We start from the raw sequence: 71,151 nt of genomic DNA on the forward strand, positions 1-71,151 counted from the left end.
AACCAGCTTCACCTACGCCGATTTCAGCGAATGCAGCTTCTGAAGCTTTAAACTGAAAACCGTATCTTGACACTTTGCCGCGGCAGAAACGATCCGTAACTAGAACTCTACAAAAACGCAGTAACGCACATTGCAAACCCACAGCAGCGACAGCTTCAGAAATATTTCTACCGGGAACAAGGGAGAAAAAAAATACAGTTTCATCTCACGCACAGGAAAGCAGCAGGCAGAGAAAAGGGTCGGCATTCGTAGCCCTTGCAGAACGCAGGCATTCTCCTTCCATTCCTAAACCCGCCTCTTAGGTCGAAATATCACAACACTACTACGGCCATATCGAGAGCAGGGAACAGGAGCCCTGCCGCTGGATGTGCTACTGACTGATGCTATTTACGTAGCAGGACACCTAGACAGAGGGGCACGTTTTTCCACACACAACCCTGAACTTCCTGAAAATTTATGTTTACCAAAACGAGCCATTTGGAACACATTTGACACACACAAATTTGGGGTAACTCGCTACTTGCTTCCTGCTGTTGTTGTTCTTCCTTCAGAAATTCTACTTGTAGCCAAGTTATTCGCTACCGGTTCAAGCATTTACCTTCCAGGTATTACCAGCACATCTACACAGGCGAGGAACTAAATCGCTCTTCTAAAACTACCCGAGTGAAAATTACAGCCACGAAAGAGGAGTGACAGAGAAGAAAAGGAGAGGTCAGGCAGCAAGAGAGCTCTGCAGGCTGCCACCAGTCAACATCGCACTCTTTTAAAAAAAAAAAAAAAACACAAACCAAAAAATAACACAAACAAAAAGCCCACAAAAACCAACAACAAAACAAAACCTTGACGTTGTACCTTTTTTTTCTTTTGGAGCTCGTCCCTGTCTCAGCAGATTGTCTCGTCAGAGCATGAAATGCAGGTGATCCGTATCCCGATGACATCTGCACGCGATGAACACGTGTTCAGAAATAGTCCAGATCTGTAAGACCGGTGTCATTTGTGTGGTTTTAATAATCATAACTCCGTTTTATTGACCGATGCATTTGCGAGGAAACTAAGTAACTTTTAAACGTAGCCTCTCCTTGGGGAGAAAAATGCGTTAGGGAGTGAAAAAAATGATGATTCAGAGCTCCCAACCATGACGGAGCAGCAGGGAAATTAACGAAAGTGAAGGCCAACAGCAGCAACACGAAGCGACATTTGGCTTTAATTCTGATCACGTACTTAAGCGGCTCTCCAAGTCTATGCCTCGAGCCTATGAACGACTAGCCCTTTTTCGGAAGGACCAACTTTTTTCCTTAAAAGTCCTAGACTGAAGACTCCACTGAACAGAACGTGGATTGAGCCACAGGACAACGTGCCATCAACACTCTCAGGAAAAAAAAAATCAAGTAAAAATCAAGTTTAAATATCAGTTTCCATCGTGTCTCATTCATTCCGTTTCTAGTGATACCTGGGTGCTCCAAAATTCACTCTCCTGACACCACGTAGTACTACAAATTGAGTTATGCCTATAAAAATAAAAGGCTATTTCCAACCTGCCCATAAAATCAGTATGAACAAACAGAAGAGAAACACTTGAACTTAAAGAAGGACACAGGCAGCTCTTAATTTTTCGTAGATGAAAGCTCATTCTTTTCCCTGAAAGGAAAACACTCGTAACTACCCAGGGTTAGTTACGCTAACGAGGGTACGTAGGCACGCTCTGTTCACGGCAATTGTTCATCAGCTTTTCTGCACCGGCAGCAAATTTGCCTTTTCCCTGGGTTTGACGTGGAGCACCTGCAGCGACCTTGAACGCGCCAATGTTTCTCCCGGCTCCCCCGGCCCCACACGTGCCATTACCTGAGCAGCAAGCGGCGTCAACCACGCAGGATTTTCTTCACGTGACGCAGAAGGTGACGCTGGGAAAAGAGGAGGCACAAAATGAACCTGTTTGTCACACCCAGCCAACGGCGAAAACCCAGGGAAGGATTCTGCCGTGCGGGGCCGGGCTGTGCACCCCGGGAGCTCCAGCCGGCCGGTTTCGCTCCCCTTTGCCGGGTACCGGGGAGACACCGCCGCCTCGTGCTGCCGCCTGCCCCCCGGGGGACCTCGCTTCAGCCCTCGGGAACGGGACCGGGAGAGACCCTCCACGCAAAGAAAGCGGATCCACGCGTGGCGTGGATTTAATCCCCGAGGGAAGAGCCCGGGCTCCCCGCTAGCAGAAGGACAACTCGCCTCCCTGCCGCTCGGAGCGCCTTGCCGGGGACAGCCCTGCCTGCGCCTGGCTGCTCTTCAGCCGTGCTGGGAGTGCAGTCTGGCCGACGGATGCTCCGGCAAACAGACACTGCAGCGAATCGCAGCTCCCGCTCGTTACAGCTGCTGGTAATTTTGCCTCTGGCTAAGGCATGCCCCAGACAGCGGACACCCCGTCTCGTTCCAGCTCCTGCTTGCGACGGTTCTGGCTAATTGAAGCTCCAGCTCTGCACCGTTGATTTCAGCTCCTTCTCCTTGCAAGCTCCAGCTATTTGCAACAGCCTGGGCTTTTGACAAGGTCGTAAACCAATCGCCGTCAAAACTCGACTATTAGGATTAAATATCATAGTTGGACATTGTATAAACATTAATTAGTTTGTACGACTAATTAGTTAATAACTATTCGAAGCAGTCGACAAGCAAGAGCTGGACTCGAAGAGGGCGTGCGGGGTCTGAAAAGCAGAGACCACCTCTTCCCCCCAGAGACCACCGCAGACGTTGAGTTGGGCCTGGTGCGTGCCGGCCTCCCGCACTTCAGGGTCCAGCAGGACCAGAGCCCCTCCCCCCGGGGAGGCTCCACGCACCCTGCCCACCCCCTGCTTTCCCCCGCAGCCCCCAATGCCCTCCCAGCCCCCCGCACAAACGGCCAAACCGGCTTCTGCTTTGGGCCCCCAAACCAGCTCACTTGGCACCCATTTCTGAGCCCAAAAACCCAGCTGCTGCGCCTGTTCTCAAGGCCCAAAGATGCCCCCGGGGAGGGCAAGCGCTTGTGTGATGCTTCTGGCAGAAACGGGGCTGAAAGGTCCGATCCCGGTGCCGGGGGAGCAGAGGCGAGCTGGCTGGGACCAGCTTTTGCTCCTGCAACAACCCCAAGTCCCTGCTCCGAGGGCTTCCCCTTGGGGCCCTGGGGTGGACCTGTCCCTCCCCTTCAAATGCTCCAGCAGTTTCGGGGGCAGAAGGCCGTTTCTAAGCCCTCTCTCCAGCAGCTCCTCCCTCGACTCGGCCCGTGAAGCCCCCAGGCTCGAGCACCTCGCTGGGGCGGGCGGCCTCCATTGCCTACAGGCTGCCCGTCTGCCTGCAGGGAGGGCTGGGGGGTGCCCGGCCCCACGGGGCGACAGTGGGGACTCGCAGGGAGGGTCTGTTTGCACACAGCGCCCACCCCGCCCCCCCGCCCCGGCCCCACTGCGCGGCCCCCCTAGGGCACACAGCCCCGCCCCCCAGCCCCACTCCCCAGATGCTCACAGCCCCTCCCCCGCCTGGAGCCCCCCCAGCCCCCGTCCCCGGAGCCTGCAGGACCGCCCCCCCCCGCCACAGCCCCACTCCTCGGCTCCCCGGGCCCGCGGCCCCACACACTCACGCTGCGCCGCCGCCTCGGTGCAGAGCCCGCCGCGCGCCCCGTTGAAATACCGCCCGCAGCCAATCAGCGCGCGGCTCCACCGGACCGCCCGCGCGGGGCACGCCGGGAGTTGTAGTCCCCGCCCCGGGACCGCGCATGCGCACGGCGCCTCGTGCAGCCCGGCTGGCTGTACATCGACACCCGTACAATGGAGGTGATCGTGCACCGACCCTGGTGCAACCCTTGTGCCCCCCCATGCTCGCAGCCCCTCCCCGGTGTTTGCAAGCGCCTCCCAGCCCCAGGACCCCGGTGCTCACAGCACCCGACCACACCATTTTCCAGCCCCGTGGGAGCCCCAAGCCCCACTCTCAAGCCCCGCCAGGACCCACAGCCCCACTCCCCAGCTCCTTGGGGGACTGCAGCCCCCGCCCCCAGCCCCACTCCCCAGCCCCCCTAGGACGAACAGTCCCCCCTCCCCGGCCCCCTCCGGGACGCACAGCCCCCCCCAGCCCGCACCCCCGGCCCCCCCGGGACGCACAGCCCCCCCCCCAGCCCCCCTCCCCGGCCCCCTCCGGGACGCACAGCCCCCCCCGCCCCCCTCCCCGGCCCCCTCCGGGACGCACAGCCCCCCCCCGGCCCCCCTCCCCGGCCCCCTCCGGGACGCACAGCCCCCCCCCGGCCCCCCTCCCCGGCCCCCTCCGGGACGCACAGCCCCCCCCGGCCCCCTCCGGGACGCACAGCCCCCCCCGGCCCCCCTCCCCCGGCCCCCCGAGACGCACAGCCCCCCTCCTCAGTCCCCCGGGGGGTCCCCAGCCTCCCGCCAGCCCGCCGTACCTCAGACTGCCGCCGCCGCCGCCGCCGCCGCCGCCGCCGCCGCCGCCGCCGCCGCCGCCGCCGCCGCCGCCGCCGCCGCCGCCGCCGCCGCCGCCGCCTGGGTGCAGAGCCCGCCGCGCGCCCCGTTGAAATATCCTCCGCAGCCAATCAGCGCGCGGCTCCTCCGGGCCGCCCGCGGGGGGCACGCCGGGAGTTGTAGTCCCCGCCCCGGAAGTGCGCATGCGCACGGCGCCTTGTGCAGTGCGGGTGCCTGCGCAGGGACCCCCCTGCAACGGTGGGGATTGTGCGGGGACCTTTGCGCAGCGGGGGGTCGGTGTGTGGAGACGCCCATGCAATGGGGGGGGCAGTGCAGGAAGACCCTTATGCAATTGGTTGGTGTGCAGGGGACCCTCGTGCAATGGCGGGCAGGTGCACGGGGACCCTTGTGCGATGGTGGGGACTGTGCAGGACCCTCGTGTGACAGTGGTGGTTATTTTTCTCGGCAGTACCCTTGGGTTCGGGAGCAAAACAGCCGGTGCCTGAAACCACTGGGGTGTTTTGACTGCTGCTGAGCAGCCTCGAGGCCGCCTCCGGTTCCCACATGGCTCCCATGGTGTGCGTGGACCCTCCTGCAACGGGTGCAGGTGTGCAAGGAGGGTGATCCGGGGTAGGGGTCCCTCTCTGGAGGCACCCAGCTCGAGCTGGCACCTAAGAACTAATCAAGGAGTAGTGAGGAACCTTCTCTTGGACCTGACGTTAACCAGCGGGACGCCAGGGTCAGACCCTGTTACGGTGATTGGACCCTGGGGAGGTGGCAGAGGGTGCCCTGGACAGGTTGGGGGGGTTCCCTGGGGAGGAGGGGAGCCCCCACCCCCCTGACTGTGGGCACTCCCCCCAAGGAGCAGAGCATGGTGCAAGACTTTAGGGAGGATGAGGGCTAGCAGGACCCCGAGATGGCAGTGCCGGCTCTTCCCAGTGTCTCCCCAGTGCCGGAGGGGGTGTGTGTGTGTGTGTCTCATGACCATGGGGATGGGGGGGGGGGGGGCGGCCTCAGGATGGGGCAGGGGGGGAATCCTGGGGTCCGGGAGGGACCCTGGGAGTGGGGTAGGTAGGGGGACATTGGGGGACAGAGGTGTTTCTCGGGAGATTGAGGACACCATGTGGGGAGTTGAGATTGGGAGGGATGACCCTGGGGAGGTGGGGGGCACCGCGGGGAGAAGGGATCCCACCCCCGACACCTGCAGCCACCCCCAGGGGCAGCTGGGACCCCGACCCACTGGGGGACCAGGATGGGAACGATGGGGACTCACTCATGGATACTGCACAGGTAATAAAATAGTTCATGCTGCACCCTGTTGTAGGGTCTCTGGGGTGCCCTGGGCCCTGGGCGCCGAGTCCCCATGACAGCCAGCCCTTCCCGGGGGTCCCCAGGCTGCCGGGCTCCTCTGGCCCCAGCCGGCGGGAGCTGTGTCCTCCCAGCCGCTGGCCACGCAATGGCAGCACCGACCCACGGCCACGCGGAGACAGGGCTGGGGACAGGGCCGGGGTTGCCTGCGCTCCACCTGGGTGGGTCTGCAGGGCTCGGGCAGGGGGGACCCGGCATCCTGCAGCTCCGCTCCCACCCTGGGGACCCCAAACACCCCCGGGGGTGCGTCGCTGTCCCTGTCGCTGGTGGCAACCGGCATGGGGGGAAGGTGACAGTGAGGGTCCCCGCCAGTGGCCCGGAGTTCGTCACCACTGGGGGGACAGGGGACAAGCAGGGCCAGCACCGAGGAGCGACGGCAGCACAGCCTACTCTCTGGGGGTCCCCACCCCCTGTCCCCAGGGGTCCCCTCCGTCCCCGTGTTTTATTGGGGGAACACAGAGCCCAACGACCAGCCGCAGGGACAGGGGACGGGGAGCTGCCCCAGGGATGGGGACAGCACCGGGACACGCCGATACTCTTGGGGGTGCTGGCATGCGGGGGGGGGGGCACCCTAACCATTGCCGCCCGGGATGACGAATGCACCGGGATGAGGGAGGCACCGGGATGGGGACGGCGCATGGAGGGGCCAGAGCCGGCGCGCGAACGCCGGGCTGCAGGACCACGCTTCGGCTTCGGGGCGGCAGCAGCGAAGGCGGCGGCGGCGGCGGCGCTGCTGCGCACCTGAGCGGTGCCGGCGCTGCAGTACCGCGATTCGGCCACGGGGCGGCAGCAGCGAGCAGCCGCCGGGCGGCGCGTGCACGGGGGCGGCACCGGCGCTGCAGGTCCGCGCTTTGCAGGCCCAGCGCCCGCCGGCACCGCGCACGTGGGGCGGCAGCGGCGTTTCCTTACCGGAACGAACCAACGAACGCGGCGGCATCACCCCGCAGGCACCACAGTACGGCATTGCCGTTACCGGCGGACGGCAGCGCGGAGAAAGGGGGCGCCACCGCGCATGCGCGGCTCAAGAGCTGCAGTACCGAATTTTGGTCGCTCGGTGGCAGCAGCGAGCAAAGGAGAGCGCGCCACTGCGCATGCGCGGCTCAAGAGCTGCAGTACCGAATTCTGGTCGCTCGGTGGCAGCAGCGAGCAAAGAAAGGCGCGCCACCGCGCATGCGCGGCTCAAGAGCTGCAGTACCCAGCTTTGGTCGCTCGGTGGCAGCAGCGAGCAAAGAAAGGCGCGCCACTACGCATGCGCGGCTCAAGAGCTGCAGTACCCAATTCTGGTCGCTCGGTGGCAGCAGCGAGCAAAGAAAGGCGCGCCACTGCGCATGCGCGGCTCAAGAGCTGCAGTACCGAATTCTGGTCGCTCGGTGGCAGCAGCGAGCAAAGGAGAGCGCGCCATTGCGCATGCGCGGCTCAAGAGCTGCAGTACCCGGCTTTGGTCGCTCGGTGGCAGCAGCGAGCAAAGAAAAGCGCGCCACTGCGCATGCGCGGCTCAAGAGCTGCAGTACCGAATTCTGGTCGCTTGGTGGCAGCAGCGAGCAAAGGAGAGCGCGCCACCGCGCATGCGCGGCTCAAGAGCTGCAGTACCCGGCTTTGGTCGCTCGGTGGCAGCAGCGAGCAAAGAAAGGCGCGCCACTGCGCATGCGCGGCTCAAGAGCTGCAGTACCCAGCTTTGGTCGCTCGGTGGCAGCAGCGAGCAGAGGAGAGCGCCCCACCGCGCATGCGCGGCTCAAGAGCTGCAGTACCCAATTCTGCCCGCCGGGTGCCACCGTCGCCTCACCGGCCCTTTCCCCTTCTCTCCGCCCAGTTCGTACCATCGAAAGACGGTAACTGCTTACTGGCGGTACTGGGCTTAGATTTCCCTGCCCTTTTCCCACTCGCGGCCCGGGCACTAATCTTCATCGCCTCTGTACGATGCCACACGGGTGACACCCTGAGAGCAGGGGAGTGGCAGCTATGTCCATCAGGAAACCGCGCTTCTGAGCAGACCCGGTGCCAGTGGCTGACCTGCAAACGAGCGATACGCTGGTGGTCCTGGGGCTGTGTTGCGGTGTTTGCAGCTTTCCTCGCCTCTGTGCTATCAGCACTCTGCTCTCCTCATCCTGCACACGCGCAGGGCTTGCCACTTGGAGGAGAGACACTGCACGACGTCACTTACCACCCTGCCCTCCAGCGTGCAAAGGAATTAGAAATGAGGCAGGGAAAGCCAAGAGGCCTGCTGGTGTATTAGGCGTCCTCAGCAGTTGACCGTAGAGCCCGGCAGGTTCCATCCTTGCTCTGTGCTTTTGTAGCTTGAACCCCCGATTGTTTTGCCATCGAGACTGCAAGGCGAGGAATACGCCTCTACTTGAACAAGCAAGACCCCTGCCAAATAGCTGAGCTGTGCGCAGTGATAGGCGGCTGCCTGTGACCGACACCTTTTTCTGCTAAAACCAGAGCACGCTTCCCTTGTGAAGAGCCATCGGCAGTACAGAACGGACCTGAGCTCTCCTTGCACCGGCTCCTCAGAGAACGGCGTCTCAGTTCGACTGAAGCGTGCAGCAGCCTGTCGTCATCCCAGCCCCTCGCCCTCGAGCAAGCGGCTGCCTGTAGCAGCGGCAGAACCGCTGCTGCGCAGAGGGGAAAGGAACGGCTTGGCGTCAAGCTCTGCGGGCTGCCTGTGGCCCCTGCGGAGCCGACGACCTCGGCAGCCCATACAAAGGGCGAAGCTAGCAGCCTGAGAAGGAGTCACAGGGTGCTGCAGCTCCTGCCACAACCCTCCTTCCCAGCCTGCTGCTGGAGCACAAGGCACTTGAAAGCAGCAGGAAAGAACAAGGAGGGCAAGATGGCAGGAATAACACGGAGAGCCTAAAGCGTTTAGCCAGCAGGGCTTGCAACTCAGCTTGTGCCGTGGTTTAATCCCAGCTGGCAACTCAGCACCACACAACCGCTCACTCGCTCCCCCCTCAGTGGGAGGGGGGAGAGAATTGGAAGGGCAAAAGTGAAAAAACTCCACTTGTAAGGAAAAGGGGGGAAAAAAACCCCAAACAACAGAGCGAAAAACCCCAGACAGACAAGCGGTACAAATGAAAACAACGGCTCACCGCCAACCGCCCGATGCCCAGCCAGCCGCAGCCCAGCAGCGGCCCCCCCGCCAACCGCCCCCCGAGTTTTATTTCCTGACGTCACAGGGTCTGGAACATCCCCTGGGTCCGCCGGGGTCAGCTCTCCCAGCGGTGCCCCCTCCCAGGCCCTCGCGCACCCCCAGCCCGCTCGCCGGCAGGGCGGGGCGAGGAGCAGCACAGCCCCCGGCGCCGTGCAAGCGCTGCGCAGCGGGAACTCACGCAGCCCCGCGTCACCGACGCCGTTTGCAGCACAAACCCAAAACGCAGGAGGAGGGAGAGCGGGGTGGGAGTGGGGTGCGGGGGAGCGGGAGGGGGGTGCCAGAGTTTGGGCGGGGGGCAACGGGCAGGTTGGCGGGGCAGGCAGCACCCCAGGGGTCCGGGGCAGAGGGGTTACGGGGAGGCAGTGCGGAACACGGGGGGTGGGAGGAGGGAGAGGAGAGAGGAGGGCAGTGCGGGCACGAGGTAGGAGGGCAGGGGATACGGGGGGCGCGTCACGGGGAAAACCTCGCACGGGGGGGAAAAACCTCGCACGGGAAAGGCGGGGCGGACACCGGGAGGGGCGGGGGGGCACATGCGTGGGGGTGACCTACGCCAGGGGGTCCACCCGGGACCACCCACAGCAGAAAACTCGCCTGGGATGACCCGCAACAGATAATCCGTTCCCGATGACTGACCCTCGCTGGATAACCACGAGCAATGCCCCTCAAGTGGCTGGTGTTTCACCCCAAATCTTCCCCAAATCAGGGGGGTGTTTTGCTTTTCCATAATATCAAAATTGGGGTTTTTTCCTTTTCCAAAACATTCCACCATTTGGAGGTTTTTCAACGCTTTTTCACAACAAAAATTGGTGGTTTTTGCTTTTTCGTTTTGTGCGTGAAAATGGGTTTTTTTTTTGCTTTCCGGCTGCCCAAATCCAGGCGGATTTGGCTTTCCCGGGAGCTCCAAGTTGGGTATTTTTCCCCCAAAATTGCGGGCTTTTTTTTCCCCACCCCTTGCAGGCCCCGAATTAGGGGTTTTGTGGTATTTTTAGGCCATGGCGGCAGGTCCCGCTCTGCGTGCGCAGCCCTGCAGGGGAAAGTCCCTGTTGGGGGAACTGGCCCCCAATCAGGATGGGAACAGGCGGAAAAGGAGAACAGGGAAGAGGCAGCTTTTGAAAGCGCTTTTATATCTTCAATAGAGAGGTGTTTCGGGGCGGGGTGTGTGTGTGTGTGTGTGTGTGTCGAATTTTAAAATCCTTTCTGTAAACAGGGTTTCTTTGCATTTTAAAAACCTTATTATCAGAGACATTTACACTTAATGTATTTACACATATCTCTCTCTATATATTTAGTGAATATATTTATGTTTCACTTATACCCCCCTATTTCCCACTTCTTATATATAATACCTGCTCAGACTATGGATCTGTTGACTTACATATTTTGAACACTTAAATGTCTTTATAGACTTCTCTATTTACACTTACATATATTTACACCTATATCTTTATAGACTTAGGTTTTAGACTTAGATGTCTATTTACACTTGTACATAATCTCTTAGATTACATATAATGTCTATGTAGACTCTCTATGTAACACGTAGTAAGTGTAGATAGCGGTATCTATTCAGACCTTTTTCTATTTTAAATTCCTTCATGTATAAAATGTATCATCCTTTTTGCATTTGGAAGTTCTTTATTTTTTAATTTATACAGATGTGAGTTATTTTTGTATTTTAAAACCCTATATACATCTTTCGAATTTTTTTATACTCTAAAATCCTTTATATATATATATATAAAATAGGGCAGATATAGGTCCTTATTTTGAAATCCTTTTGTACGTATAAATTAATATTATTTTTCAATATACGTAACAAGGAGAGATTTTTTTCTATTTCGAGGCCTCACAGATATATTTACAGTTTTTAAAAATTTTTGAAACCCCCCCCATGAATTTTCAGGCAATTTGGGCTGTGACCCCCCTTGGGGGGGGGGGGCCGAGGGGGGGACACGGACCCCCATGACCCCCCATTCCCCACTCACCTGCTCCTCCACGGCATCATCACCCCCGTGGTGATGCTGGGGTGCCCCAAATGACATCATCACCCCTCCAGGCCCCCCAACCCCCCCTTTTTATTCACCCCCCCAAAAAGACACAAAACGAGGGAAACGGCCCCAACCGGCAGCTCGTTACTTTAATAATGCCGTTTACGTATGTACGCACGCACCCCCGCCAAAAAGGGGGGCTCTGCTAGAAAGATAAAGGAGGGGCGGCCCCCCCAAACGCTTGCAGCCCCCCCCAGCCCCCGTCCCGCAGGCTGCCAGCCGGCCCCTCACCCTCAGCACGCCCAACGACCGGCAGGCAAACCTGGGCCGGGGGTCTCTCCTGAGCACCACGGGACGCTCACAGCGAGGCATCTGAAAAACAAAAATCCCAACGGATATTTCAGCACGTTAAAAAAGCAGCACCGAAGGCAGCAGAGGAATTCGGTCAGGACAAGGGAGAGGGTAGCAGTCGGGCTAAAGGAGGGTGCCAGGCAAACGGGTCAGCTCGAAATACAACGCCGCCTTTAAAAGCTCGAGCGATTCGAACGCTTAAAATCCGCGTGAGGACTAATTGACACGATTCTGAACGCGTCCTTCGCAGAGAAGTAAACGCTCTCGCTGGTGTCGGAAAACGCCTCGTCCCTTCCTTACAGCACCGCTGCCGGGAGATAACCCCGTGAGGCTGCAGGACAAGGGCGCGCCGTAATCAGCATCTACGCTCACGGATCCACCGCCGCAGCTCCAGCCCTTGCGCTGCTGCTGCTGCGCATCTCGCTCGCTTGGCCGATAAACCTGAAAGTGAAGCGTAAAACTTTGAAGAGTAAAATGAAAAAGAAAGAACAAATCTCAGCAATTCATTTTATGCTAAAAAGGCGTGCGCGCGCTTACATACGTACAATGAGAAGACTCGTACTATAAAAATATTTGATTTTCCTTTTGCGTTCATTGAAATTGCGTAGCTGTGAATTCATACCGTTAAATTATCTACCTCCAAGCTACACAGCTATCGTTTGACCAGGGGTTTTGCGTGTGTGACATGACTAGGAGGGACGCCTGGCCAGCTGCGCCGAGACCGATGCTACCGAACTGCCGGGGAAACGCGCCGTCGAAAGCGAGACAGAAATAAAGTGCTTCAGAGCACTCTGCCAAAAGATCAGGAAAAAAGCCCCTAACGTTCAGTTGCCTCTCTTTTTAAACGTTTAGAGCAACTACCCAACTGCTTAAGCACACCTAATAAATTATACACTACAGCTATTTGGCAGTTGCAGTTTAAACAACGCAACTCAGTTTGGAAATTAGACAATTTTAACTTTCTTTTTAAAATTTCATTTATGATAGAAAAATCAGTGAGATAAGAGATCTCCCATACGGTTTTACTTTTTTGGGGGGGGGGGGCGGGGCAGGCGGTGGGGAATATCAAATCCCCGGTGCTGCAATACATCAGGCTACCAAAAAGGACTGGCAGGTTTGCTAACGCTGTTGGCTGTACCCAAGCGTGCGGAGGAACGCGTCTTTACGATCTCTCGACCGTTACACCCGAGAACCAAAGATCAGCCGTACGTCGACTATTGGAAGATGTGCTGCGCTTGGGTCCTTGCAAGGAAATCGACTTAACTCCTTTTTTTTTTCCAGAGAGAGTGAAAAGTCTCCTTGCGGATGACTTCTACTGCCAAGCACGTCATCTCTGAAGATCCATTCTGATGGGAAGTTCGTAAAAGGCAACTCCTTTGAATGAAAAAGATTTCCATTCTGGAAAATCTCTTTCCACCCGAAGTCAAAATTACGCGCTGCAGGTTAGGAAAAAGGACATTAGAGAATCAGTAACTCACCGAAAACACATCAGGACTCTCTGTCGCTAGTTACAAGGCTGCTACCGCTTCTCGGGAAAGCCTGGAAAACACACCGAAGCGACGCCGATTTGTCCCGTGTTGTCCACGCCTCTTCTTTGACCTTGATTGCTTTTAGCACAGATGCCAGTATCTCAGTAAGGTTTTCGAGTGCTCCTGTAAGGTATTTTAAACACTGACTGACTGAAAAAGCATTAAGCTTTTATCGTGAAAACAAAGCCTGTTTCTCCCGAACGTCCGAACTCTTACAAACGGTTCCTTTCCTCTTCTAGTCCAACATTATTTTCACAGCACCCTTTAATAGCAAGCACACAGAAACAGAAGACTCTGCTTTCAGGAAGAGAAAATAGACGAAGGAAAGCAAGCCTTGAATAGGCGTACCACGCTCCAGAACAGACCTTTATTTTTAGTATTTGTGTTAAAATATTTCATGTTAAAAAATCAGATAGAAGGAGAGCTGCCACATTCTTCGTGTTGACTGTAAAGTCCACGCTACAAGCACCTTAGGAAAAATGCAGACACACATCACAGGCATACCTTGTACTTGCAGACCACTATGGATCCTTTCCATCCGTCTCGTACTTTCACGGCAGTTGACATTCTGCTGAGAGGAAAGGCAAAAAAAAAAACCAAAAAAAAACGTTTAGCACAAAGCTTCCTTTTCTGTGAAGACTACAACTGAGTGGAGGAGAAAGTATTTTGCATCATCTTTGGTGCAGTTGTTGAGACAGGCCACTAGAGCTTCTGCATGTTTTAGACAACCGTGCCTTTTCTTTTGGCTCATCGGCAGCTTTAGTTTCGCTAGAACTCACTTGCCTAGAGACGCGCAGGTGACAGGCACAGACACCTACGTACGTTTTCTCAAGCCTAAGTAGAGCCGCGATTTCCTCACCCGATACGTCCCAAGTTGAGTATTTTTGTTAAAGAGTACGGCAACCCGTCTGTCCTCGCGAACTCGCTGCAAAAGAGGAATCCTTTTTTCCAGGCCGTTTCTCCAAACGGTCGAGATCTTTGAAAACTGCAGTTGTGCCACCAAACCTGCTCAGGGTCCCTCCCAAGCTTCGACCATCGTTAGATTTAACAGGCACACGCTCTATTCCGTCTTCCAACAGCAAAAATACATAACGCCCCCAGACCCCTAGCGCAACCCTACGGACGTCCACACGCACCTCGCTGTTTTGATGAGGAGCCACTGAGCACCCCTGTGAGCACAGCGGGATCATGCGCAAGACCAGCGTCCTGGTTTCGGCTGGGATAGAGTTAATTCTCTTCCTGGTAACTGGTATAGCGCTGTGTTTTAGATTTAGGACGAGAAAAACGTGGATAACACGCTGATGTTTTAGTTGTGGCTAAGTAGCGCTTACGCTAGTCGGGGACTTTTCAGCTTCTCATGCCCTGCCAGCGAGAAGCTGGGAGGGACCTTAGCCAGGACAGATGACCCAAACCAGCCAAAGGGACAGTCCGTACCATATGACGTCGCGCTCAGTACATAAGCTGGGGGAGTTGGCCGGGCGGCGGCGACTGCCGCTCGGGGACCGGCTGGGCATCAGTCGGCGGGCGGTGAGCAATCGCATTGTGCGCCGCTTATTTTGTATATTCTTTTATCGTTACGATTGTTTCCCCTTCCTGTTCTGTCCCATTAAACTGTCTTTACCTCACCCCACGAACTTCACTTTTTTTTCCGATTCTCTCCCCCACCCCACTTTGGGGGCAGGGGGAGCGAGCGGGCAGCTGCGTGGTGTTTAGCTGCCTGCCGGGTTAAACCACAACAACCAGCTTCACCTACGCCGATTTCAGCGAATGCAGCTTCTGAAGCTTTAAACTGAAAACCGTATCTTGACACTTTGCCGCGGCAGAAACGATCCGTAACTAGAACTCTACAAAAACGCAGTAACGCACATTGCAAACCCACAGCAGCGACAGCTTCAGAAATATTTCTACCGGGAACAAGGGAGAAAAAAAATACAGTTTCATCTCACGCACAGGAAAGCAGCAGGCAGAGAAAAGGGTCGGCATTCGTAGCCCTTGCAGAACGCAGGCATTCTCCTTCCATTCCTAAACCCGCCTCTTAGGTCGAAATATCACAACACTACTACGGCCATATCGAGAGCAGGGAACAGGAGCCCTGCCGCTGGATGTGCTACTGACTGATGCTATTTACGTAGCAGGACACCTAGACAGAGGGGCACGTTTTTCCACACACAACCCTGAACTTCCTGAAAATTTATGTTTACCAAAACGAGCCATTTGGAACACATTTGACACACACAAATTTGGGGTAACTCGCTACTTGCTTCCTGCTGTTGTTGTTCTTCCTTCAGAAATTCTACTTGTAGCCAAGTTATTCGCTACCGGTTCAAGCATTTACCTTCCAGGTATTACCAGCACATCTACACAGGCGAGGAACTAAATCGCTCTTCTAAAACTACCCGAGTGAAAATTACAGCCACGAAAGAGGAGTGATAGAGAAGAAAAGGAGAGGTCAGGCAGCAAGAGAGCTCTGCAGGCTGCCACCAGTCAACATCACACTCTTTTAAAAAAAAAAAAAAAACACAAACCAAAAAATAACACAAACAAAAAGCCCACAAAAACCAACAACAAAACAAAACCTTGACGTTGTACCTTTTTTTTCTTTTGGAGCTCGTCCCTGTCTCAGCAGATTGTCTCGTCAGAGCATGAAATGCAGGTGATCCGTATCCCGATGACATCTGCACGCGATGAACACGTGTTCAGAAATAGTCCAGATCTGTAAGACCGGTGTCATTTGTGTGGTTTTAATAATCATAACTCCGTTTTATTGACCGATGCATTTGCGAGGAAACTAAGTAACTTTTAAACGTAGCCTCTCCTTGGGGAGAAAAATGCGTTAGGGAGTGAAAAAAATGATGATTCAGAGCTCCCAACCATGACGGAGCAGCAGGGAAATTAACGAAAGTGAAGGCCAACAGCAGCAACACGAAGCGACATTTGGCTTTAATTCTGATCACGTACTTAAGCGGCTCTCCAAGTCTATGCCTCGAGCCTATGAACGACTAGCCCTTTTTCGGAAGGACCAACTTTTTTCCTTAAAAGTCCTAGACTGAAGACTCCACTGAACAGAACGTGGATTGAGCCACAGGACAACGTGCCATCAACACTCTCAGGAAAAAAAAAATCAAGTAAAAATCAAGTTTAAATATCAGTTTCCATCGTGTCTCATTCATTCCGTTTCTAGTGATACCTGGGTGCTCCAAAATTCACTCTCCTGACACCACGTAGTACTACAAATTGAGTTATGCCTATAAAAATAAAAGGCTATTTCCAACCTGCCCATAAAATCAGTATGAACAAACAGAAGAGAAACACTTGAACTTAAAGAAGGACACAGGCAGCTCTTAATTTTTCGTAGATGAAAGCTCATTCTTTTCCCTGAAAGGAAAACACTCGTAACTACCCAGGGTTAGTTACGCTAACGAGGGTACGTAGGCACGCTCTGTTCACGGCAATTGTTCATCAGCTTTTCTGCACCGGCAGCAAATTTGCCTTTTCCCTGGGTTTGACGTGGAGCACCTGCAGCGACCTTGAACGCGCCAATGTTTCTCCCGGCTCCCCCGGCCCCACACGTGCCATTACCTGAGCAGCAAGCGGCGTCAACCACGCAGGATTTTCTTCACGTGACGCAGAAGGTGACGCTGGGAAAAGAGGAGGCACAAAATGAACCTGTTTGTCACACCCAGCCAACGGTGAAAACCCAGGGAAGGATTCTGCCGTGCGGGGCCGGGCTGTGCACCCCGGGAGCTCCAGCCGGCCGGTTTCGCTCCCCTTTGCCGGGTACCGGGGAGACACCGCCGCCTCGTGCTGCCGCCTGCCCCCCGGGGGACCTCGCTTCAGCCCTCGGGAACGGGACCGGGAGAGACCCTCCACGCAAAGAAAGCGGATCCACGCGTGGCGTGGATTTAATCCCCGAGGGAAGAGCCCGGGCTCCCCGCTAGCAGAAGGACAACTCGCCTCCCTGCCGCTCGGAGCGCCTTGCCGGGGACAGCCCTGCCTGCGCCTGGCTGCTCTTCAGCCGTGCTGGGAGTGCAGTCTGGCCGACGGATGCTCCGGCAAACAGACACTGCAGCGAATCGCAGCTCCCGCTCGTTACAGCTGCTGGTAATTTTGCCTCTGGCTAAGGCATGCCCCAGACAGCGGACACCCCGTCTCGTTCCAGCTCCTGCTTGCGACGGTTCTGGCTAATTGAAGCTCCAGCTCTGCACCGTTGATTTCAGCTCCTTCTCCTTGCAAGCTCCAGCTATTTGCAACAGCCTGGGCTTTTGACAAGGTCGTAAACCAATCGCCGTCAAAACTCGACTATTAGGATTAAATATCATAGTTGGACATTGTATAAACATTAATTAGTTTGTACGACTAATTAGTTAATAACTATTCGAAGCAGTCGACAAGCAAGAGCTGGACTCGAAGAGGGCGTGCGGGGTCTGAAAAGCAGAGACCACCTCTTCCCCCCAGAGACCACCGCAGACGTTGAGTTGGGCCTGGTGCGTGCCGGCCTCCCGCACTTCAGGGTCCAGCAGGACCAGAGCCCCTCCCCCCGGGGAGGCTCCACGCACCCTGCCCACCCCCTGCTTTCCCCCGCAGCCCCCAATGCCCTCCCAGCCCCCCGCACAAACGGCCAAACCGGCTTCTGCTTTGGGCCCCCAAACCAGCTCACTTGGCACCCATTTCTGAGCCCAAAAACCCAGCTGCTGCGCCTGTTCTCAAGGCCCAAAGATGCCCCCGGGGAGGGCAAGCGCTTGTGTGATGCTTCTGGCAGAAACGGGGCTGAAAGGTCCGATCCCGGTGCCGGGGGAGCAGAGGCGAGCTGGCTGGGACCAGCTTTTGCTCCTGGAACAACCCCAAGTCCCTGCTCCGAGGGCTTCCCCTTGGGGCCCTGGGGTGGACCTGTCCCTCCCCTTCAAATGCTCCAGCAGTTTCGGGGGCAGAAGGCCGTTTCTAAGCCCTCTCTCCAGCAGCTCCTCCCTCGACTCGGCCCGTGAAGCCCCCAGGCTCGAGCACCTCGCTGGGGCGGGCGGCCTCCATTGCCTACAGGCTGCCCGTCTGCCTGCAGGGAGGGCTGGGGGGTGCCCGGCCCCACGGGGCGACAGTGGGGACTCGCAGGGAGGGTCTGTTTGCACACAGCGCCCACCCCGCCCCCCCGCCCCGGCCCCACTGCGCGGCCCCCCTAGGGCACACAGCCCCGCCCCCCAGCCCCACTCCCCAGATGCTCACAGCCCCTCCCCCGCCTGGAGCCCCCCCAGCCCCCGTCCCCGGAGCCTGCAGGACCGCCCCCCCCCGCCACAGCCCCACTCCTCGGCTCCCCGGGCCCGCGGCCCCTCACACTCACGCTGCGCCGCCGCCTCGGTGCAGAGCCCGCCGCGCGCCCCGTTGAAATACCGCCCGCAGCCAATCAGCGCGCGGCTCCACCGGACCGCCCGCGCGGGGCACGCCGGGAGTTGTAGTCCCCGCCCCGGGACCGCGCATGCGCACGGCGCCTCGTGCAGCCCGGCTGGCTGTACATCGACACCCGTACAATGGAGGTGATCGTGCACCGACCCTGGTGCAACCCTTGTGCCCCCCCATGCTCGCAGCCCCTCCCCGGTGTTTGCAAGCGCCTCCCAGCCCCAGGACCCCGGTGCTCACAGCACCCGACCACACCATTTTCCAGCCCCGTGGGAGCCCCAAGCCCCACTCTCAAGCCCCGCCAGGACCCACAGCCCCACTCCCCAGCTCCTTGGGGGACTGCAGCCCCCGCCCCCAGCCCCACTCCCCAGCCCCCCTAGGACGAACAGTCCCCCCTCCCCGGCCCCCTCCGGGACGCACAGCCCCCCCCCGGCCCCCCTCCCCGGCCCCCTCCGGGACGCACAGCCCCCCCCCGGCCCCCCTCCCCGGCCCCCTCCGGGACGCACAGCCCCCCCCGTCCCCCTCCGGGACGCACAGCCCCCCCCGGCCCCCCTCCCCCGTCCCCCCGAGACGCACAGCCCCCCTCCTCAGTCCCCCGGGGGGTCCCCAGCCTCCCGCCAGCCCGCCGTGCCCGCGGCACCTCAGACTGCCGCCGCCGCCGCCGCCGCCGCCGCCGCCGCCGCCGCCGCCGCCGCCGCCGCCGCCGCCGCCGCCGCCGCCGCCGCCGCCGCCGCCGCCGCCTGGGTGCAGAGCCCGCCGCGCGCCCCGTTGAAATATCCTCCGCAGCCAAGCAGCGCGCGGCTCCTCCGGGCCGCCCGCGGGGGGCACGCCGGGAGTTGTAGTCCCCGCCCCGGAAGTGCGCATGCGCACGGCGCCTTGTGCAGTGCGGGTGCCTGCGCAGGGACCCCCCTGCAACGGTGGGGATTGTGCGGGGACCTTTGCGCAGCGGGGGGTCGGTGTGTGGAGACGCCCATGCAATGGGGGGGGCAGTGCAGGAAGACCCTTATGCAATTGGTTGGTGTGCAGGGGACCCTCGTGCAATGGCGGGCAGGTGCACGGGGACCCTTGTGCGATGGTGGGGACTGTGCAGGACCCTCGTGTGACAGTGGTGGTTATTTTTCTCGGCAGTACCCTTGGGTTCGGGAGCAAAACAGCCGGTGCCTGAAACCACTGGGGTGTTTTGACTGCTGCTGAGCAGCCTCGAGGCCGCCTCCGGTTCCCACATGGCTCCCATGGTGTGCGTGGACCCTCCTGCAACGGGTGCAGGTGTGCAAGGAGGGTGATCCGGGGTAGGGGTCCCTCTCTGGAGGCACCCAGCTCGAGCTGGCACCTAAGAACTAATCAAGGAGTAGTGAGGAACCTTCTCTTGGACCTGACGTTAACCAGCGGGACGCCAGGGTCAGACCCTGTTACGGTGATTGGACCCTGGGGAGGTGGCAGAGGGTGCCCTGGACAGGTTGGGGGGGTTCCCTGGGGAGGAGGGGAGCCCCCACCCCCCTGACTGTGGGCACTCCCCCCAAGGAGCAGAGCATGGTGCAAGACTTCAGGGAGGATGAGGGCTAGCAGGACCCCGAGATGGCAGTGCCGGCTCTTCCCAGTGTCTCCCCAGTGCCGGAGGGGGTGTGTGTGTGTGTGTCTCATGACCATGGGGATGGGGGGGGGGGGGCGGCCTCAGGATGGGGCAGGGGGGGAATCCTGGGGTCCGGGAGGGACCCTGGGAGTGGGGTAGGTAGGGGGACATTGGGGGACAGAGGTGTTTCTCGGGAGATTGAGGACACCATGTGGGGAGTTGAGATTGGGAGGGATGACCCTGGGGAGGTGGGGGGCACCGCGGGGAGAAGGGATCCCACCCCCGACACCTGCAGCCACCCCCAGGGGCAGCTGGGACCCCGACCCACTGGGGGACCAGGATGGGAACGATGGGGACTCACTCATGGATACTGCACAGGTAATAAAATAGTTCATGCTGCACCCTGTTGTAGGGTCTCTGGGGTGCCCTGGGCCCTGGGCGCCGAGTCCCCATGACAGCCAGCCCTTCCCGGGGGTCCCCAGGCTGCCGGGCTCCTCTGGCCCCAGCCGGCGGGAGCTGTGTCCTCCCAGCCGCTGGCCACGCAATGGCAGCACCGACCCACGGCCACGCGGAGACAGGGCTGGGGACAGGGCCGGGGTTGCCTGCGCTCCACCTGGGTGGGTCTGCAGGGCTCGGGCAGGGGGGACCCGGCATCCTGCAGCTCCGCTCCCACCCTGGGGACCCCAAACACCCCCGGGGGTGCGTCGCTGTCCCTGTCGCTGGTGGCAACCGGCATGGGGGGAAGGTGACAGTGAGGGTCCCCGCCAGTGGCCCGGAGTTCGTCACCACTGGGGGGACAGGGGACAAGCAGGGCCAGCACCGAGGAGCGACGGCAGCACAGCCTACTCTCTGGGGGTCCCCACCCCCTGTCCCCAGGGGTCCCCTCTGTCCCCGTGTTTTATTGGGGGAACACAGAGCCCAACGACCAGCCGCAGGGACAGGGGACGGGGAGCTGCCCCAGGGATGGGGACAGCACCGGGACACGCCGATACTCTTGGGGGTGCTGGCATGCGGGGGGGGGGGCACCCTAACCATTGCCGCCCGGGATGACGAATGCACCGGGATGAGGGAGGCACCGGGATGGGGACGGCGCATGGAGGGGCCAGAGCCGGCGCGCGAACGCCGGGCTGCAGGACCACGCTTCGGCTTCGGGGCGGCAGCAGCGAAGGCGGCGGCGGCGGCGGCGCTGCTGCGCACCTGAGCGGTGCCGGCGCTGCAGTACCGCGATTCGGCCACGGGGCGGCAGCAGCGAGCAGCCGCCGGGCGGCGCGTGCACGGGGGCGGCACCGGCGCTGCAGGTCCGCGCTTTGCAGGCCCAGCGCCCGCCGGCACCGCGCATGTGGGGCGGCAGCGGCGTTTCCTTACCGGAACGAACCAACGAACGCGGCGGCATCACCCCGCAGGCACCACAGTACGGCATTGCCGTTACCGGCGGACGGCAGCGCGGAGAAAGGGGGCGCCACCGCGCATGCGCGGCTCAAGAGCTGCAGTACCGAATTTTGGTCGCTCGGTGGCAGCAGCGAGCAAAGGAGAGCGCGCCACTGCGCATGCGCGGCTCAAGAGCTGCAGTACCGAATTCTGGTCGCTCGGTGGCAGCAGCGAGCAAAGAAGGGCGCGCCACCGCGCATGCGCGGCTCAAGAGCTGCAGTACCCAGCTTTGGTCGCTCGGTGGCAGCAGCGAGCAAAGAAAGGCGCGCCACTACGCATGCGCGGCTCAAGAGCTGCAGTACCCAATTCTGGTCGCTCGGTGGCAGCAGCGAGCAAAGAAAGGCGCGCCACTGCGCATGCGCGGCTCAAGAGCTGCAGTACCGAATTCTGGTCGCTCGGTGGCAGCAGCGAGCAAAGGAGAGCGCGCCACTGCGCATGCGCGGCTCAAGAGCTGCAGTACCCGGCTTTGGTCGCTCGGTGGCAGCAGCGAGCAAAGAAAAGCGCGCCACTGCGCATGCGCGGCTCAAGAGCTGCAGTACCCAGCTTTGGTCGCTCGGTGGCAGCAGCGAGCAGAGGAGAGCGCCCCACCGCGCATGCGCGGCTCAAGAGCTGCAGTACCCAATTCTGCCCGCCGGGTGCCACCGTCGCCTCACCGACCCTTTCCCCTTCTCTCCGCCCAGTTCGTACCATCGAAAGACGGTAACTGCTTACTGGCGGTACTGGGCTTAGATTTCCCTGCCCTTTTCCCACTCGCGGCCCGGGCACTAATCTTCATCGCCTCTGTACCAAAAAGCACCCGGTGGCTCCAGCATTTCAGTCCTTTCCCTTTGGCCGCTTTACAAGTCCCGTGGTGGTTTCTGCCCGTGCCCCCCAGCCCATTACCCGGGGAGGAGAAGCAGCACAGGGAACCTGTGGAACAGGTTTCTTTCTAACCCGGGGGAAGCCCCAGGGATCGCTGTCTCGGTCTGCAGGTGGCATCGGGGTTGTGGGAGTGACAGCGGCGACTCAACAGATGCTGGAGAGAGATTTAAAAAAAATAAGGCCACACGGGTGACACCCTGAGAGCAGGGGAGGGGCAGCTATGTCCATCAGGAAACCGCGCTTCTGAGCAGACCCGGTGCCAGTGGCTGACCTGCAAACGAGCGATACGCTGGTGGTCCTGGGGCTGTGTTGCGGTGTTTGCAGCTTTCCTCGCCTCTGTGCTATCAGCACTCTGCTCTCCTCATCCTGCACACGCGCAGGGCTTGCCACTTGGAGGAGAGACACTGCACGACGTCACTTACCACCCTGCCCTCCAGCGTGCAAAGGAATTAGAAATGAGGCAGGGAAAGCCAAGAGGCCTGCTGGTGTATTAGGCGTCCTCAGCAGTTGACCGTAGAGCCCGGCAGGTTCCATCCTTGCTCTGTGCTTTTGTAGCTTGAACCCCCGATTGTTTTGCCATCGAGACTGCAAGGCGAGGAATACGCCTCTACTTGAACAAGCAAGACCCCTGCCAAATAGCTGAGCTGTGCGCAGTGATAGGCGGCTGCCTGTGACCGACACCTTTTTCTGCTAAAACCAGAGCACGCTTCCCTTGTGAAGAGCCATCGGCAGTACAGAACGGACCTGAGCTCTCCTTGCACCGGCTCCTCAGAGAACGGCGTCTCAGTTCGACTGAAGCGTGCAGCAGCCTGTCGTCATCCCAGCCCCTCGCCCTCGAGCAAGCGGCTGCCTGTAGCAGCGGCAGAACCGCTGCTGCGCAGAGGGGAAAGGAACGGCTTGGCGTCAAGCTCTGCGGGCTGCCTGTGGCCCCTGCGGAGCCGACGACCTCGGCAGCCCATACAAAGGGCGAAGCTAGCAGCCTGAGAAGGAGTCACAGGGTGCTGCAGCTCCTGCCACAACCCTCCTTCCCAGCCTGCTGCTGGAGCACAAGGCACTTGAAAGCAGCAGGAAAGAACAAGGAGGGCAAGATGGCAGGAATAACACGGAGAGCCTAAAGCGTTTAGCCAGCAGGGCTTGCAACTCAGCTTGTGCCGTGGTTTAATCCCAGCTGGCAACTCAGCACCACACAACCGCTCACTCGCTCCCCCCTCAGTGGGAGGGGGGAGAGAATTGGAAGGGCAAAAGTGAAAAAACTCCACTTGTAAGGAAAAGGGGGGAAAAAACCCCCAAACAACAGAGCGAAAAACCCCAGACAGACAAGCGGTACAAATGAAAACAACGGCTCACCGCCAACCGCCCGATGCCCAGCCAGCCGCAGCCCAGCAGCGGCCCCCCCGCCAACCGCCCCCCGAGTTTTATTTCCTGACGTCACAGGGTCTGGAACATCCCCTGGGTCCGCCGGGGTCAGCTCTCCCAGCGGTGCCCCCTCCCAGGCCCTCGCGCACCCCCAGCCCGCTCGCCGGCAGGGCGGGGCGAGGAGCAGCACAGCCCCCGGCGCCGTGCAAGCGCTGCGCAGCGGGAACTCACGCAGCCCCGCGTCACCGACGCCGTTTGCAGCACAAACCCAAAACGCAGGAGGAGGGAGAGCGGGGTGGGAGTGGGGTGCGGGGGAGCGGGAGGGGGGTGCCAGAGTTTGGGCGGGGGGCAACGGGCAGGTTGGCGGGGCAGGCAGCACCCCAGGGGTCCGGGGCAGAGGGGTTACGGGGAGGCAGTGCGGAACACGGGGGGTGGGAGGAGGGAGAGGAGAGAGGAGGGCAGTGCGGGCACGAGGTAGGAGGGCAGGGGATACGGGGGGCGCGTCACGGGGAAAACCTCGCACGGGGGGAAAAACCTCGCACGGGAAAGGCGGGGCGGACACCGGGAGGGGCGGGGGGGCACATGCGTGGGGGTGACCTACGCCAGGGGGTCCACCCGGGACCACCCACAGCAGAAAACTCGCCTGGGATGACCCGCAACAGATAATCCGTTCCCGATGACTGACCCTCGCTGGATAACCACGAGCAATGCCCCTCAAGTGGCTGGTGTTTCACCCCAAATCTTCCCCAAATCAGGGGGGTGTTTTGCTTTTCCATAATATCAAAATTGGGGTTTTTTCCTTTTCCAAAACATTCCACCATTTGGAGGTTTTTCAACGCTTTTTCACAACAAAAATTGGTGGTTTTTGCTTTTTCGTTTTGTGCGTGAAAATGGGTTTTTTTTTTGCTTTCCGGCTGCCCAAATCCAGGCGGATTTGGCTTTCCCGGGAGCTCCAAGTTGGGTATTTTTCCCCCAAAATTGCGGGCTTTTTTTTCCCCACCCCTTGCAGGCCCCGAATTAGGGGTTTTGTGGTATTTTTAGGCCATGGCGGCAGGTCCCGCTCTGCGTGCGCAGCCCTGCAGGGGAAAGTCCCTGTTGGGGGAACTGGCCCCCAATCAGGATGGGAACAGGCGGAAAAGGAGAACAGGGAAGAGGCAGCTTTTGAAAGCGCTTTTATATCTTCAATAGAGAGGTGTTTCGGGGCGGGGTGTGTGTGTGTGTGTGTGTGTGTGTGTGTCGAATTTTAAAATCCTTTCTGTAAACAGGGTTTCTTTGCATTTTAAAAACCTTATTATCAGAGACATTTACACTTAATGTATTTACACATATCTCTCTCTATATATTTAGTGAATATATTTATGTTTCACTTATACCCCCCTATTTCCCACTTCTTATATATAATACCTGCTCAGACTATGGATCTGTTGACTTACATATTTTGAACACTTAAATGTCTTTATAGACTTCTCTATTTACACTTACATATATTTACACCTATATCTTTATAGACTTAGGTTTTAGACTTAGATGTCTATTTACACTTGTACATAATCTCTTAGATTACATATAATGTCTATGTAGACTCTCTATGTAACACGTAGTAAGTGTAGATAGCGGTATCTATTCAGACCTTTTTCTATTTTAAATTCCTTCATGTATAAAATGTATCATCCTTTTTGCATTTGGAAGTTCTTTATTTTTTAATTTATACAGACGTGAGTTATTTTTGTATTTTAAAACCCTATATACATCTTTCGAATTTTTTTATACTCTAAAATCCTTTATATATATATATATATATATAATAGGGCAGATATAGGTCCTTATTTTGAAATCCTTTTGTACGTATAAATTAATATTATTTTTCAATATACGTAACAAGGAGAGATTTTTTTCTATTTCGAGGCCTCACAGATATATTTACAGTTTTTAAAAATTTTTGAAACCCCCCCCATGAATTTTCAGGCAATTTGGGCTGTGACCCCCCTTGGGGGGGGGGGGGCCGAGGGGGGGACACGGACCCCCATGACCCCCCATTCCCCACTCACCTGCTCCTCCACGGCATCATCACCCCCGTGGTGATGCTGGGGTGCCCCAAATGACATCATCACCCCTCCAGGCCCCCCAACCCCCCCTTTTTATTCACCCCCCCAAAAAGACACAAAACGAGGGAAACGGCCCCAACCGGCAGCTCGTTACTTTAATAATGCCGTTTACGTATGTACGCACGCACCCCCGCCAAAAAGGGGGGCTCTGCTAGAAAGATAAAGGAGGGGCGGCCCCCCCAAACGCTTGCAGCCCCCCCCAGCCCCCGTCCCGCAGGCTGCCAGCCGGCCCCTCACCCTCAGCACGCCCAACGACCGGCAGGCAAACCTGGGCCGGGGGTCTCTCCTGAGCACCACGGGACGCTCACAGCGAGGCATCTGAAAAACAAAAATCCCAACGGATATTTCAGCACGTTAAAAAAGCAGCACCGAAGGCAGCAGAGGAATTCGGTCAGGACAAGGGAGAGGGTAGCAGTCGGGCTAAAGGAGGGTGCCAGGCAAACGGGTCAGCTCGAAATACAACGCCGCCTTTAAAAGCTCGAGCGATTCGAACGCTTAAAATCCGCGTGAGGACTAATTGACACGATTCTGAACGCGTCCTTCGCAGAGAAGTAAACGCTCTCGCTGGTGTCGGAAAACGCCTCGTCCCTTCCTTACAGCACCGCTGCCGGGAGATAACCCCGTGAGGCTGCAGGACAAGGGCGCGCCGTAATCAGCATCTACGCTCACGGATCCACCGCCGCAGCTCCAGCCCTTGCGCTGCTGCTGCTGCGCATCTCGCTCGCTTGGCCGATAAACCTGAAAGTGAAGCGTAAAACTTTGAAGAGTAAAATGAAAAAGAAAGAACAAATCTCAGCAATTCATTTTATGCTAAAAAGGCGTGCGCGCGCTTACATACGTACAATGAGAAGACTCGTACTATAAAAATATTTGATTTTCCTTTTGCGTTCATTGAAATTGCGTAGCTGTGAATTCATACCGTTAAATTATCTACCTCCAAGCTACACAGCTATCGTTTGACCAGGGGTTTTGCGTGTGTGACATGACTAGGAGGGACGCCTGGCCAGCTGCGCCGAGACCGATGCTACCGAACTGCCGGGGAAACGCGCCGTCGAAAGCGAGACAGAAATAAAGTGCTTCAGAGCACTCTGCCAAAAGATCAGGAAAAAAGCCCCTAACGTTCAGTTGCCTCTCTTTTTAAACGTTTAGAGCAACTACCCAACTGCTTAAGCACACCTAATAAATTATACACTACAGCTATTTGGCAGTTGCAGTTTAAACAACGCAACTCAGTTTGGAAATTAGACAATTTTAACTTTCTTTTTAAAATTTCATTTATGATAGAAAAATCAGTGAGATAAGAGATCTCCCATACGGTTTTACTTTTTTGGGGGGGGGGGGCGGGGCAGGCGGTGGGGAATATCAAATCCCCGGTGCTGCAATACATCAGGCTACCAAAAAGGACTGGCAGGTTTGCTAACGCTGTTGGCTGTACCCAAGCGTGCGGAGGAACGCGTCTTTACGATCTCTCGACCGTTACACCCGAGAACCAAAGATCAGCCGTACGTCGACTATTGGAAGATGTGCTGCGCTTGGGTCCTTGCAAGGAAATCGACTTAACTCCTTTTTTTTTTCCAGAGAGAGTGAAAAGTCTCCTTGCGGATGACTTCTACTGCCAAGCACGTCATCTCTGAAGATCCATTCTGATGGGAAGTTCGTAAAAGGCAACTCCTTTGAATGAAAAAGATTTCCATTCTGGAAAATCTCTTTCCACCCGAAGTCAAAATTACGCGCTGCAGGTTAGGAAAAAGGACATTAGAGAATCAGTAACTCACCGAAAACACATCAGGACTCTCTGTCGCTAGTTACAAGGCTGCTACCGCTTCTCGGGAAAGCCTGGAAAACACACCGAAGCGACGCCGATTTGTCCCGTGTTGTCCACGCCTCTTCTTTGACCTTGATTGCTTTTAGCACAGATGCCAGTATCTCAGTAAGGTTTTCGAGTGCTCCTGTAAGGTATTTTAAACACTGACTGACTGAAAAAGCATTAAGCTTTTATCGTGAAAACAAAGCCTGTTTCTCCCGAACGTCCGAACTCTTACAAACGGTTCCTTTCCTCTTCTAGTCCAACATTATTTTCACAGCACCCTTTAATAGCAAGCACACAGAAACAGAAGACTCTGCTTTCAGGAAGAGAAAATAGACGAAGGAAAGCAAGCCTTGAATAGGCGTACCACGCTCCAGAACAGACCTTTATTTTTAGTATTTGTGTTAAAATATTTCATGTTAAAAAATCAGATAGAAGGAGAGCTGCCACATTCTTCGTGTTGACTGTAAAGTCCACGCTACAAGCACCTTAGGAAAAATGCAGACACACATCACAGGCATACCTTGTACTTGCAGACCACTATGGATCCTTTCCATCCGTCTCGTACTTTCACGGCAGTTGACATTCTGCTGAGAGGAAAGGCAAAAAAAAAAACCAAAAAAAAACGTTTAGCACAAAGCTTCCTTTTCTGTGAAGACTACAACTGAGTGGAGGAGAAAGTATTTTGCATCATCTTTGGTGCAGTTGTTGAGACAGGCCACTAGAGCTTCTGCATGTTTTAGACAACCGTGCCTTTTCTTTTGGCTCATCGGCAGCTTTAGTTTCGCTAGAACTCACTTGCCTAGAGACGCGCAGGTGACAGGCACAGACACCTACGTACGTTTTCTCAAGCCTAAGTAGAGCCGCGATTTCCTCACCCGATACGTCCCAAGTTGAGTATTTTTGTTAAAGAGTACGGCAACCCGTCTGTCCTCGCGAACTCGCTGCAAAAGAGGAATCCTTTTTTCCAGGCCGTTTCTCCAAACGGTCGAGATCTTTGAAAACTGCAGTTGTGCCACCAAACCTGCTCAGGGTCCCTCCCAACCTTCGACCATCGTTAGATTTAACAGGCACACGCTCTATTCCGTCTTCCAACAGCAAAAATACATAACGCCCCCAGACCCCTAGCGCAACCCTACGGACGTCCACACGCACCTCGCTGTTTTGATGAGGAGCCACTGAGCACCCCTGCGAGCACAGCGGGATCATGCGCAAGACCAGCGTCCTGGTTTCGGCTGGGATAGAGTTAATTCTCTTCCTGGTAACTGGTATAGCGCTGTGTTTTAGATTTAGGACGAGAAAAACGTGGATAACACGCTGATGTTTTAGTTGTGGCTAAGTAGCGCTTACGCTAGTCGGGGACTTTTCAGCTTCTCATGCCCTGCCAGCGAGAAGCTGGGAGGGACCTTAGCCAGGACAGATGACCCAAACCAGCCAAAGGGACAGTCCGTACCATATGACGTCGCGCTCAGTACATAAGCTGGGGGAGTTGGCCGGGCGGCGGCGACTGCCGCTCGGGGACCGGCTGGGCATCAGTCGGCGGGCGGTGAGCAATCGCATTGTGCGCCGCTTATTTTGTATATTCTTTTATCGTTACGATTGTTTCCCCTTCCTGTTCTGTCCCATTAAACTGTCTTTACCTCACCCCACGAACTTCACTTTTTTTTCCGATTCTCTCCCCCACCCCACTTTGGGGGCAGGGGGAGCGAGCGGGCAGCTGCGTGGTGTTTAGCTGCCTGCCGGGTTAAACCACAACAACCAGCTTCACCTACGCCGATTTCAGCGAATGCAGCTTCTGAAGCTTTAAACTGAAAACCGTATCTTGACACTTTGCCGCGGCAGAAACGATCCGTAACTAGAACTCTACAAAAACGCAGTAACGCACATTGCAAACCCACAGCAGCGACAGCTTCAGAAATATTTCTACCGGGAACAAGGGAGAAAAAAAATACAGTTTCATCTCACGCACAGGAAAGCAGCAGGCAGAGAAAAGGGTCGGCATTCGTAGCCCTTGCAGAACGCAGGCATTCTCCTTCCATTCCTAAACCCGCCTCTTAGGTCGAAATATCACAACACTACTACGGCCATATCGAGAGCAGGGAACAGGAGCCCTGCCGCTGGATGTGCTACTGACTGATGCTATTTACGTAGCAGGACACCTAGACAGAGGGGCACGTTTTTCCACACACAACCCTGAACTTCCTGAAAATTTATGTTTACCAAAACGAGCCATTTGGAACACATTTGACACACACAAATTTGGGGTAACTCGCTACTTGCTTCCTGCTGTTGTTGTTCTTCCTTCAGAAATTCTACTTGTAGCCAAGTTATTCGCTACCGGTTCAAGCATTTACCTTCCAGGTATTACCAGCACATCTACACAGGCGAGGAACTAAATCGCTCTTCTAAAACTACCCGAGTGAAAATTACAGCCACGAAAGAGGAGTGATAGAGAAGAAAAGGAGAGGTCAGGCAGCAAGAGAGCTCTGCAGGCTGCCACCAGTCAACATCACACTCTTTTAAAAAAAAAAAAAAAACACAAACCAAAAAATAACACAAACAAAAAGCCCACAAAAACCAACAACAAAACAAAACCTTGACGTTGTACCTTTTTTTTCTTTTGGAGCTCGTCCCTGTCTCAGCAGATTGTCTCGTCAGAGCATGAAATGCAGGTGATCCGTATCCCGATGACATCTGCACGCGATGAACACGTGTTCAGAAATAGTCCAGATCTGTAAGACCGGTGTCATTTGTGTGGTTTTAATAATCATAACTCCGTTTTATTGACCGATGCATTTGCGAGGAAACTAAGTAACTTTTAAACGTAGCCTCTCCTTGGGGAGAAAAATGCGTTAGGGAGTGAAAAAAATGATGATTCAGAGCTCCCAACCATGACGGAGCAGCAGGGAAATTAACGAAAGTGAAGGCCAACAGCAGCAACACGAAGCGACATTTGGCTTTAATTCTGATCACGTACTTAAGCGGCTCTCCAAGTCTATGCCTCGAGCCTATGAACGACTAGCCCTTTTTCGGAAGGACCAACTTTTTTCCTTAAAAGTCCTAGACTGAAGACTCCACTGAACAGAACGTGGATTGAGCCACAGGACAACGTGCCATCAACACTCTCAGGAAAAAAAAAATCAAGTAAAAATCAAGTTTAAATATCAGTTTCCATCGTGTCTCATTCATTCCGTTTCTAGTGATACCTGGGTGCTCCAAAATTCACTCTCCTGACACCACGTAGTACTACAAATTGAGTTATGCCTATAAAAATAAAAGGCTATTTCCAACCTGCCCATAAAATCAGTATGAACAAACAGAAGAGAAACACTTGAACTTAAAGAAGGACACAGGCAGCTCTTAATTTTTCGTAGATGAAAGCTCATTCTTTTCCCTGAAAGGAAAACACTCGTAACTACCCAGGGTTAGTTACGCTAACGAGGGTACGTAGGCACGCTCTGTTCACGGCAATTGTTCATCAGCTTTTCTGCACCGGCAGCAAATTTGCCTTTTCCCTGGGTTTGACGTGGAGCACCTGCAGCGACCTTGAACGCGCCAATGTTTCTCCCGGCTCCCCCGGCCCCACACGTGCCATTACCTGAGCAGCAAGCGGCGTCAACCACGCAGGATTTTCTTCACGTGACGCAGAAGGTGACGCTGGGAAAAGAGGAGGCACAAAATGAACCTGTTTGTCACACCCAGCCAACGGTGAAAACCCAGGGAAGGATTCTGCCGTGCGGGGCCGGGCTGTGCACCCCGGGAGCTCCAGCCGGCCGGTTTCGCTCCCCTTTGCCGGGTACCGGGGAGACACCGCCGCCTCGTGCTGCCGCCTGCCCCCCGGGGGACCTCGCTTCAGCCCTCGGGAACGGGACCGGGAGAGACCCTCCACGCAAAGAAAGCGGATCCACGCGTGGCGTGGATTTAATCCCCGAGGGAAGAGCCCGGGCTCCCCGCTAGCAGAAGGACAACTCGCCTCCCTGCCGCTCGGAGCGCCTTGCCGGGGACAGCCCTGCCTGCGCCTGGCTGCTCTTCAGCCGTGCTGGGAGTGCAGTCTGGCCGACGGATGCTCCGGCAAACAGACACTGCAGCGAATCGCAGCTCCCGCTCGTTACAGCTGCTGGTAATTTTGCCTCTGGCTAAGGCATGCCCCAGACAGCGGACACCCCGTCTCGTTCCAGCTCCTGCTTGCGACGGTTCTGGCTAATTGAAGCTCCAGCTCTGCACCGTTGATTTCAGCTCCTTCTCCTTGCAAGCTCCAGCTATTTGCAACAGCCTGGGCTTTTGACAAGGTCGTAAACCAATCGCCGTCAAAACTCGACTATTAGGATTAAATATCATAGTTGGACATTGTATAAACATTAATTAGTTTGTACGACTAATTAGTTAATAACTATTCGAAGCAGTCGACAAGCAAGAGCTGGACTCGAAGAGGGCGTGCGGGGTCTGAAAAGCAGAGACCACCTCTTCCCCCCAGAGACCACCGCAGACGTTGAGTTGGGCCTGGTGCGTGCCGGCCTCCCGCACTTCAGGGTCCAGCAGGACCAGAGCCCCTCCCCCCGGGGAGGCTCCACGCACCCTGCCCACCCCCTGCTTTCCCCCGCAGCCCCCAATGCCCTCCCAGCCCCCCGCACAAACGGCCAAACCGGCTTCTGCTTTGGGCCCCCAAACCAGCTCACTTGGCACCCATTTCTGAGCCCAAAAACCCAGCTGCTGCGCCTGTTCTCAAGGCCCAAAGATGCCCCCGGGGAGGGCAAGCGCTTGTGTGATGCTTCTGGCAGAAACGGGGCTGAAAGGTCCGATCCCGGTGCCGGGGGAGCAGAGGCGAGCTGGCTGGGACCAGCTTTTGCTCCTGGAACAACCCCAAGTCCCTGCTCCGAGGGCTTCCCCTTGGGGCCCTGGGGTGGACCTGTCCCTCCCCTTCAAATGCTCCAGCAGTTTCGGGGGCAGAAGGCCGTTTCTAAGCCCTCTCTCCAGCAGCTCCTCCCTCGACTCGGCCCGTGAAGCCCCCAGGCTCGAGCACCTCGCTGGGGCGGGCGGCCTCCATTGCCTACAGGCTGCCCGTCTGCCTGCAGGGAGGGCTGGGGGGTGCCCGGCCCCACGGGGCGACAGTGGGGACTCGCAGGGAGGGTCTGTTTGCACACAGCGCCCACCCCGCCCCCCCGCCCCGGCCCCACTGCGCGGCCCCCCTAGGGCACACAGCCCCGCCCCCCAGCCCCACTCCCCAGATGCTCACAGCCCCTCCCCCGCCTGGAGCCCCCCCAGCCCCCGTCCCCGGAGCCTGCAGGACCGCCCCCCCCCGCCACAGCCCCACTCCTCGGCTCCCCGGGCCCGCGGCCCCTCACACTCACGCTGCGCCGCCGCCTCGGTGCAGAGCCCGCCGCGCGCCCCGTTGAAATACCGCCCGCAGCCAATCAGCGCGCGGCTCCACCGGACCGCCCGCGCGGGGCACGCCGGGAGTTGTAGTCCCCGCCCCGGGACCGCGCATGCGCACGGCGCCTCGTGCAGCCCGGCTGGCTGTACATCGACACCCGTACAATGGAGGTGATCGTGCACCGACCCTGGTGCAACCCTTGTGCCCCCCCATGCTCGCAGCCCCTCCCCGGTGTTTGCAAGCGCCTCCCAGCCCCAGGACCCCGGTGCTCACAGCACCCGACCACACCATTTTCCAGCCCCGTGGGAGCCCCAAGCCCCACTCTCAAGCCCCGCCAGGACCCACAGCCCCACTCCCCAGCTCCTTGGGGGACTGCAGCCCCCGCCCCCAGCCCCACTCCCCAGCCCCCCTAGGACGAACAGTCCCCCCTCCCCGGCCCCCTCCGGGACGCACAGCCCCCCCCCGGCCCCCCTCCCCGGCCCCCTCCGGGACGCACAGCCCCCCCCCGGCCCCCCTCCCCGTCCCCCTCCGGGACGCACAGCCCCCCCCGGCCCCCCTCCCCCGTCCCCCCGAGACGCACAGCCCCCCTCCTCAGTCCCCCGGGGGGTCCCCAGCCTCCCGCCAGCCCGCCGTGCCCGCGGCACCTCAGACTGCCGCCGCCGCCGCCGCCGCCGCCGCCGCCGCCGCCGCCGCCGCCGCCGCCGCCGCCGCCGCCGCCGCCGCCGCCGCCGCCGCCGCCGCCGCCGCCGCCTGGGTGCAGAGCCCGCCGCGCGCCCCGTTGAAATATCCTCCGCAGCCAATCAGCGCGCGGCTCCTCCGGGCCGCCCGCGGGGGGCACGCCGGGAGTTGTAGTCCCCGCCCCGGAAGTGCGCATGCGCACGGCGCCTTGTGCAGTGCGGGTGCCTGCGCAGGGACCCCCCTGCAACGGTGGGGATTGTGCGGGGACCTTTGCGCAGCGGGGGGTCGGTGTGTGGAGACGCCCATGCAATGGGGGGGGCAGTGCAGGAAGACCCTTATGCAATTGGTTGGTGTGCAGGGGACCCTCGTGCAATGGCGGGCAGGTGCACGGGGACCCTTGTGCGATGGTGGGGACTGTGCAGGACCCTCGTGTGACAGTGGTGGTTATTTTTCTCGGCAGTACCCTTGGGTTCGGGAGCAAAACAGCCGGTGCCTGAAACCACTGGGGTGTTTTGACTGCTGCTGAGCAGCCTCGAGGCCGCCTCCGGTTCCCACATGGCTCCCATGGTGTGCGTGGACCCTCCTGCAACGGGTGCAGGTGTGCAAGGAGGGTGATCCGGGGTAGGGGTCCCTCTCTGGAGGCACCCAGCTCGAGCTGGCACCTAAGAACTAATCAAGGAGTAGTGAGGAACCTTCTCTTGGACCTGACGTTAACCAGCGGGACGCCAGGGTCAGACCCTGTTACGGTGATTGGACCCTGGGGAGGTGGCAGAGGGTGCCCTGGACAGGTTGGGGGGGTTCCCTGGGGAGGAGGGGAGCCCCCACCCCCCTGACTGTGGGCACTCCCCCCAAGGAGCAGAGCATGGTGCAAGACTTTAGGGAGGATGAGGGCTAGCAGGACCCCGAGATGGCAGTGCCGGCTCTTCCCAGTGTCTCCCCAGTGCCGGAGGGGGTGTGTGTGTGTGTGTCTCATGACCATGGGGATGGGGGGGGGGGGGGCGGCCTCAGGATGGGGCAGGGGGGGAATCCTGGGGTCCGGGAGGGACCCTGGGAGTGGGGTAGGTAGGGGGACATTGGGGGACAGAGGTGTTTCTCGGGAGATTGAGGACACCATGTGGGGAGTTGAGATTGGGAGGGATGACCCTGGGGAGGTGGGGGGCACCGCGGGGAGAAGGGATCCCACCCCCGACACCTGCAGCCACCCCCAGGGGCAGCTGGGACCCCGACCCACTGGGGGACCAGGATGGGAACGATGGGGACTCACTCATGGATACTGCACAGGTAATAAAATAGTTCATGCTGCACCCTGTTGTAGGGTCTCTGGGGTGCCCTGGGCCCTGGGCGCCGAGTCCCCATGACAGCCAGCCCTTCCCGGGGGTCCCCAGGCTGCCGGGCTCCTCTGGCCCCAGCCGGCGGGAGCTGTGTCCTCCCAGCCGCTGGCCACGCAATGGCAGCACCGACCCACGGCCACGCGGAGACAGGGCTGGGGACAGGGCCGGGGTTGCCTGCGCTCCACCTGGGTGGGTCTGCAGGGCTCGGGCAGGGGGGACCCGGCATCCTGCAGCTCCGCTCCCACCCTGGGGACCCCAAACACCCCCGGGGGTGCGTCGCTGTCCCTGTCGCTGGTGGCAACCGGCATGGGGGGAAGGTGACAGTGAGGGTCCCCGCCAGTGGCCCGGAGTTCGTCACCACTGGGGGGACAGGGGACAAGCAGGGCCAGCACCGAGGAGCGACGGCAGCACAGCCTACTCTCTGGGGGTCCCCACCCCCTGTCCCCAGGGGTCCCCTCTGTCCCCGTGTTTTATTGGGGGAACACAGAGCCCAACGACCAGCCGCAGGGACAGGGGACGGGGAGCTGCCCCAGGGATGGGGACAGCACCGGGACACGCCGATACTCTTGGGGGTGCTGGCATGCGGGGGGGGGGGCACCCTAACCATTGCCGCCCGGGATGACGAATGCACCGGGATGAGGGAGGCACCGGGATGGGGACGGCGCATGGAGGGGCCAGAGCCGGCGCGCGAACGCCGGGCTGCAGGACCACGCTTCGGCTTCGGGGCGGCAGCAGCGAAGGCGGCGGCGGCGGCGGCGCTGCTGCGCACCTGAGCGGTGCCGGCGCTGCAGTACCGCGATTCGGCCACGGGGCGGCAGCAGCGAGCAGCCGCCGGGCGGCGCGTGCACGGGGGCGGCACCGGCGCTGCAGGTCCGCGCTTTGCAGGCCCAGCGCCCGCCGGCACCGCGCATGTGGGGCGGCAGCGGCGTTTCCTTACCGGAACGAACCAACGAACGCGGCGGCATCACCCCGCAGGCACCACAGTACGGCATTGCCGTTACCGGCGGACGGCAGCGCGGAGAAAGGGGGCGCCACCGCGCATGCGCGGCTCAAGAGCTGCAGTACCGAATTTTGGTCGCTCGGTGGCAGCAGCGAGCAAAGGAGAGCGCGCCACTGCGCATGCGCGGCTCAAGAGCTGCAGTACCGAATTCTGGTCGCTCGGTGGCAGCAGCGAGCAAAGAAGGGCGCGCCACCGCGCATGCGCGGCTCAAGAGCTGCAGTACCCAGCTTTGGTCGCTCGGTGGCAGCAGCGAGCAAAGAAAGGCGCGCCACTACGCATGCGCGGCTCAAGAGCTGCAGTACCCAATTCTGGTCGCTCGGTGGCAGCAGCGAGCAAAGAAAGGCGCGCCACTGCGCATGCGCGGCTCAAGAGCTGCAGTACCGAATTCTGGTCGCTCGGTGGCAGCAGCGAGCAAAGGAGAGCGCGCCACTGCGCATGCGCGGCTCAAGAGCTGCAGTACCCGGCTTTGGTCGCTCGGTGGCAGCAGCGAGCAAAGAAAAGCGCGCCACTGCGCATGCGCGGCTCAAGAGCTGCAGTACCCAGCTTTGGTCGCTCGGTGGCAGCAGCGAGCAGAGGAGAGCGCCCCACCGCGCATGCGCGGCTCAAGAGCTGCAGTACCCAATTCTGCCCGCCGGGTGCCACCGTCGCCTCACCGACCCTTTCCCCTTCTCTCCGCCCAGTTCGTACCATCGAAAGACGGTAACTGCTTACTGGCGGTACTGGGCTTAGATTTCCCTGCCCTTTTCCCACTCGCGGCCCGGGCACTAATCTTCATCGCCTCTGTACCAAAAAGCACCCGGTGGCTCCAGCATTTCAGTCCTTTCCCTTTGGCCGCTTTACAAGTCCCGTGGTGGTTTCTGCCCGTGCCCCCCAGCCCATTACCCGGGGAGGAGAAGCAGCACAGGGAACCTGTGGAACAGGTTTCTTTCTAACCCGGGGGAAGCCCCAGGGATCGCTGTCTCGGTCTGCAGGTGGCATCGGGGTTGTGGGAGTGACAGCGGCGACTCAACAGATGCTGGAGAGAGATTTAAAAAAAATAAGGCCACACGGGTGACACCCTGAGAGCAGGGGAGGGGCAGCTATGTCCATCAGGAAACCGCGCTTCTGAGCAGACCCGGTGCCAGTGGCTGACCTGCAAACGAGCGATACGCTGGTGGTCCTGGGGCTGTGTTGCGGTGTTTGCAGCTTTCCTCGCCTCTGTGCTATCAGCACTCTGCTCTCCTCATCCTGCACACGCGCAGGGCTTGCCACTTGGAGGAGAGACACTGCACGACGTCACTTACCACCCTGCCCTCCAGCGTGCAAAGGAATTAGAAATGAGGCAGGGAAAGCCAAGAGGCCTGCTGGTGTATTAGGCGTCCTCAGCAGTTGACCGTAGAGCCCGGCAGGTTCCATCCTTGCTCTGTGCTTTTGTAGCTTGAACCCCCGATTGTTTTGCCATCGAGACTGCAAGGCGAGGAATACGCCTCTACTTGAACAAGCAAGACCCCTGCCAAATAGCTGAGCTGTGCGCAGTGATAGGCGGCTGCCTGTGACCGACACCTTTTTCTGCTAAAACCAGAGCACGCTTCCCTTGTGAAGAGCCATCGGCAGTACAGAACGGACCTGAGCTCTCCTTGCACCGGCTCCTCAGAGAACGGCGTCTCAGTTCGACTGAAGCGTGCAGCAGCCTGTCGTCATCCCAGCCCCTCGCCCTCGAGCAAGCGGCTGCCTGTAGCAGCGGCAGAACCGCTGCTGCGCAGAGGGGAAAGGAACGGCTTGGCGTCAAGCTCTGCGGGCTGCCTGTGGCCCCTGCGGAGCCGACGACCTCGGCAGCCCATACAAAGGGCGAAGCTAGCAGCCTGAGAAGGAGTCACAGGGTGCTGCAGCTCCTGCCACAACCCTCCTTCCCAGCCTGCTGCTGGAGCACAAGGCACTTGAAAGCAGCAGGAAAGAACAAGGAGGGCAAGATGGCAGGAATAACACGGAGAGCCTAAAGCGTTTAGCCAGCAGGGCTTGCAACTCAGCTTGTGCCGTGGTTTAATCCCAGCTGGCAACTCAGCACCACACAACCGCTCACTCGCTCCCCCCTCAGTGGGAGGGGGGAGAGAATTGGAAGGGCAAAAGTGAAAAAACTCCACTTGTAAGGAAAAGGGGGGAAAAAAACCCCAAACAACAGAGCGAAAAACCCCAGACAGACAAGCGGTACAAATGAAAACAACGGCTCACCGCCAACCGCCCGATGCCCAGCCAGCCGCAGCCCAGCAGCGGCCCCCCCGCCAACCGCCCCCCGAGTTTTATTTCCTGACGTCACAGGGTCTGGAACATCCCCTGGGTCCGCCGGGGTCAGCTCTCCCAGCGGTGCCCCCTCCCAGGCCCTCGCGCACCCCCAGCCCGCTCGCCGGCAGGGCGGGGCGAGGAGCAGCACAGCCCCCGGCGCCGTGCAAGCGCTGCGCAGCGGGAACTCACGCAGCCCCGCGTCACCGACGCCGTTTGCAGCACAAACCCAAAACGCAGGAGGAGGGAGAGCGGGGTGGGAGTGGGGTGCGGGGGAGCGGGAGGGGGGTGCCAGAGTTTGGGCGGGGGGCAACGGGCAGGTTGGCGGGGCAGGCAGCACCCCAGGGGTCCGGGGCAGAGGGGTTACGGGGAGGCAGTGCGGAACACGGGGGGTGGGAGGAGGGAGAGGAGAGAGGAGGGCAGTGCGGGCACGAGGTAGGAGGGCAGGGGATACGGGGGGCGCGTCACGGGGAAAACCTCGCACGGGGGGGAAAAACCTCGCACGGGAAAGGCGGGGCGGACACCGGGAGGGGCGGGGGGGCACATGCGTGGGGGTGACCTACGCCAGGGGGTCCACCCGGGACCACCCACAGCAGAAAACTCGCCTGGGATGACCCGCAACAGATAATCCGTTCCCGATGACTGACCCTCGCTGGATAACCACGAGCAATGCCCCTCAAGTGGCTGGTGTTTCACCCCAAATCTTCCCCAAATCAGGGGGGTGTTTTGCTTTTCCATAATATCAAAATTGGGGTTTTTTCCTTTTCCAAAACATTCCACCATTTGGAGGTTTTTCAACGCTTTTTCACAACAAAAATTGGTGGTTTTTGCTTTTTCGTTTTGTGCGTGAAAATGGGTTTTTTTTTTGCTTTCCGGCTGCCCAAATCCAGGCGGATTTGGCTTTCCCGGGAGCTCCAAGTTGGGTATTTTTCCCCCAAAATTGTGGGCTTTTTTTTCCCCACCCCTTGCAGGCCCCGAATTAGGGGTTTTGTGGTATTTTTAGGCCATGGCGGCAGGTCCCGCTCTGCGTGCGCAGCCCTGCAGGGGAAAGTCCCTGTTGGGGGAACTGGCCCCCAATCAGGATGGGAACAGGCGGAAAAGGAGAACAGGGAAGAGGCAGCTTTTGAAAGCGCTTTTATATCTTCAATAGAGAGGTGTTTCGGGGCGGGGTGTGTGTGTGTGTGTGTGTGTGTGTGTCGAATTTTAAAATCCTTTCTGTAAACAGGGTTTCTTTGCATTTTAAAAACCTTATTATCAGAGACATTTACACTTAATGTATTTACACATATCTCTCTCTATATATTTAGTGAATATATTTATGTTTCACTTATACCCCCCTATTTCCCACTTCTTATATATAATACCTGCTCAGACTATGGATCTGTTGACTTACATATTTTGAACACTTAAATGTCTTTATAGACTTCTCTATTTACACTTACATATATTTACACCTATATCTTTATAGACTTAGGTTTTAGACTTAGATGTCTATTTACACTTGTACATAATCTCTTAGATTACATATAATGTCTATGTAGACTCTCTATGTAACACGTAGTAAGTGTAGATAGCGGTATCTATTCAGACCTTTTTCTATTTTAAATTCCTTCATGTATAAAATGTATCATCCTTTTTGCATTTGGAAGTTCTTTATTTTTTAATTTATACAGACGTGAGTTATTTTTGTATTTTAAAACCCTATATACATCTTTCGAATTTTTTTATACTCTAAAATCCTTTATATATATATATATAAAATAGGGCAGATATAGGTCCTTATTTTGAAATCCTTTTGTACGTATAAATTAATATTATTTTTCAATATACGTAACAAGGAGAGATTTTTTTCTATTTCGAGGCCTCACAGATATATTTACAGTTTTTAAAAATTTTTGAAACCCCCCCCATGAATTTTCAGGCAATTTGGGCTGTGACCCCCCTTGGGGGGGGGGGGGCCGAGGGGGGGACACGGACCCCCATGACCCCCCATTCCCCACTCACCTGCTCCTCCACGGCATCATCACCCCCGTGGTGATGCTGGGGTGCCCCAAATGACATCATCACCCCTCCAGGCCCCCCAACCCCCCCTTTTTATTCACCCCCCCAAAAAGACACAAAACGAGGGAAACGGCCCCAACCGGCAGCTCGTTACTTTAATAATGCCGTTTACGTATGTACGCACGCACCCCCGCCAAAAAGGGGGGCTCTGCTAGAAAGATAAAGGAGGGGCGGCCCCCCCAAACGCTTGCAGCCCCCCCCAGCCCCCGTCCCGCAGGCTGCCAGCCGGCCCCTCACCCTCAGCACGCCCAACGACCGGCAGGCAAACCTGGGCCGGGGGTCTCTCCTGAGCACCACGGGACGCTCACAGCGAGGCATCTGAAAAACAAAAATCCCAACGGATATTTCAGCACGTTAAAAAAGCAGCACCGAAGGCAGCAGAGGAATTCGGTCAGGACAAGGGAGAGGGTAGCAGTCGGGCTAAAGGAGGGTGCCAGGCAAACGGGTCAGCTCGAAATACAACGCCGCCTTTAAAAGCTCGAGCGATTCGAACGCTTAAAATCCGCGTGAGGACTAATTGACACGATTCTGAACGCGTCCTTCGCAGAGAAGTAAACGCTCTCGCTGGTGTCGGAAAACGCCTCGTCCCTTCCTTACAGCACCGCTGCCGGGAGATAACCCCGTGAGGCTGCAGGACAAGGGCGCGCCGTAATCAGCATCTACGCTCACGGATCCACCGCCGCAGCTCCAGCCCTTGCGCTGCTGCTGCTGCGCATCTCGCTCGCTTGGCCGATAAACCTGAAAGTGAAGCGTAAAACTTTGAAGAGTAAAATGAAAAAGAAAGAACAAATCTCAGCAATTCATTTTATGCTAAAAAGGCGTGCGCGCGCTTACATACGTACAATGAGAAGACTCGTACTATAAAAATATTTGATTTTCCTTTTGCGTTCATTGAAATTGCGTAGCTGTGAATTCATACCGTTAAATTATCTACCTCCAAGCTACACAGCTATCGTTTGACCAGGGGTTTTGCGTGTGTGACATGACTAGGAGGGACGCCTGGCCAGCTGCGCCGAGACCGATGCTACCGAACTGCCGGGGAAACGCGCCGTCGAAAGCGAGACAGAAATAAAGTGCTTCAGAGCACTCTGCCAAAAGATCAGGAAAAAAGCCCCTAACGTTCAGTTGCCTCTCTTTTTAAACGTTTAGAGCAACTACCCAACTGCTTAAGCACACCTAATAAATTATACACTACAGCTATTTGGCAGTTGCAGTTTAAACAACGCAAGTCAGTTTGGAAATTAGACAATTTTAACTTTCTTTTTAAAATTTCATTTATGATAGAAAAATCAGTGAGATAAGAGATCTCCCATACGGTTTTACTTTTTTGGGGGGGGGGGGCGGGGCAGGCGGTGGGGAATATCAAATCCCCGGTGCTGCAATACATCAGGCTACCAAAAAGGACTGGCAGGTTTGCTAACGCTGTTGGCTGTACCCAAGCGTGCGGAGGAACGCGTCTTTACGATCTCTCGACCGTTACACCCGAGAACCAAAGATCAGCCGTACGTCGACTATTGGAAGATGTGCTGCGCTTGGGTCCTTGCAAGGAAATCGACTTAACTCCTTTTTTTTTTCCAGAGAGAGTGAAAAGTCTCCTTGCGGATGACTTCTACTGCCAAGCACGTCATCTCTGAAGATCCATTCTGATGGGAAGTTCGTAAAAGGCAACTCCTTTGAATGAAAAAGATTTCCATTCTGGAAAATCTCTTTCCACCCGAAGTCAAAATTACGCGCTGCAGGTTAGGAAAAAGGACATTAGAGAATCAGTAACTCACCGAAAACACATCAGGACTCTCTGTCGCTAGTTACAAGGCTGCTACCGCTTCTCGGGAAAGCCTGGAAAACACACCGAAGCGACGCCGATTTGTCCCGTGTTGTCCACGCCTCTTCTTTGACCTTGATTGCTTTTAGCACAGATGCCAGTATCTCAGTAAGGTTTTCGAGTGCTCCTGTAAGGTATTTTAAACACTGACTGACTGAAAAAGCATTAAGCTTTTATCGTGAAAACAAAGCCTGTTTCTCCCGAACGTCCGAACTCTTACAAACGGTTCCTTTCCTCTTCTAGTCCAACATTATTTTCACAGCACCCTTTAATAGCAAGCACACAGAAACAGAAGACTCTGCTTTCAGGAAGAGAAAATAGACGAAGGAAAGCAAGCCTTGAATAGGCGTACCACGCTCCAGAACAGACCTTTATTTTTAGTATTTGTGTTAAAATATTTCATGTTAAAAAATCAGATAGAAGGAGAGCTGCCACATTCTTCGTGTTGACTGTAAAGTCCACGCTACAAGCACCTTAGGAAAAATGCAGACACACATCACAGGCATACCTTGTACTTGCAGACCACTATGGATCCTTTCCATCCGTCTCGTACTTTCACGGCAGTTGACATTCTGCTGAGAGGAAAGGCAAAAAAAAAAACCAAAAAAAAACGTTTAGCACAAAGCTTCCTTTTCTGTGAAGACTACAACTGAGTGGAGGAGAAAGTATTTTGCATCATCTTTGGTGCAGTTGTTGAGACAGGCCACTAGAGCTTCTGCATGTTTTAGACAACCGTGCCTTTTCTTTTGGCTCATCGGCAGCTTTAGTTTCGCTAGAACTCACTTGCCTAGAGACGCGCAGGTGACAGGCACAGACACCTACGTACGTTTTCTCAAGCCTAAGTAGAGCCGCGATTTCCTCACCCGATACGTCCCAAGTTGAGTATTTTTGTTAAAGAGTACGGCAACCCGTCTGTCCTCGCGAACTCGCTGCAAAAGAGGAATCCTTTTTTCCAGGCCGTTTCTCCAAACGGTCGAGATCTTTGAAAACTGCAGTTGTGCCACCAAACCTGCTCAGGGTCCCTCCCAACCTTCGACCATCGTTAGATTTAACAGGCACACGCTCTATTCCGTCTTCCAACAGCAAAAATACATAACGCCCCCAGACCCCTAGCGCAACCCTACGGACGTCCACACGCACCTCGCTGTTTTGATGAGGAGCCACTGAGCACCCCTGCGAGCACAGCGGGATCATGCGCAAGACCAGCGTCCTGGTTTCGGCTGGGATAGAGTTAATTCTCTTCCTGGTAACTGGTATAGCGCTGTGTTTTAGATTTAGGACGAGAAAAACGTGGATAACACGCTGATGTTTTAGTTGTGGCTAAGTAGCGCTTACGCTAGTCGGGGACTTTTCAGCTTCTCATGCCCTGCCAGCGAGAAGCTGGGAGGGACCTTAGCCAGGACAGATGACCCAAACCGGCCAAAGGGACAGTCCGTACCATATGACGTCACGCTCAGTACATAAGCTGGGGGAGTTGGCTGGGCGGCGGCGACTGCCGCTCGGGGACCGGCTGGGCATCAGTCGGCGGGCGGTGAGCAATCGCATTGTGCGCCGCTTATTTTGTATATTCTTTTATCGTTACGATTGTTTCCCCTTCCTGTTCTGTCCCATTAAACTGTCTTTACCTCACCCCACGAACTTCACTTTTTTTTCCGATTCTCTCCCCCACCCCACTTTGGGGGCAGGGGGAGCGAGCGGGCAGCTGCGTGGTGTTTAGCTGCCTGCCGGGTTAAACCACAACAACCAGCTTCACCTACGCCGATTTCAGCGAATGCAGCTTCTGAAGCTTTAAACTGAAAACCGTATCTTGACACTTTGCCGCGGCAGAAACGATCCGTAACTAGAACTCTACAAAAACGCAGTAACGCACATTGCAAACCCACAGCAGCGACAGCTTCAGAAATATTTCTACCGGGAACAAGGGAGAAAAAAAATACAGTTTCATCTCACGCACAGGAAAGCAGCAGGCAGAGAAAAGGGTCGGCATTCGTAGCCCTTGCAGAACGCAGGCATTCTCCTTCCATTCCTAAACCCGCCTCTTAGGTCGAAATATCACAACACTACTACGGCCATATCGAGAGCAGGGAACAGCAGCCCTGCCGCTGGATGTGCTACTGACTGATGCTATTTACGTAGCAGGACACCTAGACAGAGGGGCACGTTTTTCCACACACAACCCTGAACTTCCTGAAAATTTATGTTTACCAAAACGAGCCATTTGGAACACATTTGACACACACAAATTTGGGGTAACTCGCTACTTGCTTCCTGCTGTTGTTGTTCTTCCTTCAGAAATTCTACTTGTAGCCAAGTTATTCGCTACCGGTTCAAGCATTTACCTTCCAGGTATTACCAGCACATCTACACAGGCGAGGAACTAAATCGCTCTTCTAAAACTACCCGAGTGAAAATTACAGCCACGAAAGAGGAGTGATAGAGAAGAAAAGGAGAGGTCAGGCAGCAAGAGAGCTCTGCAGGCTGCCACCAGTCAACATCACACTCTTTTAAAAAAAAAAAAAAACACAAACCAAAAAATAACACAAACAAAAAGCCCACAAAAACCAACAACAAAACAAAACCTTGACGTTGTACCTTTTTTTTCTTTTGGAGCTCGTCCCTGTCTCAGCAGATTGTCTCGTCAGAGCATGAAATGCAGGTGATCCGTATCCCGATGACATCTGCACGCGATGAACACGTGTTCAGAAATAGTCCAGATCTGTAAGACCGGTGTCATTTGTGTGGTTTTAATAATCATAACTCCGTTTTATTGACCGATGCATTTGCGAGGAAACTAAGTAACTTTTAAACGTAGCCTCTCCTTGGGGAGAAAAATGCGTTAGGGAGTGAAAAAAATGATGATTCAGAGCTCCCAACCATGACGGAGCAGCAGGGAAATTAACGAAAGTGAAGGCCAACAGCAGCAACACGAAGCGACATTTGGCTTTAATTCTGATCACGTACTTAAGCGGCTCTCCAAGTCTATGCCTCGAGCCTATGAACGACTAGCCCTTTTTCGGAAGGACCAACTTTTTTCCTTAAAAGTCCTAGACTGAAGACTCCACTGAACAGAACGTGGATTGAGCCACAGGACAACGTGCCATCAACACTCTCAGGAAAAAAAAAATCAAGTAAAAATCAAGTTTAAATATCAGTTTCCATCGTGTCTCATTCATTCCGTTTCTAGTGATACCTGGGTGCTCCAAAATTCACTCTCCTGACACCACGTAGTACTACAAATTGAGTTATGCCTATAAAAATAAAAGGCTATTTCCAACCTGCCCATAAAATCAGTATGAACAAACAGAAGAGAAACACTTGAACTTAAAGAAGGACACAGGCAGCTCTTAATTTTTCGTAGATGAAAGCTCATTCTTTTCCCTGAAAGGAAAACACTCGTAACTACCCAGGGTTAGTTACGCTAACGAGGGTACGTAGGCACGCTCTGTTCACGGCAATTGTTCATCAGCTTTTCTGCACCGGCAGCAAATTTGCCTTTTCCCTGGGTTTGACGTGGAGCACCTGCAGCGACCTTGAACGCGCCAATGTTTCTCCCGGCTCCCCCGGCCCCACACGTGCCATTACCTGAGCAGCAAGCGGCGTCAACCACGCAGGATTTTCTTCACGTGACGCAGAAGGTGACGCTGGGAAAAGAGGAGGCACAAAATGAACCTGTTTGTCACACCCAGCCAACGGTGAAAACCCAGGGAAGGATTCTGCCGTGCGGGGCCGGGCTGTGCACCCCGGGAGCTCCAGCCGGCCGGTTTCGCTCCCCTTTGCCGGGTACCGGGGAGACACCGCCGCCTCGTGCTGCCGCCTGCCCCCCGGGGGACCTCGCTTCAGCCCTCGGGAACGGGACCGGGAGAGACCCTCCACGCAAAGAGAGCGGATCCACGCGTGGCGTGGATTTAATCCCCGAGGGAAGAGCCCGGGCTCCCCGCTAGCAGAAGGACAACTCGCCTCCCTGCCGCTCGGAGCGCCTTGCCGGGGACAGCCCTGCCTGCGCCTGGCTGCTCTTCAGCCGTGCTGGGAGTGCAGTCTGGCCGACGGATGCTCCGGCAAACAGACACTGCAGCGAATCGCAGCTCCCGCTCGTTACAGCTGCTGGTAATTTTGCCTCTGGCTAAGGCATGCCCCAGACAGCGGACACCCCGTCTCGTTCCAGCTCCTGCTTGCGACGGTTCTGGCTAATTGAAGCTCCAGCTCTGCACCGTTGATTTCAGCTCCTTCTCCTTGCAAGCTCCAGCTATTTGCAACAGCCTGGGCTTTTGACAAGGTCGTAAACCAATCGCCGTCAAAACTCGACTATTAGGATTAAATATCATAGTTGGACATTGTATAAACATTAATTAGTTTGTACGACTAATTAGTTAATAACTATTCGAAGCAGTCGACAAGCAAGAGCTGGACTCGAAGAGGGCGTGCGGGGTCTGAAAAGCAGAGACCACCTCTTCCCCCCAGAGACCACCGCAGACGTTGAGTTGGGCCTGGTGCGTGCCGGCCTCCCGCACTTCAGGGTCCAGCAGGACCAGAGCCCCTCCCCCCGGGGAGGCTCCACGCACCCTGCCCACCCCCTGCTTTCCCCCGCAGCCCCCAATGCCCTCCCAGCCCCCCGCACAAACGGCCAAACCGGCTTCTGCTTTGGGCCCCCAAACCAGCTCACTTGGCACCCATTTCTGAGCCCAAAAACCCAGCTGCTGCGCCTGTTCTCAAGGCCCAAAGATGCCCCCGGGGAGGGCAAGCGCTTGTGTGATGCTTCTGGCAGAAACGGGGCTGAAAGGTCCGATCCCGGTGCCGGGGGAGCAGAGGCGAGCTGGCTGGGACCAGCTTTTGCTCCTGGAACAACCCCAAGTCCCTGCTCCGAGGGCTTCCCCTTGGGGCCCTGGGGTGGACCTGTCCCTCCCCTTCAAATGCTCCAGCAGTTTCGGGGGCAGAAGGCCGTTTCTAAGCCCTCTCTCCAGCAGCTCCTCCCTCGACTCGGCCCGTGAAGCCCCCAGGCTCGAGCACCTCGCTGGGGCGGGCGGCCTCCATTGCCTACAGGCTGCCCGTCTGCCTGCAGGGAGGGCTGGGGGGTGCCCGGCCCCACGGGGCGACAGTGGGGACTCGCAGGGAGGGTCTGTTTGCACACAGCGCCCACCCCGCCCCCCCGCCCCGGCCCCACTGCGCGGCCCCCCTAGGGCACACAGCCCCGCCCCCCAGCCCCACTCCCCAGATGCTCACAGCCCCTCCCCCGCCTGGAGCCCCCCCAGCCCCCGTCCCCGGAGCCTGCAGGACCGCCCCCCCCCCCCCGCCACAGCCCCACTCCTCGGCTCCCCGGGCCCGCGGCCCCTCACACTCACGCTGCGCCGCCGCCTCGGTGCAGAGCCCGCCGCGCGCCCCGTTGAAATACCGCCCGCAGCCAATCAGCGCGCGGCTCCACCGGACCGCCCGCGCGGGGCACGCCGGGAGTTGTAGTCCCCGCCCCGGGACCGCGCATGCGCACGGCGCCTCGTGCAGCCCGGCTGGCTGTACATCGACACCCGTACAATGGAGGTGATCGTGCACCGACCCTGGTGCAACCCTTGTGCCCCCCCATGCTCGCAGCCCCTCCCCGGTGTTTGCAAGCGCCTCCCAGCCCCAGGACCCCGGTGCTCACAGCACCCGACCACACCATTTTCCAGCCCCGTGGGAGCCCCAAGCCCCACTCTCAAGCCCCGCCAGGACCCACAGCCCCACTCCCCAGCTCCTTGGGGGACTGCAGCCCCCGCCCCCAGCCCCACTCCCCAGCCCCCCTAGGACGAACAGTCCCCCCTCCCCGGCCCCCTCCGGGACGCACAGCCCCCCCCAGCCCGCACCCCCGGCCCCCCCGGGACGCACAGCCCCCCCCCCAGCCCCCCTCCCCGGCCCCCTCCGGGACGCACAGCCCCCCCCGCCCCCCTCCCCGGCCCCCTCCGGGACGCACAGCCCCCCCCCGGCCCCCCTCCCCGGCCCCCTCCGGGACGCACAGCCCCCCCCGGTCCCCTCCGGGACGCACAGCCCCCCCCGGCCCCCCTCCCCCGGCCCCCCGAGACGCACAGCCCCCCTCCTCAGTCCCCCGGGGGGTCCCCAGCCTCCCGCCAGCCCGCCGTGCCCGCGGCACCTCAGACTGCCGCCGCCGCCGCCGCCGCCGCCGCCGCCGCCGCCGCCGCCGCCGCCGCCGCCGCCGCCGCCGCCGCCGCCGCCGCCGCCGCCGCCGCCGCCGCCTGGGTGCAGAGCCCGCCGCGCGCCCCGTTGAAATATCCTCCGCAGCCAATCAGCGCGCGGCTCCTCCGGGCCGCCCGCGGGGGGCACGCCGGGAGTTGTAGTCCCCGCCCCGGAAGTGCGCATGCGCACGGCGCCTTGTGCAGTGCGGGTGCCTGCGCAGGGACCCCCCTGCAACGGTGGGGATTGTGCGGGGACCTTTGCGCAGCGGGGGGTCGGTGTGTGGAGACGCCCATGCAATGGGGGGGGCAGTGCAGGAAGACCCTTATGCAATTGGTTGGTGTGCAGGGGACCCTCGTGCAATGGCGGGCAGGTGCACGGGGACCCTTGTGCGATGGTGGGGACTGTGCAGGACCCTCGTGTGACAGTGGTGGTTATTTTTCTCGGCAGTACCCTTGGGTTCGGGAGCAAAACAGCCGGTGCCTGAAACCACTGGGGTGTTTTGACTGCTGCTGAGCAGCCTCGAGGCCGCCTCCGGTTCCCACATGGCTCCCATGGTGTGCGTGGACCCTCCTGCAACGGGTGCAGGTGTGCAAGGAGGGTGATCCGGGGTAGGGGTCCCTCTCTGGAGGCACCCAGCTCGAGCTGGCACCTAAGAACTAATCAAGGAGTAGTGAGGAACCTTCTCTTGGACCTGACGTTAACCAGCGGGACGCCAGGGTCAGACCCTGTTACGGTGATTGGACCCTGGGGAGGTGGCAGAGGGTGCCCTGGACAGGTTGGGGGGGTTCCCTGGGGAGGAGGGGAGCCCCCACCCCCCTGACTGTGGGCACTCCCCCCAAGGAGCAGAGCATGGTGCAAGACTTCAGGGAGGATGAGGGCTAGCAGGACCCCGAGATGGCAGTGCCGGCTCTTCCCAGTGTCTCCCCAGTGCCGGAGGGGGTGTGTGTGTGTGTGTCTCATGACCATGGGGATGGGGGGGGGGGGGCGGCCTCAGGATGGGGCAGGGGGGGAATCCTGGGGTCCGGGAGGGACCCTGGGAGTGGGGTAGGTAGGGGGACATTGGGGGACAGAGGTGTTTCTCGGGAGATTGAGGACACCATGTGGGGAGTTGAGATTGGGAGGGATGACCCTGGGGAGGTGGGGGGCACCGCGGGGAGAAGGGATCCCACCCCCGACACCTGCAGCCACCCCCAGGGGCAGCTGGGACCCCGACCCACTGGGGGACCAGGATGGGAACGATGGGGACTCACTCATGGATACTGCACAGGTAATAAAATAGTTCATGCTGCACCCTGTTGTAGGGTCTCTGGGGTGCCCTGGGCCCTGGGCGCCGAGTCCCCATGACAGCCAGCCCTTCCCGGGGGTCCCCAGGCTGCCGGGCTCCTCTGGCCCCAGCCGGCGGGAGCTGTGTCCTCCCAGCCGCTGGCCACGCAATGGCAGCACCGACCCACGGCCACGCGGAGACAGGGCTGGGGACAGGGCCGGGGTTGCCTGCGCTCCACCTGGGTGGGTCTGCAGGGCTCGGGCAGGGGGGACCCGGCATCCTGCAGCTCCGCTCCCACCCTGGGGACCCCAAACACCCCCGGGGGTGCGTCGCTGTCCCTGTCGCTGGTGGCAACCGGCATGGGGGGAAGGTGACAGTGAGGGTCCCCGCCAGTGGCCCGGAGTTCGTCACCACTGGGGGGACAGGGGACAAGCAGGGCCAGCACCGAGGAGCGACGGCAGCACAGCCTACTCTCTGGGGGTCCCCACCCCCTGTCCCCAGGGGTCCCCTCTGTCCCCGTGTTTTATTGGGGGAACACAGAGCCCAACGACCAGCCGCAGGGACAGGGGACGGGGAGCTGCCCCAGGGATGGGGACAGCACCGGGACACGCCGATACTCTTGGGGGTGCTGGCATGCGGGGGGGGGGGCACCCTAACCATTGCCGCCCGGGATGACGAATGCACCGGGATGAGGGAGGCACCGGGATGGGGACGGCGCATGGAGGGGCCAGAGCCGGCGCGCGAACGCCGGGCTGCAGGACCACGCTTCGGCTTCGGGGCGGCAGCAGCGAAGGTGGCGGCGGCGGCGGCGCTGCTGCGCACCTGAGCGGTGCCGGCGCTGCAGTACCGCGATTCGGCCACGAGGCGGCAGCAGCGAGCAGCCGCCGGGCGGCGCGTGCACGGGGGCGGCACCGGCGCTGCAGGTCCGCGCTTTGCAGGCCCAGCGCCCGCCGGCACCGCGCACGTGGGGCGGCAGCGGCGTTTCCTTACCGGAACGAACCAACGAACGCGGCGGCATCACCCCGCAGGCACCACAGTACGGCATTGCCGTTACCGGCGGACGGCAGCGCGGAGAAAGGGGGCGCCACCGCGCATGCGCGGCTCAAGAGCTGCAGTACCGAATTCTGGTCGCTCGGTGGCAGCAGCGAGCAAAGAAGGGCGCGCCACCGCGCATGCGCGGCTCAAGAGCTGCAGTACCCAGCTTTGGTCGCTCGGTGGCAGCAGCGAGCAAAGAAAGGCGCGCCACTACGCATGCGCGGCTCAAGAGCTGCAGTACCCAATTCTGGTCGCTCAGTGGCAGCAGCGAGCAAAGAAAGGCGCGCCACTGCGCATGCGCGGCTCAAGAGCTGCAGTACCGAATTCTGGTCGCTCGGTGGCAGCAGCGAGCAAAGGAGAGCGCGCCACTGCGCATGCGCGGCTCAAGAGCTGCAGTACCCGGCTTTGGTCGCTCGGTGGCAGCAGCGAGCAAAGAAAAGCGCGCCACTGCGCATGCGCGGCTCAAGAGCTGCAGTACCGAATTCTGGTCGCTTGGTGGCAGCAGCGAGCAAAGGAGAGCGCGCCACCGCGCATGCGCGGCTCAAGAGCTGCAGTACCCGGCTTTGGTCGCTCGGTGGCAGCAGCGAGCAAAGAAAGGCGCGCCACTGCGCATGCGCGGCTCAAGAGCTGCAGTACCGAATTCTGGTCGCTTGGTGGCAGCAGCGAGCAGAGGAGAGCGCCCCACCGCGCATGCGCGGCTCAAGAGCTGCAGTACCCAATTCTGCCCGCCGGGTGCCACCGTCGCCTCACCGGCCCTTTCCCCTTCTCTCCGCCCAGTTCGTACCATCGAAAGACGGTAACTGCTTACTGGCGGTACTGGGCTTAGATTTCCCTGCCCTTTTCCCACTCGCGGCCCGGGCACTAATCTTCATCGCCTCTGTACGATGCCACACGGGTGACACCCTGAGAGCAGGGGAGTGGCAGCTATGTCCATCAGGAAACCGCGCTTCTGAGCAGACCCGGTGCCAGTGGCTGACCTGCAAACGAGCGATACGCTGGTGGTCCTGGGGCTGTGTTGCGGTGTTTGCAGCTTTCCTCGCCTCTGTGCTATCAGCACTCTGCTCTCCTCATCCTGCACACGCGCAGGGCTTGCCACTTGGAGGAGAGACACTGCACGACGTCACTTACCACCCTGCCCTCCAGCGTGCAAAGGAATTAGAAATGAGGCAGGGAAAGCCAAGAGGCCTGCTGGTGTATTAGGCGTCCTCAGCAGTTGACCGTAGAGCCCGGCAGGTTCCATCCTTGCTCTGTGCTTTTGTAGCTTGAACCCCCGATTGTTTTGCCATCGAGACTGCAAGGCGAGGAATACGCCTCTACTTGAACAAGCAAGACCCCTGCCAAATAGCTGAGCTGTGCGCAGTGATAGGCGGCTGCCTGTGACCGACACCTTTTTCTGCTAAAACCAGAGCACGCTTCCCTTGTGAAGAGCCATCGGCAGTACAGAACGGACCTGAGCTCTCCTTGCACCGGCTCCTCAGAGAACGGCGTCTCAGTTCGACTGAAGCGTGCAGCAGCCTGTCGTCATCCCAGCCCCTCGCCCTCGAGCAAGCGGCTGCCTGTAGCAGCGGCAGAACCGCTGCTGCGCAGAGGGGAAAGGAACGGCTTGGCGTCAAGCTCTGCGGGCTGCCTGTGGCCCCTGCGGAGCCGACGACCTCGGCAGCCCATACAAAGGGCGAAGCTAGCAGCCTGAGAAGGAGTCACAGGGTGCTGCAGCTCCTGCCACAACCCTCCTTCCCAGCCTGCTGCTGGAGCACAAGGCACTTGAAAGCAGCAGGAAAGAACAAGGAGGGCAAGATGGCAGGAATAACACGGAGAGCCTAAAGCGTTTAGCCAGCAGGGCTTGCAACTCACCTTGTGCCGTGGTTTAATCCCAGCTGGCAACTCAGCACCACACAACCGCTCACTCGCTCCCCCCTCAGTGGGAGGGGGGAGAGAATTGGAAGGGCAAAAGTGAAAAAACTCCACTTGTAAGGAAAAGGGGGGAAAAAACCCCCAAACAACAGAGCGAAAAACCCCAGACAGACAAGCGGTACAAATGAAAACAACGGCTCACCGCCAACCGCCCGATGCCCAGCCAGCCGCAGCCCAGCAGCGGCCCCCCCGCCAACCGCCCCCCGAGTTTTATTTCCTGACGTCACAGGGTCTGGAACATCCCCTGGGTCCGCCGGGGTCAGCTCTCCCAGCGGTGCCCCCTCCCAGGCCCTCGCGCACCCCCAGCCCGCTCGCCGGCAGGGCGGGGCGAGGAGCAGCACAGCCCCCGGCGCCGTGCAAGCGCTGCGCAGCGGGAACTCACGCAGCCCCGCGTCACCGACGCCGTTTGCAGCACAAACCCAAAACGCAGGAGGAGGGAGAGCGGGGTGGGAGTGGGGTGCGGGGGAGCGGGAGGGGGGTGCCAGAGTTTGGGCGGGGGGCAACGGGCAGGTTGGCGGGGCAGGCAGCACCCCAGGGGTCCGGGGCAGAGGGGTTACGGGGAGGCAGTGCGGAACACGGGGGGTGGGAGGAGGGAGAGGAGAGAGGAGGGCAGTGCGGGCACGAGGTAGGAGGGCAGGGGATACGGGGGGCGCGTCACGGGGAAAACCTCGCACGGGGGGGAAAAACCTCGCACGGGAAAGGCGGGGCGGACACCGGGAGGGGCGGGGGGGCACATGCGTGGGGGTGACCTACGCCAGGGGGTCCACCCGGGACCACCCACAGCAGAAAACTCGCCTGGGATGACCCGCAACAGATAATCCGTTCCCGATGACTGACCCTCGCTGGATAACCACGAGCAATGCCCCTCAAGTGGCTGGTGTTTCACCCCAAATCTTCCCCAAATCAGGGGGGTGTTTTGCTTTTCCATAATATCAAAATTGGGGTTTTTTCCTTTTCCAAAACATTCCACCATTTGGAGGTTTTTCAACGCTTTTTCACAACAAAAACTGGTGGTTTTTGCTTTTTCGTTTTGTGCGTGAAAATGGGTTTTTTTTTTGCTTTCCGGCTGCCCAAATCCAGGCGGATTTGGCTTTCCCGGGAGCTCCAAGTTGGGTATTTTTCCCCCAAAATTGCGGGCTTTTTTTTCCCCACCCCTTGCAGGCCCCGAATTAGGGGTTTTGTGGTATTTTTAGGCCATGGCGGCAGGTCCCGCTCTGCGTGCGCAGCCCTGCAGGGGAAAGTCCCTGTTGGGGGAACTGGCCCCCAATCAGGATGGGAACAGGCGGAAAAGGAGAACAGGGAAGAGGCAGCTTTTGAAAGCGCTTTTATATCTTCAATAGAGAGGTGTTTCGGGGCGGGGTGTGTGTGTGTGTGTGTGTGTGTGTGTGTGTCGAATTTTAAAATCCTTTCTGTAAACAGGGTTTCTTTGCATTTTAAAAACCTTATTATCAGAGACATTTACACTTAATGTATTTACACATATCTCTCTCTATATATTTAGTGAATATATTTATGTTTCACTTATACCCCCCTATTTCCCACTTCTTATATATAATACCTGCTCAGACTATGGATCTGTTGACTTACATATTTTGAACACTTAAATGTCTTTATAGACTTCTCTATTTACACTTACATATATTTACACCTATATCTTTATAGACTTAGGTTTTAGACTTAGATGTCTATTTACACTTGTACATAATCTCTTAGATTACATATAATGTCTATGTAGACTCTCTATGTAACACGTAGTAAGTGTAGATAGCGGTATCTATTCAGACCTTTTTCTATTTTAAATTCCTTCATGTATAAAATGTATCATCCTTTTTGCATTTGGAAGTTCTTTATTTTTTAATTTATACAGATGTGAGTTATTTTTGTATTTTAAAACCCTATATACATCTTTCGAATTTTTTTATACTCTAAAATCCTTTATATATATATATATAAAATAGGGCAGATATAGGTCCTTATTTTGAAATCCTTTTGTACGTATAAATTAATATTATTTTTCAATATACGTAACAAGGAGAGATTTTTTTCTATTTCGAGGCCTCACAGATATATTTACAGTTTTTAAAAATTTTTGAAACCCCCCCCATGAATTTTCAGGCAATTTGGGCTGTGACCCCCCTTGGGGGGGGGGGGCCGAGGGGGGGACACGGACCCCCATGACCCCCCATTCCCCACTCACCTGCTCCTCCACGGCATCATCACCCCCGTGGTGATGCTGGGGTGCCCCAAATGACATCATCACCCCTCCAGGCCCCCCAACCCCCCCTTTTTATTCACCCCCCCAAAAAGACACAAAACGAGGGAAACGGCCCCAACCGGCAGCTCGTTACTTTAATAATGCCGTTTACGTATGTACGCACGCACCCCCGCCAAAAAGGGGGGCTCTGCTAGAAAGATAAAGGAGGGGCGGCCCCCCCAAACGCTTGCAGCCCCCCCCAGCCCCCGTCCCGCAGGCTGCCAGCCGGCCCCTCACCCTCAGCACGCCCAACGACCGGCAGGCAAACCTGGGCCGGGGGTCTCTCCTGAGCACCACGGGACGCTCACAGCGAGGCATCTGAAAAACAAAAATCCCAACGGATATTTCAGCACGTTAAAAAAACAGCACCGAAGGCAGCAGAGGAATTCGGTCAGGACAAGGGAGAGGGTAGCAGTCGGGCTAAAGGAGGGTGCCAGGCAAACGGGTCAGCTCGAAATACAACGCCGCCTTTAAAAGCTCGAGCGATTCGAACGCTTAAAATCCGCGTGAGGACTAATTGACACGATTCTGAACGCGTCCTTCGCAGAGAAGTAAACGCTCTCGCTGGTGTCGGAAAACGCCTCGTCCCTTCCTTACAGCACCGCTGCCGGGAGATAACCCCGTGAGGCTGCAGGACAAGGGCGCGCCGTAATCAGCATCTACGCTCACGGATCCACCGCCGCAGCTCCAGCCCTTGCGCTGCTGCTGCTGCGCATCTCGCTCGCTTGGCCGATAAAGCTGAAAGTGAAGCGTAAAACTTTGAAGAGTAAAATGAAAAAGAAAGAACAAATCTCAGCAATTCATTTTATGCTAAAAAGGCGTGCGCGCGCTTACATACGTACAATGAGAAGACTCGTACTATAAAAATATTTGATTTTCCTTTTGCGTTCATTGAAATTGCGTAGCTGTGAATTCATACCGTTAAATTATCTACCTCCAAGCTACACAGCTATCGTTTGACCAGGGGTTTTGCGTGTGTGACATGACTAGGAGGGACGCCTGGCCAGCTGCGCCGAGACCGATGCTACCGAACTGCCGGGGAAACGCGCCGTCGAAAGCGAGACAGAAATAAAGTGCTTCAGAGCACTCTGCCAAAAGATCAGGAAAAAAGCCCCTAACGTTCAGTTGCCTCTCTTTTTAAACGTTTAGAGCAACTACCCAACTGCTTAAGCACACCTAATAAATTATACACTACAGCTATTTGGCAGTTGCAGTTTAAACAACGCAAGTCAGTTTGGAAATTAGACAATTTTAACTTTCTTTTTAAAATTTCATTTATGATAGAAAAATCAGTGAGATAAGAGATCTCCCATACGGTTTTACTTTTTTGGGGGGGGGGGGGCGGGGCAGGCGGTGGGGAATATCAAATCCCCGGTGCTGCAATACATCAGGCTACCAAAAAGGACTGGCAGGTTTGCTAACGCTGTTGGCTGTACCCAAGCGTGCGGAGGAACGCGTCTTTACGATCTCTCGACCGTTACACCCGAGAACCAAAGATCAGCCGTACGTCGACTATTGGAAGATGTGCTGCGCTTGGGTCCTTGCAAGGAAATCGACTTAACTCCTTTTTTTTTTCCAGAGAGAGTGAAAAGTCTCCTTGCGGATGACTTCTACTGCCAAGCACGTCATCTCTGAAGATCCATTCTGATGGGAAGTTCGTAAAAGGCAACTCCTTTGAATGAAAAAGATTTCCATTCTGGAAAATCTCTTTCCACCCGAAGTCAAAATTACGCGCTGCAGGTTAGGAAAAAGGACATTAGAGAATCAGTAACTCACCGAAAACACATCAGGACTCTCTGTCGCTAGTTACAAGGCTGCTACCGCTTCTCGGGAAAGCCTGGAAAACACACCGAAGCGACGCCGATTTGTCCCGTGTTGTCCACGCCTCTTCTTTGACCTTGATTGCTTTTAGCACAGATGCCAGTATCTCAGTAAGGTTTTCGAGTGCTCCTGTAAGGTATTTTAAACACTGACTGACTGAAAAAGCATTAAGCTTTTATCGTGAAAACAAAGCCTGTTTCTCCCGAACGTCCGAACTCTTACAAACGGTTCCTTTCCTCTTCTAGTCCAACATTATTTTCACAGCACCCTTTAATAGCAAGCACACAGAAACAGAAGACTCTGCTTTCAGGAAGAGAAAATAGACGAAGGAAAGCAAGCCTTGAATAGGCGTACCACGCTCCAGAACAGACCTTTATTTTTAGTATTTGTGTTAAAATATTTCATGTTAAAAAATCAGATAGAAGGAGAGCTGCCACATTCTTCGTGTTGACTGTAAAGTCCACGCTACAAGCACCTTAGGAAAAATGCAGACACACATCACAGGCATACCTTGTACTTGCAGACCACTATGGATCCTTTCCATCCGTCTCGTACTTTCACGGCAGTTGACATTCTGCTGAGAGGAAAGGCAAAAAAAAAAACCAAAAAAAAACGTTTAGCACAAAGCTTCCTTTTCTGTGAAGACTACAACTGAGTGGAGGAGAAAGTATTTTGCATCATCTTTGGTGCAGTTGTTGAGACAGGCCACTAGAGCTTCTGCATGTTTTAGACAACCGTGCCTTTTCTTTTGGCTCATCGGCAGCTTTAGTTTCGCTAGAACTCACTTGCCTAGAGACGCGCAGGTGACAGGCACAGACACCTACGTACGTTTTCTCAAGCCTAAGTAGAGCCGCGATTTCCTCACCCGATACGTCCCAAGTTGAGTATTTTTGTTAAAGAGTACGGCAACCCGTCTGTCCTCGCGAACTCGCTGCAAAAGAGGAATCCTTTTTTCCAGGCCGTTTCTCCAAACGGTCGAGATCTTTGAAAACTGCAGTTGTGCCACCAAACCTGCTCAGGGTCCCTCCCAACCTTCGACCATCGTTAGATTTAACAGGCACACGCTCTATTCCGTCTTCCAACAGCAAAAATACATAACGCCCCCAGACCCCTAGCGCAACCCTACGGACGTCCACACGCACCTCGCTGTTTTGATGAGGAGCCACTGAGCACCCCTGCGAGCACAGCGGGATCATGCGCAAGACCAGCGTCCTGGTTTCGGCTGGGATAGAGTTAATTCTCTTCCTGGTAACTGGTATAGCGCTGTGTTTTAGATTTAGGACGAGAAAAACGTGGATAACACGCTGATGTTTTAGTTGTGGCTAAGTAGCGCTTACGCTAGTCGGGGACTTTTCAGCTTCTCATGCCCTGCCAGCGAGAAGCTGGGAGGGACCTTAGCCAGGACAGATGACCCAAACCGGCCAAAGGGACAGTCCGTACCATATGACGTCACGCTCAGTACATAAGCTGGGGGAGTTGGCCGGGCGGCGGCGACTGCCGCTCGGGGACCGGCTGGGCATCAGTCGGCGGGCGGTGAGCAATCGCATTGTGCGCCGCTTATTTTGTATATTCTTTTATCGTTACGATTGTTTCCCCTTCCTGTTCTGTCCCATTAAACTGTCTTTACCTCACCCCACGAACTTCACTTTTTTTTCCGATTCTCTCCCCCACCCCACTTTGGGGGCAGGGGGAGCGAGCGGGCAGCTGCGTGGTGTTTAGCTGCCTGCCGGGTTAAACCACAACAACCAGCTTCACCTACACCGATTTCAGCGAATGCAGCTTCTGAAGCTTTAAACTGAAAACCGTATCTTGACACTTTGCCGCGGCAGAAACGATCCGTAACTAGAACTCTACAAAAACGCAGTAACGCACATTGCAAACCCACAGCAGCGACAGCTTCAGAAATATTTCTACCGGGAACAAGGGAGAAAAAAAATACAGTTTCATCTCACGCACAGGAAAGCAGCAGGCAGAGAAAAGGGTCGGCATTCGTAGCCCTTGCAGAACGCAGGCATTCTCCTTCCATTCCTAAACCCGCCTCTTAGGTCGAAATATCACAACACTACTACGGCCATATCGAGAGCAGGGAACAGGAGCCCTGCCGCTGGATGTGCTACTGACTGATGCTATTTACGTAGCAGGACACCTAGACAGAGGGGCACGTTTTTCCACACACAACCCTGAACTTCCTGAAAATTTATGTTTACCAAAACGAGCCATTTGGAACACATTTGACACACACAAATTTGGGGTAACTCGCTACTTGCTTCCTGCTGTTGTTGTTCTTCCTTCAGAAATTCTACTTGTAGCCAAGTTATTCGCTACCGGTTCAAGCATTTACCTTCCAGGTATTACCAGCACATCTACACAGGCGAGGAACTAAATCGCTCTTCTAAAACTACCCGAGTGAAAATTACAGCCACGAAAGAGGAGTGACAGAGAAGAAAAGGAGAGGTCAGGCAGCAAGAGAGCTCTGCAGGCTGCCACCAGTCAACATCGCACTCTTTTAAAAAAAAAAAAAAACACAAACCAAAAAATAACACAAACAAAAAGCCCACAAAAACCAACAACAAAACAAAACCTTGACGTTGTACCTTTTTTTTCTTTTGGAGCTCGTCCCTGTCTCAGCAGATTGTCTCGTCAGAGCATGAAATGCAGGTGATCCGTATCCCGATGACATCTGCACGCGATGAACACGTGTTCAGAAATAGTCCAGATCTGTAAGACCGGTGTCATTTGTGTGGTTTTAATAATCATAACTCCGTTTTATTGACCGATGCATTTGCGAGGAAACTAAGTAACTTTTAAACGTAGCCTCTCCTTGGGGAGAAAAATGCGTTAGGGAGTGAAAAAAATGATGATTCAGAGCTCCCAACCATGACGGAGCAGCGGGGAAATTAACGAACGTGAAGGCCAACAGCAGCAACACGAAGCGACATTTGGCTTTAATTCTGATCACGTACTTAAGCGGCTCTCCAAGTCTATGCCTCGAGCCTATGAACGACTAGCCCTTTTTCGGAAGGACCAACTTTTTTCCTTAAAAGTCCTAGACTGAAGACTCCACTGAACAGAACGTGGATTGAGCCACAGGACAACGTGCCATCAACACTCTCAGGAAAAAAAAAATCAAGTAAAAATCAAGTTTAAATATCAGTTTCCATCGTGTCTCATTCATTCCGTTTCTAGTGATACCTGGGTGCTCCAAAATTCACTCTCCTGACACCACGTAGTACTACAAATTGAGTTATGCCTATAAAAATAAAAGGCTATTTCCAACCTGCCCATAAAATCAGTATGAACAAACAGAAGAGAAACACTTGAACTTAAAGAAGGACACAGGCAGCTCTTAATTTTTCGTAGATGAAAGCTCATTCTTTTCCCTGAAAGGAAAACACTCGTAACTACCCAGGGTTAGTTACGCTAACGAGGGTACGTAGGCACGCTCTGTTCACGGCAATTGTTCATCAGCTTTTCTGCACCGGCAGCAAATTTGCCTTTTCCCTGGGTTTGACGTGGAGCACCTGCAGCGACCTTGAACGCGCCAATGTTTCTCCCGGCTCCCCCGGCCCCACACGTGCCATTACCTGAGCAGCAAGCGGCGTCAACCACGCAGGATTTTCTTCACGTGACGCAGAAGGTGACGCTGGGAAAAGAGGAGGCACAAAATGAACCTGTTTGTCACACCCAGCCAACGGTGAAAACCCAGGGAAGGATTCTGCCGTGCGGGGCCGGGCTGTGCACCCCGGGAGCTCCAGCCGGCCGGTTTCGCTCCCCTTTGCCGGGTACCGGGGAGACACCGCCGCCTCGTGCTGCCGCCTGCCCCCCGGGGGACCTCGCTTCAGCCCTCGGGAACGGGACCGGGAGAGACCCTCCACGCAAAGAAAGCGGATCCACGCGTGGCGTGGATTTAATCCCCGAGGGAAGAGCCCGGGCTCCCCGCTAGCAGAAGGACAACTCGCCTCCCTGCCGCTCGGAGCGCCTTGCCGGGGACAGCCCTGCCTGCGCCTGGCTGCTCTTCAGCCGTGCTGGGAGTGCAGTCTGGCCGACGGATGCTCCGGCAAACAGACACTGCAGCGAATCGCAGCTCCCGCTCGTTACAGCTGCTGGTAATTTTGCCTCTGGCTAAGGCATGCCCCAGACAGCGGACACCCCGTCTCGTTCCAGCTCCTGCTTGCGACGGTTCTGGCTAATTGAAGCTCCAGCTCTGCACCGTTGATTTCAGCTCCTTCTCCTTGCAAGCTCCAGCTATTTGCAACAGCCTGGGCTTTTGACAAGGTCGTAAACCAATCGCCGTCAAAACTCGACTATTAGGATTAAATATCATAGTTGGACATTGTATAAACATTAATTAGTTTGTACGACTAATTAGTTAATAACTATTCGAAGCAGTCGACAAGCAAGAGCTGGACTCGAAGAGGGCGTGCGGGGTCTGAAAAGCAGAGACCACCTCTTCCCCCCAGAGACCACCGCAGACGTTGAGTTGGGCCTGGTGCGTGCCGGCCTCCCGCACTTCAGGGTCCAGCAGGACCAGAGCCCCTCCCCCCGGGGAGGCTCCACGCACCCTGCCCACCCCCTGCTTTCCCCCGCAGCCCCCAATGCCCTCCCAGCCCCCCGCACAAACGGCCAAACCGGCTTCTGCTTTGGGCCCCCAAACCAGCTCACTTGGCACCCATTTCTGAGCCCAAAAACCCAGCTGCTGCGCCTGTTCTCAAGGCCCAAAGATGCCCCCGGGGAGGGCAAGCGCTTGTGTGATGCTTCTGGCAGAAACGGGGCTGAAAGGTCCGATCCCGGTGCCGGGGGAGCAGAGGCGAGCTGGCTGGGACCAGCTTTTGCTCCTGGAACAACCCCAAGTCCCTGCTCCGAGGGCTTCCCCTTGGGGCCCTGGGGTGGACCTGTCCCTCCCCTTCAAATGCTCCAGCAGTTTCGGGGGCAGAAGGCCGTTTCTAAGCCCTCTCTCCAGCAGCTCCTCCCTCGACTCGGCCCGTGAAGCCCCCAGGCTCGAGCACCTCGCTGGGGCGGGCGGCCTCCATTGCCTACAGGCTGCCCGTCTGCCTGCAGGGAGGGCTGGGGGGTGCCCGGCCCCACGGGGCGACAGTGGGGACTCGCAGGGAGGGTCTGTTTGCACACAGCGCCCACCCCGCCCCCCCGCCCCGGCCCCACTGCGCGGCCCCCCTAGGGCACACAGCCCCGCCCCCCAGCCCCACTCCCCAGATGCTCACAGCCCCTCCCCCGCCTGGAGCCCCCCCAGCCCCCGTCCCCGGAGCCTGCAGGACCGCCCCCCCCCCCCCGCCACAGCCCCACTCCTCGGCTCCCCGGGCCCGCGGCCCCTCACACTCACGCTGCGCCGCCGCCTCGGTGCAGAGCCCGCCGCGCGCCCCGTTGAAATACCGCCCGCAGCCAATCAGCGCGCGGCTCCACCGGACCGCCCGCGCGGGGCACGCCGGGAGTTGTAGTCCCCGCCCCGGGACCGCGCATGCGCACGGCGCCTCGTGCAGCCCGGCTGGCTGTACATCGACACCCGTACAATGGAGGTGATCGTGCACCGACCCTGGTGCAACCCTTGTGCCCCCCCATGCTCGCAGCCCCTCCCCGGTGTTTGCAAGCGCCTCCCAGCCCCAGGACCCCCGACCACACCATTTTCCAGCCCCGTGGGAGCCCCAAGCCCCACTCTCAAGCCCCGCCAGGACCCACAGCCCCACTCCCCAGCTCCTTGGGGGACTGCAGCCCCCGCCCCCAGCCCCACTCCCCAGCCCCCCTAGGACGAACAGTCCCCCCTCCCCGGCCCCCTCCGGGACGCACAGCCCCCCCCAGCCCCCATCCCCGGCCCCCCCGGGACGCACAGCCCCCCCCCCAGCCCCCCTCCCCGGCCCCCTCCGGGACGCACAGCCCCCCCCCGCCCCCCTCCCCGGCCCCCTCCGGGACGCACAGCCCCCCCCCGGCCCCCCTCCCCGGCCCCCTCCGGGACGCACAGCCCCCCCCCGGCCCCCCTCCCCGGCCCCCTCCGGGACGCACAGCCCCCCCCGTCCCCCTCCGGGACGCACAGCCCCCCCCGGCCCCCCTCCCCCGTCCCCCCGAGACGCACAGCCCCCCTCCTCAGTCCCCCGGGGGGTCCCCAGCCTCCCGCCAGCCCGCCGTGCCCGCGGCACCTCAGACTGCCGCCGCCGCCGCCGCCGCCGCCGCCGCCGCCGCCGCCGCCGCCGCCGCCGCCGCCGCCGCCGCCGCCGCCGCCGCCGCCGCCGCCGCCGCCGCCGCCGCCGCCGCCGCCGCCGCGGCCGCCTGGGTGCAGAGCCCGCCGCGCGCCCCGTTGAAATATCCTCCGCAGCCAATCAGCGCGCGGCTCCTCCGGGCCGCCCGCGGGGGGCACGCCGGGAGTTGTAGTCCCCGCCCCGGAAGTGCGCATGCGCACGGCGCCTTGTGCAGTGCGGGTGCCTGCGCAGGGACCCCCCTGCAACGGTGGGGATTGTGCGGGGACCTTTGCGCAGCGGGGGGGTCGGTGTGTGGAGACGCCCATGCAATGGGGGGGGCAGTGCAGGAAGACCCTTATGCAATTGGTTGGTGTGCAGGGGACCCTCGTGCAATGGCGGGCAGGTGCACGGGGACCCTTGTGCGATGGTGGGGACTGTGCAGGACCCTCGTGTGACAGTGGTGGTTATTTTTCTCGGCAGTACCCTTGGGTTCGGGAGCAAAACAGCCGGTGCCTGAAACCACTGGGGTGTTTTGACTGCTGCTGAGCAGCCTCGAGGCCGCCTCCGGTTCCCACATGGCTCCCATGGTGTGCGTGGACCCTCCTGCAACGGGTGCAGGTGTGCAAGGAGGGTGATCCGGGGTAGGGGTCCCTCTCTGGAGGCACCCAGCTCGAGCTGGCACCTAAGAACTAATCAAGGAGTAGTGAGGAACCTTCTCTTGGACCTGACGTTAACCAGCGGGACGCCAGGGTCAGACCCTGTTACGGTGATTGGACCCTGGGGAGGTGGCAGAGGGTGCCCTGGACAGGTTGGGGGGGTTCCCTGGGGAGGAGGGGAGCCCCCACCCCCCTGACTGTGGGCACTCCCCCCAAGGAGCAGAGCATGGTGCAAGACTTTAGGGAGGATGAGGGCTAGCAGGACCCCGAGATGGCAGTGCCGGCTCTTCCCAGTGTCTCCCCAGTGCCGGAGGGGGTGTGTGTGTGTGTGTCTCATGACCATGGGGATGGGGGGGGGGGGGGCGGCCTCAGGATGGGGCAGGGGGGGAATCCTGGGGTCCGGGAGGGACCCTGGGAGTGGGGTAGGTAGGGGGACATTGGGGGACAGAGGTGTTTCTCGGGAGATTGAGGACACCATGTGGGGAGTTGAGATTGGGAGGGATGACCCTGGGGAGGTGGGGGGCACCGCGGGGAGAAGGGATCCCACCCCCGACACCTGCAGCCACCCCCAGGGGCAGCTGGGACCCCGACCCACTGGGGGACCAGGATGGGAACGATGGGGACTCACTCATGGATACTGCACAGGTAATAAAATAGTTCATGCTGCACCCTGTTGTAGGGTCTCTGGGGTGCCCTGGGCCCTGGGCGCCGAGTCCCCATGACAGCCAGCCCTTCCCGGGGGTCCCCAGGCTGCCGGGCTCCTCTGGCCCCAGCCGGCGGGAGCTGTGTCCTCCCAGCCGCTGGCCACGCAATGGCAGCACCGACCCACGGCCACGCGGAGACAGGGCTGGGGACAGGGCCGGGGTTGCCTGCGCTCCACCTGGGTGGGTCTGCAGGGCTCGGGCAGGGGGGACCCGGCATCCTGCAGCTCCGCTCCCACCCTGGGGACCCCAAACACCCCCGGGGGTGCGTCGCTGTCCCTGTCGCTGGTGGCAACCGGCATGGGGGGAAGGTGACAGTGAGGGTCCCCGCCAGTGGCCCGGAGTTCGTCACCACTGGGGGGACAGGGGACAAGCAGGGCCAGCACCGAGGAGCGACGGCAGCACAGCCTACTCTCTGGGGGTCCCCACCCCCTGTCCCCAGGGGTCCCCTCTGTCCCCGTGTTTTATTGGGGGAACACAGAGCCCAACGACCAGCCGCAGGGACAGGGGACGGGGAGCTGCCCCAGGGATGGGGACAGCACCGGGACACGCCGATACTCTTGGGGGTGCTGGCATGCGGGGGGGGGGGCACCCTAACCATTGCCGCCCGGGATGACGAATGCACCGGGATGAGGGAGGCACCGGGATGGGGACGGCGCATGGAGGGGCCAGAGCCGGCGCGCGAACGCCGGGCTGCAGGACCACGCTTCGGCTTCGGGGCGGCAGCAGCGAAGGCGGCGGCGGCGGCGGCGCTGCTGCGCACCTGAGCGGTGCCGGCGCTGCAGTACCGCGATTCGGCCACGGGGCGGCAGCAGCGAGCAGCCGCCGGGCGGCGCGTGCACGGGGGCGGCACCGGCGCTGCAGGTCCGCGCTTTGCAGGCCCAGCGCCCGCCGGCACCGCGCACGTGGGGCGGCAGCGGCGTTTCCTTACCGGAACGAACCAACGAACGCGGCGGCATCACCCCGCAGGCACCACAGTACGGCATTGCCGTTACCGGCGGACGGCAGCGCGGAGAAAGGGGGCGCCACCGCGCATGCGCGGCTCAAGAGCTGCAGTACCGAATTTTGGTCGCTCGGTGGCAGCAGCGAGCAAAGGAGAGCGCGCCACTGCGCATGCGCGGCTCAAGAGCTGCAGTACCGAATTCTGGTCGCTCGGTGGCAGCAGCGAGCAAAGAAGGGCGCGCCACCGCGCATGCGCGGCTCAAGAGCTGCAGTACCCAGCTTTGGTCGCTCGGTGGCAGCAGCGAGCAAAGAAAGGCGCGCCACTACGCATGCGCGGCTCAAGAGCTGCAGTACCCAATTCTGGTCGCTCAGTGGCAGCAGCGAGCAAAGAAAGGCGCGCCACTGCGCATGCGCGGCTCAAGAGCTGCAGTACCGAATTCTGGTCGCTCGGTGGCAGCAGCGAGCAAAGGAGAGCGCGCCATTGCGCATGCGCGGCTCAAGAGCTGCAGTACCCGGCTTTGGTCGCTCGGTGGCAGCAGCGAGCAAAGAAAAGCGCGCCACTGCGCATGCGCGGCTCAAGAGCTGCAGTACCGAATTCTGGTCGCTTGGTGGCAGCAGCGAGCAAAGGAGAGCGCGCCACCGCGCATGCGCGGCTCAAGAGCTGCAGTACCCAATTCTGCCCGCCGGGTGCCACCGTCGCCTCACCGACCCTTTCCCCTTCTCTCCGCCCAGTTCGTACCATCGAAAGACGGTAACTGCTTACTGGCGGTACTGGGCTTAGATTTCCCTGCCCTTTTCCCACTCGCGGCCCGGGCACTAATCTTCATCGCCTCTGTACCAAAAAGCACCCGGTGGCTCCAGCATTTCAGTCCTTTCCCTTTGGCCGCTTTACAAGTCCCGTGGTGGTTTCTGCCCGTGCCCCCCAGCCCATTACCCGGGGAGGAGAAGCAGCACAGGGAACCTGTGGAACAGGTTTCTTTCTAACCCGGGGGAAGCCCCAGGGATCGCTGTCTCGGTCTGCAGGTGGCATCGGGGTTGTGGGAGTGACAGCGGCGACTCAACAGATGCTGGAGAGAGATTTAAAAAAAATAAGGCCACACGGGTGACACCCTGAGAGCAGGGGAGGGGCAGCTATGTCCATCAGGAAACCGCGCTTCTGAGCAGACCCGGTGCCAGTGGCTGACCTGCAAACGAGCGATACGCTGGTGGTCCTGGGGCTGTGTTGCGGTGTTTGCAGCTTTCCTCGCCTCTGTGCTATCAGCACTCTGCTCTCCTCATCCTGCACACGCGCAGGGCTTGCCACTTGGAGGAGAGACACTGCACGACGTCACTTACCACCCTGCCCTCCAGCGTGCAAAGGAATTAGAAATGAGGCAGGGAAAGCCAAGAGGCCTGCTGGTGTATTAGGCGTCCTCAGCAGTTGACCGTAGAGCCCGGCAGGTTCCATCCTTGCTCTGTGCTTTTGTAGCTTGAACCCCCGATTGTTTTGCCATCGAGACTGCAAGGCGAGGAATACGCCTCTACTTGAACAAGCAAGACCCCTGCCAAATAGCTGAGCTGTGCGCAGTGATAGGCGGCTGCCTGTGACCGACACCTTTTTCTGCTAAAACCAGAGCACGCTTCCCTTGTGAAGAGCCATCGGCAGTACAGAACGGACCTGAGCTCTCCTTGCACCGGCTCCTCAGAGAACGGCGTCTCAGTTCGACTGAAGCGTGCAGCAGCCTGTCGTCATCCCAGCCCCTCGCCCTCGAGCAAGCGGCTGCCTGTAGCAGCGGCAGAACCGCTGCTGCGCAGAGGGGAAAGGAACGGCTTGGCGTCAAGCTCTGCGGGCTGCCTGTGGCCCCTGCGGAGCCGACGACCTCGGCAGCCCATACAAAGGGCGAAGCTAGCAGCCTGAGAAGGAGTCACAGGGTGCTGCAGCTCCTGCCACAACCCTCCTTCCCAGCCTGCTGCTGGAGCACAAGGCACTTGAAAGCAGCAGGAAAGAACAAGGAGGGCAAGATGGCAGGAATAACACGGAGAGCCTAAAGCGTTTAGCCAGCAGGGCTTGCAACTCACCTTGTGCCGTGGTTTAATCCCAGCTGGCAACTCAGCACCACACAACCGCTCACTCGCTCCCCCCTCAGTGGGAGGGGGGAGAGAATTGGAAGGGCAAAAGTGAAAAAACTCCACTTGTAAGGAAAAGGGGGGAAAAAACCCCCAAACAACAGAGCGAAAAACCCCAGACAGACAAGCGGTACAAATGAAAACAACGGCTCACCGCCAACCGCCCGATGCCCAGCCAGCCGCAGCCCAGCAGCGGCCCCCCCGCCAACCGCCCCCCGAGTTTTATTTCCTGACGTCACAGGGTCTGGAACATCCCCTGGGTCCGCCGGGGTCAGCTCTCCCAGCGGTGCCCCCTCCCAGGCCCTCGCGCACCCCCAGCCCGCTCGCCGGCAGGGCGGGGCGAGGAGCAGCACAGCCCCCGGCGCCGTGCAAGCGCTGCGCAGCGGGAACTCACGCAGCCCCGCGTCACCGACGCCGTTTGCAGCACAAACCCAAAACGCAGGAGGAGGGAGAGCGGGGTGGGAGTGGGGTGCGGGGGAGCGGGAGGGGGGTGCCAGAGTTTGGGCGGGGGGCAACGGGCAGGTTGGCGGGGCAGGCAGCACCCCAGGGGTCCGGGGCAGAGGGGTTACGGGGAGGCAGTGCGGAACACGGGGGGTGGGAGGAGGGAGAGGAGAGAGGAGGGCAGTGCGGGCACGAGGTAGGAGGGCAGGGGATACGGGGGGCGCGTCACGGGGAAAACCTCGCACGGGGGGGAAAAACCTCGCACGGGAAAGGCGGGGCGGACACCGGGAGGGGCGGGGGGGCACATGCGTGGGGGTGACCTACGCCAGGGGGTCCACCCGGGACCACCCACAGCAGAAAACTCGCCTGGGATGACCCGCAACAGATAATCCGTTCCCGATGACTGACCCTCGCTGGATAACCACGAGCAATGCCCCTCAAGTGGCTGGTGTTTCACCCCAAATCTTCCCCAAATCAGGGGGGTGTTTTGCTTTTCCATAATATCAAAATTGGGGTTTTTTCCTTTTCCAAAACATTCCACCATTTGGAGGTTTTTCAACGCTTTTTCACAACAAAAACTGGTGGTTTTTGCTTTTTCGTTTTGTGCGTGAAAATGGGTTTTTTTTTTGCTTTCCGGCTGCCCAAATCCAGGCGGATTTGGCTTTCCCGGGAGCTCCAAGTTGGGTATTTTTCCCCCAAAATTGCGGGCTTTTTTTTCCCCACCCCTTGCAGGCCCCGAATTAGGGGTTTTGTGGTATTTTTAGGCCATGGCGGCAGGTCCCGCTCTGCGTGCGCAGCCCTGCAGGGGAAAGTCCCTGTTGGGGGAACTGGCCCCCAATCAGGATGGGAACAGGCGGAAAAGGAGAACAGGGAAGAGGCAGCTTTTGAAAGCGCTTTTATATCTTCAATAGAGAGGTGTTTCGGGGCGGGGTGTGTGTGTGTGTGTGTGTGTGTGTGTGTGTCGAATTTTAAAATCCTTTCTGTAAACAGGGTTTCTTTGCATTTTAAAAACCTTATTATCAGAGACATTTACACTTAATGTATTTACACATATCTCTCTATATATATTTAGTGAATATATTTATGTTTCACTTATACCCCCCTATTTCCCACTTCTTATATATAATACCTGCTCAGACTATGGATCTGTTGACTTACATATTTTGAACACTTAAATGTCTTTATAGACTTCTCTATTTACACTTACATATATTTACACCTATATCTTTATAGACTTAGGTTTTAGACTTAGATGTCTATTTACACTTGTACATAATCTCTTAGATTACATATAATGTCTATGTAGACTCTCTATGTAACACGTAGTAAGTGTAGATAGCGGTATCTATTCAGACCTTTTTCTATTTTAAATTCCTTCATGTATAAAATGTATCATCCTTTTTGCATTTGGAAGTTCTTTATTTTTTAATTTATACAGACGTGAGTTATTTTTGTATTTTAAAACCCTATATACATCTTTCGAATTTTTTTATACTCTAAAATCCTTTATATATATATATATATAATAGGGCAGATATAGGTCCTTATTTTGAAATCCTTTTGTACGTATAAATTAATATTATTTTTCAATATACGTAACAAGGAGAGATTTTTTTCTATTTCGAGGCCTCACAGATATATTTACAGTTTTTAAAAATTTTTGAAACCCCCCCCATGAATTTTCAGGCAATTTGGGCTGTGACCCCCCTTGGGGGGGGGGGGGCCGAGGGGGGGACACGGACCCCCATGACCCCCCATTCCCCACTCACCTGCTCCTCCACGGCATCATCACCCCCGTGGTGATGCTGGGGTGCCCCAAATGACATCATCACCCCTCCAGGCCCCCCAACCCCCCCTTTTTATTCACCCCCCCAAAAAGACACAAAACGAGGGAAACGGCCCCAACCGGCAGCTCGTTACTTTAATAATGCCGTTTACGTATGTACGCACGCACCCCCGCCAAAAAGGGGGGCTCTGCTAGAAAGATAAAGGAGGGGCGGCCCCCCCAAACGCTTGCAGCCCCCCCCAGCCCCCGTCCCGCAGGCTGCCAGCCGGCCCCTCACCCTCAGCACGCCCAACGACCGGCAGGCAAACCTGGGCCGGGGGTCTCTCCTGAGCACCACGGGACGCTCACAGCGAGGCATCTGAAAAACAAAAATCCCAACGGATATTTCAGCACGTTAAAAAAACAGCACCGAAGGCAGCAGAGGAATTCGGTCAGGACAAGGGAGAGGGTAGCAGTCGGGCTAAAGGAGGGTGCCAGGCAAACGGGTCAGCTCGAAATACAACGCCGCCTTTAAAAGCTCGAGCGATTCGAACGCTTAAAATCCGCGTGAGGACTAATTGACACGATTCTGAACGCGTCCTTCGCAGAGAAGTAAACGCTCTCGCTGGTGTCGGAAAACGCCTCGTCCCTTCCTTACAGCACCGCTGCCGGGAGATAACCCCGTGAGGCTGCAGGACAAGGGCGCGCCGTAATCAGCATCTACGCTCACGGATCCACCGCCGCAGCTCCAGCCCTTGCGCTGCTGCTGCTGCGCATCTCGCTCGCTTGGCCGATAAAGCTGAAAGTGAAGCGTAAAACTTTGAAGAGTAAAATGAAAAAGAAAGAACAAATCTCAGCAATTCATTTTATGCTAAAAAGGCGTGCGCGCGCTTACATACGTACAATGAGAAGACTCGTACTATAAAAATATTTGATTTTCCTTTTGCGTTCATTGAAATTGCGTAGCTGTGAATTCATACCGTTAAATTATCTACCTCCAAGCTACACAGCTATCGTTTGACCAGGGGTTTTGCGTGTGTGACATGACTAGGAGGGACGCCTGGCCAGCTGCGCCGAGACCGATGCTACCGAACTGCCGGGGAAACGCGCCGTCGAAAGCGAGACAGAAATAAAGTGCTTCAGAGCACTCTGCCAAAAGATCAGGAAAAAAGCCCCTAACGTTCAGTTGCCTCTCTTTTTAAACGTTTAGAGCAACTACCCAACTGCTTAAGCACACCTAATAAATTATACACTACAGCTATTTGGCAGTTGCAGTTTAAACAACGCAAGTCAGTTTGGAAATTAGACAATTTTAACTTTCTTTTTAAAATTTCATTTATGATAGAAAAATCAGTGAGATAAGAGATCTCCCATACGGTTTTACTTTTTTGGGGGGGGGGGGGCGGGGCAGGCGGTGGGGAATATCAAATCCCCGGTGCTGCAATACATCAGGCTACCAAAAAGGACTGGCAGGTTTGCTAACGCTGTTGGCTGTACCCAAGCGTGCGGAGGAACGCGTCTTTACGATCTCTCGACCGTTACACCCGAGAACCAAAGATCAGCCGTACGTCGACTATTGGAAGATGTGCTGCGCTTGGGTCCTTGCAAGGAAATCGACTTAACTCCTTTTTTTTTTCCAGAGAGAGTGAAAAGTCTCCTTGCGGATGACTTCTACTGCCAAGCACGTCATCTCTGAAGATCCATTCTGATGGGAAGTTTGTAAAAGGCAACTCCTTTGAATGAAAAAGATTTCCATTCTGGAAAATCTCTTTCCACCCGAAGTCAAAATTACGCGCTGCAGGTTAGGAAAAAGGACATTAGAGAATCAGTAACTCACCGAAAACACATCAGGACTCTCTGTCGCTAGTTACAAGGCTGCTACCGCTTCTCGGGAAAGCCTGGAAAACACACCGAAGCGACGCCGATTTGTCCCGTGTTGTCCACGCCTCTTCTTTGACCTTGATTGCTTTTAGCACAGATGCCAGTATCTCAGTAAGGTTTTCGAGTGCTCCTGTAAGGTATTTTAAACACTGACTGACTGAAAAAGCATTAAGCTTTTATCGTGAAAACAAAGC

This window comes from Calonectris borealis, unplaced genomic scaffold (genome assembly GCF_964195595.1).
Source record: "Calonectris borealis unplaced genomic scaffold, bCalBor7.hap1.2 HAP1_SCAFFOLD_126, whole genome shotgun sequence".
In the NCBI taxonomy this organism is placed as follows: Eukaryota; Metazoa; Chordata; class Aves; order Procellariiformes; family Procellariidae; genus Calonectris; species Calonectris borealis.